Source organism: Oxyura jamaicensis, chromosome 3 (genome assembly GCF_011077185.1).
Source record: "Oxyura jamaicensis isolate SHBP4307 breed ruddy duck chromosome 3, BPBGC_Ojam_1.0, whole genome shotgun sequence".
In the NCBI taxonomy this organism is placed as follows: domain Eukaryota; kingdom Metazoa; phylum Chordata; class Aves; order Anseriformes; family Anatidae; genus Oxyura; species Oxyura jamaicensis.
In genome coordinates this window covers 115721580-115793668 of record NC_048895.1, presented here as the reverse complement: position 1 = coordinate 115793668, position 72089 = coordinate 115721580, and the positions used below count along the sequence as shown (strand labels likewise).

The 72089-nt window shown below is 42.7% G+C and overlaps 1 protein-coding gene across 1 annotated transcript; it reads right to left on the bottom strand.

Annotated features, from left to right (window-relative positions):
• Window positions 1–25897: 25897 nt before the first annotated feature.
• On the bottom strand, window positions 25898–68882 carry RP1L1 (RP1 like 1). Its single transcript, XM_035322038.1, has 7 exons — window positions 68777–68882; window positions 53079–53736; window positions 34274–34439; window positions 31057–32331; window positions 27539–30270; window positions 27092–27142; window positions 25898–26662 (listed from the first exon to the last, which is right to left on the bottom strand). The coding sequence occupies exons 2-7, from the start codon at window positions 53715–53717 to the stop codon at window positions 25898–25900; spliced, it is 5628 nt and encodes a 1875-aa protein (XP_035177929.1). The 5' UTR covers window positions 53718–53736; window positions 68777–68882.
• Between the last annotated feature and the right edge of the window lie 3207 nt (window positions 68883–72089).

Below are 72089 nucleotides of genomic sequence, written 5' to 3'. Positions count from 1 at the left end.
GACTCTGACTCTCTGGCCAGCATGGGCTGCTGCATGTTGTAAGGGCCACATAGCAGTTTAATCCTCTGACTAATGGGTTTCCAGGTATCAACCAGTGCTTAATGTTGCCTCTCCAGGAAGATGAGACATGCCTCGTGAGGTTGAGGAGCTCTCTCCCCCCAGTTGCAGATATTGTCTTGCTGGAAATGTGTGGATGCACAAGAGTGGGTAGCTTAGCAGGACGGATGGGTTGGTTTGGTTACAGTGAAAATTTAGGGCTTTCAAGCCTCAAATATATGAGGAAACCTTCTGGCCTGAGTGCTATGCTCAGCCCTTTCTACCTGTCCCATCTGGGAAGGGATCTACCACACATGCTTGGAGAAACATTGCTGTTGACCATGAGCTTGACAGTGGTCAAGGGGACAAATTTACCTTCACTCAGATCAGCTGAACTCTGGGTTTACAAAAAAAAAATATATAATAATAATAAAAAAATTTGGCAGGCCGTGTCTGTCCAAAGTCTGAATGAATAGAAACTCTGAAGGAAGCACCTGCTGCTAAAGGAAATCCAGGACAAGTTTTATTATCCTTTTTCACAGGTCTATTCAGGACTACATTAGGGGTTTCCTCTTTCCTTTTCTGGTACTTCACACTCATTCACAACAAAAAACATATTGTGCTTATGAATTATATTCCAGAGAATATAGCTGGAGCTTATAAAGGTCCTGGCCAAAGAACTTTATTTTTAACTTTACTCCCTGGTGAATTAATTTCTCAAATGAAAGCTTTGCAATTGTTTGGGGTTATTTTTCTCTCTCTCTTTTTTTTTTTTTTTTTTTCTTGGACAGGGCACAAGGGCAAATCCTGCCTGCTCTGTGTTCACAAAAAATGCCTCTCAAGGAATGAGGAGCAAAAGAGGTAAGTGGGGCTCTTGATGGCTACAGGGAACAAATGGAAAACATCAGTGCAATCCCTCCTAAACCAGCAAAGTATCAGAAGGCCTCCTATTAAAGTTGCATGCAAAAGCCCAAGGCAGTTTTTCTATTTCAATCGTGCAATAGATGCGCAGCAGGAGAAGGAGAGGGAAACCCCCACTGGCTGCTGAAGGAGGTGCAAAGAGCTCCTTTGGGATTTGATTCTGAGACCATTTGAGCCTGTGATGAGGGACCCAGGAGGCACCAAGGAGTCTGCTTATCAAACACAGCTGCTCAGCTCAACATCTTCCAGGCACAAAGCACATAAACTGAAGGGCTTGCAAACAAACCGAGTGTAACGCATAAGCCACTTGTGAACCAACGTGTTTGCTTTAGTGGGTCACTCTGCACCTGTGCAAGATGGATATGACCCAATCCCTGAGTAGCCTGGGAAGACTCTGCACCCTTTTCCCCCCAGAAATACTTCTCTCATTTTCTTTCTGATCCCTCCTAAAAAACCTTCGCTTTTTTAGTTTTAAATGCTCTTGTCCATCCCCCTGCCTCCATGCCATCAGGAGTTGATGGCCCTGAACACACCCTGGTGTTGCTGCCACCTTTGCCTGCCCCTGTGGGTGCTGGTTCTGCTTCTCACCTTCTTTGGATAAAACCTGCTCTGCTTTTGAGCAGCATCTAGCACAAGGATTTCTTGTTCAGCCCATGGCTCCTTGTTGCTACTGCAGCGGAAATAGTAAATTATAGCAATTAATGGTGGCATAAATCAGAATCTGTGACCAGACAAGGTCACCAAGGACTTGAGGTCTGTATCGTACCACTAAATTACCCCAGACAGGAATTCCTTCATCTGCACTGCTAAATTGTTTGAATGTTTCTTGACATGGTTTTGGCCCAGGCTGCAGCTGCACTGACCCCAGGAGCAGATCAGGCATCATCAGCGTGGGTCAGCAATCAGCTGGGCTGTTTGTGGGGCCCTTGGCCAAGGGGTTAGAGGGTGACCAACATTGGGGCATGACCAAGCAACAAGGTCTGGCACTGGTTAGTGAAGATGCAGACCATTATTAATGAGTATGAGGCCATTTTTAGAGAGTGTGTTAGCCCAGAGGTAGCATTTCTATATGGGGACAATATGCACCAGATCCCAGATTGGCATTGCAGTTTTTAATGCACCTGATGATCTCCACATTTCTTCACTCATTTTAAAGTATCACCCCAGGGTCAAGCTGTTGGTCTTTGTGATTTCCAAGTGGTGCCAGACACTGGAGGCATTTCAAAGCTCCCTGCCCTAGCAGCAGTCTCTGTCATCTACAAGTTGCAGTCTGGAAGCCCTGAAACTCCTTGCTGCAGGATGTTAAAACAGCAAGGACTGCTCTGTCCCCTGGGAGGGATTTTTTTCTTTCTCTCTTTGGTTTTCAGGAGTTTTCTGAGTGTTCTTTTTTGCTTTATTAGATGGCAAGAATATTTCCAGATGTTACTTAATACCTTGTAATAAGAATACTGAACACAGATAAATATATAACTCATTTTCTACATTGATGAGCTGTAGTGCTCCTACCATAAAGCAGCTATGCTGTTTTGGAAAATAATATGAAATGTAAAAAGTAAAACAAAGGTCTAATTTGCATCTTATTCAATCAAGCTGGAGAATAGGTTCAAATCTTAGTTGCTTCTGACCTGTTGCCCTGTATTAATATTTCCATTTGTGGGCAGCCTGGACTTGGGCAGCCGGTGAGTCCCCCTTGTCCTTGCAGGGTCCTTCCTGGCTGACTCCTTTACTACCTCTTCTCCTTGCCAGTGTTCACACATCACCAGAAAGGACCTCCATTCTTTCCACCTTTATTCTTTTCCCATTTCTGAAATGATCACCCAGGAATGTCTGTGATGATGCAGGATGTTTCTGGAGTCAGCAGATGTGGTCCTGCACCCACGTTTTATCACCACCTATGGATGGGATGGTGCAGACAGGAATTAGGGTCACAGATGCTATATGTTGCTGCAAAACATGGGGAAAATCTAATACCTGCTGGAGGGAACTCCTGATTAGCTAGAAACTGAGCTAGCAGTCAGATAAGTCACACTGGGAGAAATATAACCTAGGAGACTTGTTCCTAGGAAGAATTATGCTCCAAGAGGAAAGATACTTCAATAAATACATTTGCAGCCTGGTCTGTTTCCTGCCCTGGATGTGTAACTCAAAAGCATCAGTAATCAGTCTCTCCCCATCTAAGGCATCCATAATTTGTGTGTTCTTCAGGCACTCCAAATTTCTCCAAGACCATTCCTCTGGTGCTTGGTTTCTGCATGAAATATCTGCATGATTTACCCACTACCATCCTGGCAAACCTCCCCACCTATCCCACTCAGTGTGGGGCCTGAAACAGTGGTCTCCTCAAAACACATCCTGACCTGAAAAAAGTCTTTGCAAAGCATGGTTGCTCCTATTCCCACGTCCATCTGGAACAGCTGTGGTGGGTCATACACAGTGCAGACCCAAATGGCACTAACAACTATGTTAAAGTAACTGAGTCTTTCCCCTAATCTGGAGCTGAATCTCACCCGCAGACATTGTTCCCCTCCATCCCACCATCCTATTAACCAAGAGGTGAAAATGTGATGGTATAGAGCACCTGCTTTACATGGTTCTGCTGTTTCTTATCCTCTTTTACACCTTATATTTAAATGGCAGTGGGGTGTGGGGAAAATAAATCACTGGAGATCTTCATTTTATACCAGACAGTCTTAGTGCAGCAGAAAATTATTTTTTAAAGACAAAAAGGCCGAGCTGTCATGACAAGCACAGCTCTTTGTACAGCTCTCTGCCAAAGAAGAATTGAGACCCACACCTCTCTCCATCTGATACCATGCCAGCACCCCTCCTGCAACAGGGTTTTGTTGTCAGTCCAGGCAAAGCAGCACAGTGTGAGCATCAGGGAAAGGTGCCCTGATATCAGACCCGAGCTCCCCAGACTGCCTGGCCTTGGGTGATGTGCCAGAGGTGGTTCAACTCCCAGGACACACATGCCACCCCCTGGACAAGTGTCTGGCTGTGGAGCTATTGTTCAGAGGAGAGGGTGTGCCTCCTCCAGCTGTGCTCTCAAAGGAAACAATGGTCCTTGCTTCCCTCTGGAGAGACAGGGCACAGGCACTGCGGCTCATGGAGGTTGTGGGCTGTGCACCCCCATCTGACATCAGCCCTCCTCGGCTGTCTGGGGGCACTGGGATGAGTTCTTGCCTTGGTGTTGCCAATGAGTGCTGGCTATGTGTGCCTCAGCCACCAAGAAATCATCCTTGAGACAAATTGCTCTCCCAAAGCATGGCAAAAAGAACTCAAATACCTTCAAAAGCAGTACTTGCAATATTAGTGCTACCTCTGGTCTGGTATTTCATGCAGGAGGCATCTTCCCTCTGCCCGGTTTGCGTGGTATGATGTCCACCCTCCTTCATGTCTCCTCCTAGAGCTGCTCTGCTGGGATGGGGACACTGGTTTTGAAGGAGGCTTCGAAGGAATCTTCTTAATGAGCAGTAGAGGCAGAGGCTAAAGGAACTGAGCCATAACCCCAAGAAGTGCTTCAAAATTTTCCGTCCTATAGATCATCTCCTCCTCTCTACAAATATTTCTACCAGCCAGGGAGACCCTGTCATTTCTCTGAAAGCTGGAAGAGGAAGGTTAGGCTGTCTCCCTTCTGTCTTTGCTGACGAGGGGGTATCCAAAAAGCTGTGAGCAAGCAACAGCGAAATCTTCCCTATTTTCCTATAGGAACTACAGCCCAGTGAAGATGCTTCACTGAAGTCTGCTGAAGTTTGTAGAGGGGCTGGCAAATGGCTGAAGTCCTTATAAAATAGAGGAGCTGGGTAACAATTAAGGATATTCCCCTCTTTTAATTTGCAGATATCTTTATGATGAGGGACAAGTCTGCACCCTGTGATTATTTGCTGGGGTTTTACTATTATCTGATAATTCTCCTGCAGCCCCCACAGTGAGGCTCAGAGCACCACCGTGGTGGGGGCTGTATGGAGCCAGGGAGGAAAATAGGCAGCAGCCATTACCAAGGTCAAGGAAGGGGGAAGAGGTTCCCACTATTTTCTGTTTTGCTTCTGGAATTGAATTCAGATCAAGGAGGTGAATTTGGGGACAAGCTAGATGAGTTCAGCAGCTGTGGCATTGAAAGGCAGGGACCATAAATGGCAGGAGGAAGGGAAACCCAGTAAACAGTTTTCAGGATTCAACCGAGCGTTGCCTCTGAACTACAAAGACCTGCTAGAAAGTGGTATCAAACACCCAGCTCCTGCTTTGACCCCTGCCTGAGGGGAAGTGAATCAATGTTGGGAAAGCAGGATGAGATTATCTACTGTATAAAAGAAACTGGAAGAGATGGCTTGGGATATTTGTGTATTGAGACTCTTTCCATGTCCTATTCCTTTATGGGGGGGGGGGGGGGGGTGCTATTGTACCTATTGTGGCAGATCCTTATCGGCCCTGTTTATCACGTTGGGTGCGGGGAATGTCAGATTGCTGAATGTCAGGTTGCTGGCTGTTTTCATAACAGGAAGCTGCCTGCTGTCTTGCTGTGTTAAGGAACTCCCGCATGCACAACATTTTCCAAAACAACAAAAAAAAATCTAAACACTCTGCTGTGGTTGGATGGCTGCACGGATTCAAGTTTCTATTGTTCCTTGTAAGGCAAAATCCTGTATAGATAAATACACTTGATACACATATGCCTGTTACTTCTTTTGTCTAAAGATACAGGAAATATGGCCGTTGTTTTGTCACGATGAAATATTTCCCAAAGCTAAAACTTAATCTCGACACTTTCATCAGTGCTTGGGAGCCTGGAGAACTGCCATGCTTGGTTGCAGGTGGGACGTGGGAGAGAACAGCACAAGAGTTGGCAACACCGAGCATTGCACGACCCAGCTTATAAGTGCCTACATCCCTGTGAGCTGAAGTTTGGCATCCGGCTTCCCCCGAGCATGGCGGAGAGGGGATGGCTAATTCAGATTTCCGAGCAGAAAATTGTGGCTGACACTTCTTGTTGAGGAGTCGAGGTCTGCCCATGATGCAAAATAAAGTGACCCAAGTATCAAAGGCAGGGGACACACTTTGCAAGGTGGGACACATCTCAGCTGGCAAGCTTGGGAGCAAAGCATGGAAACTTGGGTGAGAGAAGGTCCTACATATCTTTGATCAGGGACCTGAACTTCCTGCTCGTGGTAGGCACCTAAACCATTCATTGGAGCAATGAACTAATGAAGGTCCTACACATGAGCCCTCTGAGTGATAGTCACTCTGACTGGTCCAGATGGAATGCAAGAATTGTGTGAAGTGTGTGTGGTATCTCTGATCACAGCCTGACTCACTCCAAGGTACTCTATACCTCAGGGCAGTTAAGAGAAGTTGGTCTCAGTCACCTCTAAGATGAATAATTTGAACCTGGTCTTCCCTCAACCTTCTCTCTGCTTTAATCAGTGGACAGAGTCAAAGATGAAATTATTTTCTTGTATGAGTGAACATCTCTCAAATTGCTGCCTGAAATGAGCTGGGCTGTAGGATCATGGCACGGCCACAAAGCAAGAGACATTGAATTAGCAATGGAGTTTCTTATAAGTCCCTGCAAGTTACAGACCTATTGGTACCAATAGAATATACAAGGTGCTTTATGTGTTTGTATATAACCTTTGTGGTCAGCATATTTGTAGCTCAGCTTGGACAAAACCCCTCAGCTCGCTCTAGCCTGTAGTCTAACTAGAGACAGTAATGCTGAGCCTTTGTGCAAAGTACTATATATATTTTTAAGAGCATCACCCTTTCCAGTGCCCAGGTAACCTGTTCAGGATATGTTTGCAGAAGAGGTGGCAGAAACCACAACTGGTTTCTGATTGGAACCTCTGTGGACAACCTGATGTCCCAACATGGCATCAGAATCACAGAATCACAGAACTGTAGGGGTTGGAAGGGACCTCAAAAGATCATCGGGTCCAACTGCTCTGCAAAGCAGGTTCCTCAGAGCAGGCTTCCCAGGTAGGTGTCCAGACGGGCCTTGAATATCTCCAGAGAAGGAGACTCCACAACCTCTCTAGGCAGCCTGTCCCAGTGCTCTGCCACCCTCACTGTGAAGAAGTTCTTCCGCATGTTGGTGCGGAACTTGCTGTGTTCTATCTTCTGGCCATTGCCCCTTGTCCTATCCACACAAACCACTGAGAAGAGGTTAGCTACATCCTTCTGTCTCCCACCCCTCAGATATTTATAGACATTGATAAGATCGCCCCTCAGTCTCCTCCAGGCTGAACAGACCCAGGTCTCTCAGCCTGTCCTCATAGGGAAGATGCTGCAGGCCCCGTATCATCTTTGTGGCCCTCTGCTGTACCCTTTCCAGGAGATCCCTGTCTTTTTTGTACTGGGGAGCCCAGAACTGGACACAGTACTCCAGGTGAGGCCTGACCAGGGCAGAGAAGAGGGGGAGGATCACCTCCCTGGACCTGCTGGCCACGCTCCTTTTAATGCACGCCAGGATCCCATTGGCCCTCTTGGCCACCAGGGCACGCTGCTGGCTCATGGTCAACCACCAGGACCCCCAGGTCCTTCTCCACAGAGCTCCTCTCCAGCAGGTTGTCCCCCAGCCTGTAGTGATACATGTGGGTGTTCCTTCTCAGGTGCAGGACTCTACACGTGCTCTGGTTTCTTCCTGCCCATCTCTCCAGACGGTCCAGGTCTCGCTGAATGGCAGCACAGCCTTCTGTGCCCATGTGGCTGGTCTCCTCCCCTGCTGTTCACCAGGAAAAAAGATATAAAGATATAAGCTAGCTCAGAATAAAAAGTGTTATTTCTTGAAAGAGGAAATTGTCAAATCTACAACTTCAATTGGATTTTGAGAATTTTGGAAGAAGATGCATCCTGAGAGGTCAGCTCTGCTTCCTCAAATCTACCTGTGCTGTCCAGGGATGGGAAAATTTATGGTCCTGGGAGCCAAAGCTGGGACAGACACTAGAGATTCAGAAACCCTGAAAGACATCATGTTGATGGAAGTAAGCACCTCACACCTTCCACCTTGGCTCTTAACAGTCTATGGCTGTCTCTGTACTGCCAGGGCTAGAGATGCTGTAAGTTGTTTGGCATGATGTTAAAACAGTGGAGGAAAGGTAAACACTGATGGAGCAGGGAAAAGAAAAAAAAAAAAAAAATTTAAGAAGATGGATTCAGTTATATAAATCAGAATTTAAGCAAAGCTGAGTTTTATTTTGCGGTAGGGCATGACCAAGAAGTCCCTCCCATCCCATCTTTTTATTACTTTACGACCATGTAAGAACAGAGCTGATAAAACCCAGTGACCAAGGCCTGGCTTTGAATTACAGCATTAAAAAAAAAAAAAATAATAATAATAAAAAAACACGATATGTTCATATTTATCATATAGTCAGCAGAGGGCGTCAAATGCACGCACGTCTCATAACTCTGGCAGAGAGCTGGAAATGCAAACCCATTAGTGGCCAGCTATTCCTCCGAGCGCGGCCGATGCTTCCCCGCCAATTGTGCAGTTGCCCCCAGGTTTCCTTCCCCGCTCGGCCGTGTGCGGTGCCATACGGTGGCTGCAGACCTAATTGTTCGCCCGGCGGCCCCTGCAGACAGGATACAAGCCCAGTGCCAGGTGTTGAATTATTTTCCTGCTTGGTGGTATAGTGCATGGGAATTGTTGATAACACTAACAATACAGCAAAGGAAAAGTGGGAGCGGGGGAGGACAATTAAGCGGCCTTTGAAAGCCCTTGGGGCATGTAAAATACCCTCCCTCTATTCATGTGTCACCAAGTTCAAGTTCTTAAGTATAGAAACATGCCTGCAGTTACTATGTGAATCCCTCAGAGCCTGAAACCTTACAGTGAGTCCTGGTGAGTCTTGGGGTAATGTTCACCCATTGGCTTAGTGGAGTTGAATTTGATGTTGAAGCTGTCAGTCCTAGAATCCCAGAATCCTGGAATCCTAGAATCCCAGAATGGTTTGGGTTGGAAGGAACTTTAAAGATCATCCAAATTCTAACCCCCTGGCAGGGACGCTTCCCACTAGATCAGGTTGCTCAAAGCCCCATCCAGCCTGGCCTTGGATGGATCATCTCCCCAGGGAATGTATACTTATTAGTGCTAAATTTTGGCAGTGCAGGGGGCTGAGTTAGAGTTGTGTCCCAGTCTGCTGGCCCAGAGGTCTCTTAGTTAAAGGTAAGTGGGGATAGGTGACTACAATAAAGAGGTGGGAAGTCTGGGAAGGGTAAGTTTTGTGGGTAAACCAGACCTAAGATGTTGGAGATCTGGGCTCAGGCCCCATCGTACGATACTGAGAAAACCTCTAGTCCCTTCACACTCCCGAATGCCTGTAGAAATTTTAAGATTTTTAGGGTTGAAACTGTGTATTCTTATGGGCTAACCCTAGTAAGAAGGTGCACCTGCTTCTCAGGGATGAAATGTGCTACCAGAGCACACGTAATGGCAAATAACCCTGGCTACTGCCCTTCTCACCCAGGCATGCATGCAAGGAACTTGTCACCACCTTAGGCAGTGTCCTGTCAGTCTTTCAACAGAATGTTAAGGGTTGATTTACGCAAGGATAAAGACTCAGGGACCTTTCTCCTGGGCTCCTGAGCAATCCAAGGCTCAGGGTGAGCCTTTAGCTGTGTTTCCAAGCTTGCACACAGCTCTTGCAGAGCTGGTTGTGCTACCAGCCGTGCTCACAACACCGAGCTCCTGCACAGCCCAAGAAGCTACTGAGTCCCAGCAAGCTGAGACCCCTCAAAATCACTTCTGTGATGACACCTTCCCATTGTCCAGTGTGCAAATCCCAGCACGAAACACCGGCCCTTCTGATTAGGGACTGTTCTGTCAGCATTTGGCACTGGCCCAGCCAGAGCGACACCAATTATTTGTGTCAGCTCCCCTCTGAAAGCTGGAGATGTATGAAATCTCAACCTGAGACAATCCATCACGGCTTGCAGTGGGATTTAGGACCTGTCACCCTGATGGGGTATTGACCGAGCACGGCTTCTTCCAGGACAGAGAGGTTATGGAGAGCATTATATCACCCCCAACAAGGCACTGCAAATTGAAACTGAAAAATGAGCCTCGGAGTCTCTTGTCTTGGGAAAACTGCCCAATGAGAGCAACCGAAGTGAAACCAGCCAGCTCCTGGTTTATGGTTATCAGAGGAGTTTTAATAACTGATACGTGATTAATTGGCAAATGTTTGTTTTAAAGCGAGCTGAGGCCAAGCCTTATTTGTCTGTTTGTTTTAACATCGGCTTAGGATGATGTTAAAGCCTTTTCACCAGGGTAAACAGTGAGTTGATGCTTTGCTCAAGAGCCATTGAATTTTCCTAATGGTCTTTTTTTTTTTTTTTTCTTATCTTTTTTTTTTTTTTTTTTCCTGAGGTTTTGTACTGATATGAGGCATTGCTTGCAGCGGGGATGGGAAAAAAACGTGGACTTGTGGTCAGAGTTGGGCATTCAACTTGGAAGGCAGAAATTTTGTTCTGCTGCTCTCTGAGGTTGTCTTGCTGCACCCACAATGCTTTAATGCCTCTTTGCTGCCAAATGAGAACAATATTAAAAATCTGGAGTTACTGCTGGAAGGTCCTTATAGCAGCTAAGGTTTTTTTAAAAAAAAATAATTAAAAGATTTCAGCAATGGCTCAGGTAGTCCATAAACTCTATCTTGCCTTCAGTTGAGTTTGCTGCGAGTGTAGTCCTGTACACTACCCACTTATTCACTCTTCCTAAAAACTTCTAAGCATTCCAGAGACATGGTAAGGGTTAGCACTTTTGGGCAGACCCTGTAATAAATGCTTCTCTGTACATTTGTCATTACTATTTGGCAAAACACGTCCATTTCTGTTTTGCAGTGGTTGTTGCTTTCTACTTTTCCCTGTGACAAAATCTGCCTAATAGCATGTGTTGAGCTTTTCCTTTGCGTGCCACCCTCCCCTGCGGTTCTACTCATCACACGCGTTATGGGACCTTGGTCCTGGGCCTTATTCTTCACATTTTGGTGTCTGCAGCTCTACTTTTCTGCTGAAGGGTCACCTTGGAAGGGCGCAGGACAGCTGTTAAGAGCCATCCTTTCCCTCTTTCTTTCTAGTCTCATGCTGGGATGGTCTGGGCTGAGGATCTGCAGATCTCAGCCATAGATGAAGAAAATAATAAACACAACTCATGTCCTGAGAAGTAAATCTAGAAACAGGCCAGGGAGCACTGGTCTTCTATATCCGATAGAAACTTGCCAATATCACTAAGAAGCAATCCCTAGGTAACTCAGCCCCTAACCTCACCAGCACCCATTTCCCAGCCCACCCAAACCCAAGGCAACTAAAACTAAGGTACTGCTAGGTGGAAACAAGCTCCCTGCAATTGCACCAGGCAATGAATGAGCGCCTACATCCGCACTCATGCATTAAATCTATTGACAAACAAAAGCTCACAGAAAAGCATTGAAGAGGAGATCAGGAGGTATGCTTACAGAGCAGGTTAAAAGTGCATTTTCCCACTATTCAGAATATTTATTCTGATTGTTTTATTATTGTCCCTCACCAAACAGCCAGGAATAGATGCTCTGCTCACGGAGGAGAACAGTAACACAATAACCCAACTTTCAAACTCTCCGTTTCCTCAGCCCCATGGCTACGTGTGGCCTACAGACTTTGAGCCTCCTCTTGAGCCTTCTCATATGAACCCTGATGCAGTGGTTATGGGATACCTCAGTAAGTCCAGGGAATCACAAGATGTCCCAGCCTGTAAGGGACCACAGAAGAGTCGTGCCCATGGCAGGGGGCTGGAGCCAGCTGGGATTAAAGGCACCGTTACCCACCTGAGGACTGCCCCTCGGAATGAAGGTGTGCTACAACCAAGCACACTTTCCAGATGGAGAAGAAAGGGAGGAAACCCAAGAGATGATGCTGAGATGCTTTAAAGAAACTGATTACACTGGAAGATCTGCAGTTCTGTCCTCCCATGGATGACACACCTCTGCCCTTCCACAGCCCTGGATGATGAGTCCACATCCCAAACAGAGGAAATTTCCCCCAAATGCATAAGACCCAAATACCAGAATTCCCTCTCACCAACCCAGCTAAACATTGCTTCATCAGCTCACTTCACGGGAGGATGCTAAAGCCAGGGTTCTGGCAGGATTTCTACTCCCATTAGGTTTTCCTGGATTCTTCATTATTTTCAGATGAAAACAAATCCTTTGACCTGTGAAAATGCTGCAGTGACTATCAGCAGAACTGCTCATTCATGGTGGAAAGGCATATGGGATGTTTTAAATAAGAGAGAAGTGCTTTTCTTCTTTGCTTTTTGCTTTAAGTACCACATACTCTTTCTCTGTGTTGGGAGTGCAGAATTAAATCCTAATTAAAGGCTGTAAAAAAACAGTGAGTCTGAGAGCCTAGGAACAGATACATATTATTGCCGCTTTCATAGATCATATGAGCACTGTGGTGACATAATAAATAATCCACCCAAAGTTTTTAAAGGTAAAAACCAGCAAATCATTAATAATGGCTCTGGCACCATATATCAAACTGAAGCCTTCCTCTTACAGCTGATCCCCAGCTATTCCCAGCTGCCTTTTTGCATTGCTGTGTGCATTTCTTCCTTCCTTTGCGTTGCTCTTTCTTCCTCTATTCCCTGCTGCCATATTTCTGTGCTTTGTCCATACACATTTTTTTCTGCAGTCCACTGAAAGTAAGCACGATAACCCATGAAAACATACACGATGCTGTTTAAGCCCTTTTGCTCAGGGGGTTTAAAACTTGCCCAGACAAGAAAATCCTGACAGAAACAATTTTTCGGAGTAGGGAATGGAACTGGATGGTCATATGGTAGTCTTATCTATTTCTGGCATGCATGGTTTATTTATACTCATGTCTATAATGGTGGAGCATTTCACCCTGTAATTTGTGCATTTTGCTTAATCCATGTATCCTGTTTTACTGTCTCAGTCAGTCCATTTCTGAAGGGTTGGGATACAGTCAACCATTTCCTTTTTATTCAATCACGCTTAGCAAAAATGAGTCCTTCCAGGTTGTTGGGCCTCAGGGGTTATCTTAATTAGTGATCATCAAATACCATGTGATTGATAACTGGAATTGTGATGCCTTCATCCAGTTGCCTAATAGCTCTTCTGTCCAAAACGTGTTTTATTTTTTTTTTTTTGGTTGTTGTTGTTTGTTTTTTTGTTTTGTTTTGTTTTGTTTGTTTGTTTTTTAACTTCTTTTTAGGCATTGAGGGAAAACTGGTCGTAAACATCTCACAGAAGAGGTGGGGACTGCAAACACAGACGAAATGTGGTCTTGTACTGGATTCCCCCATCTGGAAGGTGCACCACTAGATGTTAGCTCAAAATGCTTCACCTTTTTCCTAGAGGGGGCAAGAATAACACAAAACTGACCCCAGCTGCCAAACCTCATTTCCTGTGCTTAGGTACATATTTTTTTTCATAGATCTGAGAGTTACTGTAGGCATTACACCCTTCCTGGTACAATACCATTCTCTACCAGTTCTATGGGATACCCTAGAACGGTAAAAGGTGAATTTCTCACCAGGTAAGTGAGACTTCTCTCCCTAACACCTATGGCAGGGTTCATCTCACCTCTATGGATCTCTTCAGTTTGTGGACACCTAAAGGTAGGATACCTGGCTGTCTGAATGCCTGGTAGACTGCGAGGAGTGGTGGCTCAATAAGTTGCCCACACACAGGTACCAAGGGTTACTTGAAGTCTCCCTTTGCTATCTGAGCTACGCATATGCAGTTGGCAAACATGATCCAGTTAAATGGAGTTTAGACAAATATTCAGGATTAAAAATGTCATTATCTGCTGTAGGTTGAGGTCAGTAGTTCTTCAGGCTCTGCTGTCTGCAATGACTAAATTTCCACTGACTGTAGGGACATCTCATTCACATGGAGACACCTGCATTTGGATACCCACAATCTGGAAATGAGCCCTATTCACTTGCTTAAATGCCCACAGGCAGTATGAAATGCCATCCAGAACATCCCAGTTAGTCCTCTCTGGCTCTCACTGCCTGCTCCAGAGGCAAATGTGTCTTGCATCCTATCTGCTGGTCCCGTGTGAGTATCTCAGAGATATCTAAGAGGTGATTTGGGGCACTGAAATCAAACCCTTTCTGTATCATGAGAGGGGCTGCTCTGTATCACATCTATGTGATTTGTACATGTGGCATCAAGCTAGGTCAAATTCATTCATCCCTGATACATGCCATTGCAACTTTTAGGGCTGCGCAAGAGCCCAAACTCAAAGGGAAAAGGGAGGGTTGCAGACATGCTTGGATGAAAGGCAACAATGAAAAGTTGTTGCAACTCTCAAAGTAGCTAAACTGCAGAGATTTGTATAGTGCTGAGGTGAAACACGTTCATCCAGCTGGCAAGGAAGAGAATTTTTTTTGCTCTTTCCTTACTTTGCGTGTGGGCATGTGTATGGGTGATTCCAGCAGGGTGATAGCATGGGTCTCCCGAAGTCATGGTTGAGTTTGAGTTCAGCATCAATCAACCTTTCACATAGCGCTCTTCCCTTAGTCTTCATGTCGAAACTTCAGTTGCCTTTGTACTGCTCCTTATGTCTACCTCTGTTATTTCATTGCCACAGGAAAGTCTGATCCACTGAGTACCATGGGGCCCTCCAGGACTTGCTGTGGTAATTTCTGTGGCTATCTGAGAAGGCCATGAAGAATTTTGGTGAGATATCTGTATTTGGAAAGATACGCAGTGTTCTATGTCCTACTCACTTCTGTGGGACTTAGGCTCCTACACATATTTCTAAGTGTGTATATAAAGCTACCTGATAAGGGAAAGGGTTCTTATTTTAGATACTGCCTTTATTCTTGGTGGAAAGCCACCACTGATGCTCAGCATGGTACTTGCGTCAAAGGACATCATAAGCTTACAAGTAAAGTTTCCACTGTGCGACCACTTAGCATATTGTACTTTGTGTCTATTCATAGGAACCAGAAAAAAGTTGCAGGTAGCAAAATCAGTGTTTCTACCACAAAAAAAAGTTGCATCCTTCCTAGTTCTGCTAAGTAAGTTGCTTCTGCACCAAGGATGAGGAGAACTAGTGGGAGTGACTCTTCAAAAAAATCAGTGTTCTGGGTTCCCTGAGCTCAGCAAGGGATCCATGCTATCTGTCTTTCTTGGGGTTTCACACTGCTGCAACCCTTTAGAGTGGTTAATTTCCAATTGTAATGGAGATCATATAGGGATGTGTATGGAAGTGCCAAGAACAGTAGCACCAAAATGTTTCACAGGGTTTCTGGATGCCCTATCTTACTATCAAGAAGGAACTTTATTTGAATGTCCATCTGACTTACTATCCCTACTTATAAATACTATAACAACCCATGCTCACAACCAACTTGGAAAGCACTAGCAAGCACATATCCTTCTTTGTGTGGTAATTGCTGGAAAATCCCATTTTTTGATATGACGCATAGTCTAGTTTTGGAGCACAGGTTGCAGAAGAAAACTTATCATATCTTTATTGAGCTGGGAAATCCTGGCAAAGCGTCCTGCTGCATGTAACCATGCCTCTGGCGCCAGCATGATACTGGCTGTAATTCAGATGGAAATTGTTGCATCTTCCTTTCTGCTAGCACTGAAACAATCCTGAATCAAAACAATTTCTGTAATACTCTTGTAGCCTGATGTCTCTCAGGAAAATTTTTGCTTGTGTCTTCAGTGTTTCTAGGGAGGAAAATTTACCCCACGGAGTGCTATTGTCAGGATGTTGCTTGTTTCATAGCCACACTAATTGAAATTTTTTCTGTGTCCAAAAAAGGGATTCAAAGATATCAAAAGGCTTCAAGCAGAGATCACATCAATTGTCTGTTCCACCTGCTGCCTAATAGCATTTAACAAGCTCATTTCTTGGGCAGTGAATTTTTAATGCCCAAATGATAATATCCTCCCTGGAAACTGTTTCACAACTTCACCAGATCCCTTAGGGCAATTTTTGCTTCAGTATTCAAGATTAATTTCTAATTTTCATCCTGATATTTCTAACCTTGCCCCACAAAATTGAGCATCCCCCAGTAACCCTCTGCATTAGCAGACTCTGCTCACTGATGAAATGTGCAGCCTGAGCCCATCCTGAGCTCGTGGTGGTGTAAGTCAGAGGACACAGTAGTAGTCAGGAGGGATACATGGGCACAGAGATGTTGGTATTTCAATCACTGTTGCTCATATTGACTGATCAGTAAGAAGTCTAGAAATCTTATGGCCTCACGTTGGGCAAAAACAACATAAATGACTGAAAACCATTGTTTTCATCAGAATTTAAATCTGTGTAGTGGATACCAAAGGGCTATGTGTCTTTTTCTTTTAATTTGTTTTGATATGTTGTCATTTATAAGTTCACCTTCTGGACTTGAGCTTTCTTCCTGTGCATTTCACATATGATCCTCCAAACACTCAATTGGCAACAACCTACCTCTGGATGCACCAGGTGCTCTTTATTTCCAAGTTCCCATCAGTCCAGTCCCCACAACATATCAATTTCTCTGTTTCTGGACATGTTTGTAGCTGCCTAAATCTTGACAGCGATGAACAGAGAGAAGCTTACTCATGTCCAAACCCCGTTGGATTCACCAGCTGAGCATGTCCTTACCTGCTTAGCTCTGGGGGTTGATTCAGTGGGTGTTTACAGAAGATGCCAACTCGTTCCTTGCACAAATTGTGGCTGCAAGAGGAAGTAACTTCTTGCCTCTTTAGTTGTTAGACCTTCTCTCTTAACTTTCAGGAGGCCCTCGTTCAAATAACTCTATATGGATCTTGAGCATATATTTCCCACATTATAGGAAAGGGCACCAATCCGCAGGTACTCCTCACTGTTTCTCTTCCATTAAAGCTACCCAGTGGTGTATACCAATGACTGCACAGTTCAGCAGTAAGCACATTGCTCTGAAAGACCACATTTTGCTCTGTCCCTTTGATATGCTCTGCAAAACAAAACAGCTTCCCACAGGGAGATCTGACCACAGACCACTGTGGACCTCAGCCCCCTGCTGAGTGAAAGACAGTGGTGGGACTTGAGCAAGCATTTCTGCGTGCGTTTTTGCTGACTGTGTGTGGCATAGCCTGTTCTGAAAACACTGGCCAGACCACGGCCAAGTATGAAAGCAGGAGAAATACCAGCTTGTAGGCACTGAATTTCTCGGTGTGACCAGGATGGGGTCAGACTGTATGTTCAACAGCAGAAGACAGGTACCGGCAGAGTTAGTTGGCCAGCCACAAATGCTAAGAAAAGAGCTGTGGTTTAAGCACCATCCCTAAATGTCTTTGTCTGGGAAGTCGGTGTGGTTAGTTAAAAGTTCCTCTTGGGGTTTGTGCAACCCATGCTGGAGGAAAGCGGGGCTTCCTCTCTCTGTGGCTGATCCATGTAAAACGGTAAGAAGCTCTTACAAGGCCCAGGTCATGGTGTTATGTCTTAAGATCCTGAGGATCATGGCACTGCAAAATGTCACCTCAGCTTAGTGTCATCTGCAAATGTAATTAATGAAGGCCTGACTTCTAATTTTTGATTATTGATGACCCTAATCCCAATCTCTCTGTTTTCCACAAGTCACTGTGTTCCAGCATGGCAAACACCAGGAGCAGAATTGCTTGAATCACTCCCGATTTGGAAAAGAGACTCCAAGATGGCTCTAATTGTTCATACACCCAGAACCCTGCTTGGGGGTGGATGCTCTGCTCCTCCTCGTGTTGCTGGGGGTCAGGGACGGAGGATTTCCCAGCATTGCGTGGACCCTCCCTGCCACCCTGGCAGGCAGCAGCCCTAAGTGAAAGAGAGGCGTTGGGTTCCTGTCATCCTGCTGGGAAAAGGACAGTCTCTGCTGGGATCACCAGACAGGAAAAGATACGGGGAAGTGACAGGAGGCTGAGGGGGTAGCGGGGGCTCGACTTTTTCCCAGCTTCTGCCCTTCCTCTCCAGCAACAGCACTCCCACACGCGGAGCCAGTGCAGGGTGCGGCCAGAGATGCACAATCCTCTTTCCTTGCTCAAGGGATGTCACAGGAAGGTGAAACCTGATGAGATTAGATGAAGTACCTCACTGCAACTGGCTGGCAGCTCCAAAAGACATCTGATGTAACCAAATCCTTGAAGTTCAGCGTGGGCAAATGCTGTGGGAGATAATAAATATCCCACAGAGCACGTGCATCTTCCTCCACACGCTCTCTCTCCCTCCTGGCACACGTTGATGTTTTGAACTGATTTTGCCAGGAATTGCAGTCCTCATTGCCCTCCTCTCTTCCACGTAGCCTCCATATTTACTAAATACATCGCCAGAGCTGTGGCTTGGGAAACTGAGTTGCTCTACAAGAAACTCCTGAATGGTCCTTTGCTGAGGACTTGTGTTCCTGGGATGCGATTCTCAGGTGTGCAATAAGGTGCAAAGTCTGTGTGAAGCTTTCCTCACCTCTGGGGGAAGCATTATGCTTCTGCCCCCAGCTTTTTAGTGCCCTTCAATATTTATTCCTTGTGTTTTTTAGAAAGCCAAGCACAATGCAGCATGTTGGGACTGCTTTCAGGGTTAGGTTTTTGGCAAGGTGAGATACTGGGGAAGATATAAAGGCATCTGCCATAAAATATAATCTGGGCTTTTCAGAAGCATAAGGATGGTTTCATTTGCAGAAAAATCCTTATTCTTTAAATCAACATGGATTTTAATGTAAAATCCTTCTTCTCTTATCTGTTCCATCATCTGCCTGCCTTTGAAGTGCAGCCTAGAACAAGCCTTGAATGCCCAACTCCCCCATAAAGAAGAGGAGAAGCCTCAACGCTCCCACACCTCACTTGGTGCATGGGGTCAGTGAGCAGGATGGAGCCCAGGAGGTGAGGCGGCAACCAGGAGCCCTGCAGGGGATGCAGCACGGGGCTGTGGCTGCCCTCTGTGATGCTTGACATAGATGTTTGGTGAATCATGTCTCTGACACATGGAGGCATGGCAAGGGAGAGACTGCAGCACAGGGCTGGCAGGCAGGTGGGAGGCAGAGGTGGCTGCATCCCTCGCCTGCTCCTGACGGCAAACTCTTTCACGGGGTGAGTCCCGCTGCCCAGTGACACAGCCTGTCCTTGTACCTCGATAGCCCAGGAGCTCTGCGTGACCTGGGGAAAAAAAAAATGATGCTTGAAAGAGAATGTTTAACAGCCAGTAAACTGAGAGATTTTGCATGTTCCAGAGACTTTCCCATGTGTTTGTGAAGCTGAATGTGGAATTAGCCTTTAGTGGTCAAGGTTGCTGCCGTGGACCAGTGCGGTACTGCCTCAAGACAGCATTGGGATGGGAAAGGAAAAGATGATGCTTAGTGAGTCTGGGGCCTGGAGCTGTGAGCCTCCATAGCTGTGTGCAAAGGATCAGACATGCCAGAGACAGAGTCCTAAGGCAGTCCTGCTGCCTGGGACCACTGGGAGCTCCCAGAGCAGGGACCGGAGGAGGGGGAAGGTTTCTGTGCTGCAGGAGACTAATTAGGCACCACGGCAAAGCATTTCCATCCGCTTAGGAAGCACTGTCCTGACCTTGCTCCTATGCCTACTCCCTCTCTGTCACAGCACTGAAAGAGCCTTGCTCAGCTCTTTTAGAACTGGAAAAGGAGCCCAAGCGCCACCCTTTATGCAAGAGCTGAAAGGTTAATACATGTCACTTGTGTTGGCCTGCACTCCGCAGCAGGCTCAGGAGGAGCCAGCCTTTTTTTTTTTTTTTTTTTTTTTTTCAGAGGAAAAAGAAACACAAGCCTGTCCCAGCCTGCCCTTTCAGCCCTCAGAGTTCAACCCCATTTTCACACCACAGGGCTTAGAATAAATATATCCTTCTCTGAGCAGGGCTGTGTCTTCTCGGTTGCAAGGAATGAGAAATGCAAGGCAATATAATGCAATATAATGCAGTGTGAACTGTGCACGTTGCTCTTAGGTGCGGGTTTTGCTGTGGATTGCAGGGATAAGCAAGCATCAAGCTCCTGAAATTAGAAAGGTCAGCCAGGGTGCTTCCTGCTGGAGCTGCACAGACCCTGGTGCTCAGCTCAGAGGGCAGGGAGTTAAAATTAGAAGCGTCTGGAGGGTTACAGAGATTGATCCTTCATCCTGACACAGGGAGGGGGTCTGTGGCTTAGCGGCATGAGAAAAATGGCATCGCCAGCCATTCTGAATATGTTCTAGAGGGTCATAGAAAATACCATCCCTTCTGTCTCAAACGCAAGGCTTGGGATACCAGGAATGCCTCCCTAAATAGTCCTTCTCTTTCCCCATCCTATAGAGGAGGTGCATACACCCCACTGCCAACACCCAAATATTTGAGACTCAAATAAATAAGGAATCTCCAGCTTAGTGGCTTCACATGAAGGCTGCACTGGCTGGATATACCTCAGAAGACGTCTTGGTGTCTGGCACTTCCCTAGGGTATGAAAGACTGAATAATTCACTATTTTGTAGCCCAGAACCTGAGCCCGCTTCCCTGCCAAGAACATCTTGTGTTTCCTTCTGACCCTGGGAATATTTGTTCTCCAAAAGTAGGACGGGTCCAGCAGAAGAGACATAAAGATGACTGCAGCTCCAAACATCCTACGCTGCAAACCTGGCATACCATTCTCCAGTTGTTTATCTCCCCTGCACTCAAGCTATCTAATTTAGAGGAGGACACACTGTAGGCTTAACCCAAGGAAGATCATATGCAACACCTACTGCAAAGGTTTAAACCAACGTAGTCCTTATCTCACGTCCTAAGCACAACCAGCTCCTCCTGCCTCCAGGAGGACGTGCTGAAGGAGTAATGGGGCCAACAGGCATACCACCAAAGTCTGTTTTGCTGCAGGAAAGTAGTGTTGTACTTTTGTGACAAAGCACTGCAGCTTCTGAATGTCTGATTTCGGGGGCAGATGTGTGCATGGATTTAAGTTTTCGCATCCCATTCCTCACCCTGTGCTAGGAGGTCTACCTTTCGCTGCCATCTGCTGAGAAGCCCCAGTCCAGTTAAAAACAAACACACACACACACAAGCAAACAAAATCAACATACATCAAGAAGCAATTTGTCTGGCTGGTGAAAAATACATTAATTAATTAATTTAAAAAAAAAAAAAAAAAAGACAAATAGAGATGCACAGCAAAACAAGCCTTACAGCTCTGTGCAGCTGTGCAAGCCTCGCGCTGCCTCCCTGCCCTCCTCCTCCTCCTGGCTGCTGAAAGCCAGCAGCTGTAATCCCCTCCAGGTGGTGACAAGCATTTTCTTTCCAGCTGGTACAAACGTGACAGCTCTGGAGCTGGCTGGCAGCACGTGTTCCCGTGCTGTGGGAGGTGGAGAGGAGCTGCAAGACCCAACTCGTGGGTGAGTCACGGCAGCCAAGGGGAAATGCAAACTTTGGAAGCGGCGCAAGCGCGAGAGATGGAATTGAGAGGGATCCTTTTCAGCTGTGTGCCTTGTTCACAGGCAATCCTGGGAGAGACTGGCTCTGGAACTGACATCAAGCCTGCTCCCCTTCCCCTCTGCTTTTTGGGAGCAGGCTGTGCAAGCTCAGACCCCACGCTGCCCCAAAGAGGGCAGGCACACGCATCAGTTTCTTCCCGAACACAGGTGACAATCAAAGACATAAGCACAACAGGCTGAGACCTCCAGTGACTTTTCAGTTTTCATGCTGTGATGATGGTGTTTTGGTGTTTTATTTGATATTTTTTTTCTCCCTGCTGCTGCTGGGTGAGACACCCAGGGAAGCCGCTGACTCAACGCGGACAGGGTGTGCTGTTGACTGTGTGCAAGCAGCTTCAAAATGAGCAAAGTCAACAGGCTGGAGGAGAAATCATGGGAAACGGTTGGCCTCTCACTAACCCATGCTGTTCCAGCCGTGAACAGAAGGGTGATCTTGGAGCCAACAAATGTCTTTAACACTCCCCAGGATGACTGGCTTGAGCTGCTGCCTGGCAGAGCCTGCAAGTCAGCACTGTGAGCACTTCAGGATGCTTTGGGGCGGTTATGCTGGGATCAGCTCTTCCCACAGCAGACAGCTCCATGTGAGCAACTTGTCTAGTCTCCCCTTGCACTCAAACAGAGAGAAAGAAGCCTGCTGAGAGTGCAATTCATCACCTCCTAACAGATGTCTGCAGCAGCTGAATCGTGCTCTTCTTTGCCTCTGTCTCCCCGTTGGTTATAATAGGAGTCAGGGTGATGGGCTCCGGGGGGGACGACACACATCTTCACTGGAAATGTATGAAGTGACATGAATGCGTCCCACTTCCAGTGCATGTCTCATGCCAAGATCAGAGCTGTGACTACATGGCTTGGCGCCTTTCTGAACCCTGCAGAAACTGATGCATCAGAAAGCAGAGGTTTTGCTTTGGTCCCTATGAAACCCAAATGTACATGACACGGTCTCTGCCAGTCGCTGCCAACACGGAGAGGGGAGTGGAGAGAGTCTCCAGGCTGTGTTTTGAACCAAGCAGGTTGGTGGTACCTGACCAATTACCAACTTTCAGTGGTAGTCACAGCTGGAATTCAAATATTTGCTCCTCATGCCCAGCATTAGGATGCTACGGTTGAAGTGCTTCACCCCACCAGATGAGAGTCCCATGTTACTCTCTGAATAAATGCTGGGGGACTCTGTCTCTTTGCATTGCCTGCAGAGCCCAGGAGGACAAATAACCTCATGTGCATGCCTAGAGTTAGTGGTATGAATCTAGTCCCACTGTAGCCCTCGCTTTGGTGCCTCTTTCTTCATAACAAATCAGTGCATATAACAGTATTTTTTACATTTCTCATTCTGGATACATTCAAGCCCTCTTTTTGAATTGTTTTTTGGAAAAAGTTTTCATACAGAGTCAAAAATATTGATGTCACGGGACATTTCTGCAAATTCGCCCTGGAGCAATGTTCTTTCTGACCCAGACAGAGAACAGCAGAGGGACCATTGACACTGTGTGGGTGCCTTTAACCATGACCATAAGCCTAGGCAAGGAGGATTTAGGAGGTCTATTAAGGTTGTGTGAATGGCGGGTAGCTGGAGGCATTGTTGGAAAAGAAACAGCAGCTGTAAGCAAACAAATGTGGGAGGGAATAATGAAAGACTACAGACTAGGGACCAGTTTCTTTTCATCCTTTTAACTTGTTGGCACAACCAGCATGCAGTGCAAGTGGTCATACGTGATGTTCTTCCCTAAAGTGATGTGCTCCGGCTTGCAGACAGCATATATACGTATATATATGTATATATGCCCAGGGACTGGGCAAGAGGGAGGAGCACGGAGGCTTGATGATGTCCCACCTTGCAGCTTGTTCACACAGTTCACCAAGTGGAGATACAACCCATTTTGTCATGCACACTTGTTTCCAGGTCCTACAAGGGCACCTTGTAGGTAAGCTGAGTTGCTCAGCTTAATCACAAGATTGGGGTCTCTTTTGGTTCTAACCTGGAATGGTGAAGAGCGGTTTTGGAAAACAGAAAATCCATACCTGCAGTGTTTCAGGATGCTTGCACAACAGCTGCCTCTGTCTGCTCATTACATGAGACCTCAAGTTGGGTATTTGCAATCAAATCCCACTCATACAAGAAATACTCACTTCTGTGCGAAGTCTAGCACTTGGCTTATGCAACACAATTTCTGCTTACACCTTCAAATAGCATCCTAAAGGGAGCTTTAATGGTACGAAGGCTACTGAACTGGTATTTGGAGAAGGTATGATGTTCTTGTACTTGTACTTTAGGTGTGACAAGTCAGCCTGTCAGCCTGTATCTCTGTGCAAGACTGAGACACTAGAAAATGCATGAGTCAGAGGATGCGCTGTGTCAGATAGGAATAAGTTATCTTCTTCCTGTACTTCAAAGCCAACAAGAATTTTAACATTTAGTTTTAAGCCTGTGCTTCAATCTGTTGAGGCAGGATTTCATCTTACACATACAATTTCTTTACATCCATGAGTTTTAAGATACCGTGGAGCATCCCTCATATCTACAGGGTGCTCTGGACCTTCAGGAGAGCTGCACCCCTTTGTACCAGCACTGGGATTTGAGACTGGATTCCCTATGCCTTCTCAACTGGCACCAAACATCTATGTTTAGGCAATGAAATTGAACCCAAGCCATCTAAAAGCTATTAATCTTAGGTCTGACAATGTCTCCAGAGAAAACAGGGAAATGAGATGGTCAGATGAGACAAATTTTAAGACAGTCAGGGTTCAACTGAGCTGCACCTAGAGAGAGGTCTGGTTCCACCTAGGGAGTCCTAGGAAACCCAAGATATGCACATAAAGCTAACTTTATGATGGAGCTGCCCTACCCTTCTTAATTTCTAAATCCTGAGGACATTGTGGCTCTCTTGGATTCCCTGGAGGATCTCAGCTGGCACTGTGAGCCTCTGGGAGGGAAGCTCAGCTGAGATCTAGCTCTGCACTGCCTACATTACACAGCCCCTTATGCTACAGGCACCTCACATTAAGGATCCACATGGGGAGCTGAATCTTACTTCTTAAATGGAGTGAAATGAATTTTATTTGTGGAAAGCGATTGATAGGGTACGAGTTTAAGAAAGCGATTCTTGAAATGATAATATTAATTATTTCATTGTGGATATTGAATATTTCAACATGTCTACATGCATCATCACAAACCTGGCAAAATACTACACACATACTTTTTCCACCACACAGTTTAAGGCATTTTGCTTTTACCCTCTCTTAAATTTTTGCTGTTTATATTTCTCCATGTAAACTGTAGATAAACAGTTTTTCAAAGAGTTGTACACGAGTATGCAGCTGAGGCATGGTCAGACTTCTCCTGGTATTAGCTGGACATTTATTCAGAAATGTATACATTGCCCCAGTGGGGGGAAAAATAATCCAGTAGTAGAAAAAGGTTGTTAAATAAGGTTCCCAGTTCTATTGTGATTTGTAAAGTCCAACCTCTCCAGCAAATGCTTGAGCCTGTTCCAGTTGTTTGCTGCAGCACAAATACTCTAACCTTTTCCATGTTAAAGATAAAAATAGTTAAATATTATTGGTTGACTGCAAGGGCGAGGCGCAGAACAATTTCAGATCTTATTAGCTTTGGAACAGGGCCTCGTACAAAATTGTTTTAGGGATCCCAGATGATTGTAAAGTGCTTAAATACCATCATTGGCATAATAAAGGTAATAACAAGGAAGTGGATTTTACCCACTTCTGATTTCATCAATATTGAATTAAACCACTTCCCAGACACCTGACAGGTGAACTAACTCATCTTTTTCATCTACTACTGCATCACTGCATGCTACAGTGATGACCACAGTACAAACAGATTGGTGATCTGGAAGAGGAGAGATCTACTAGGATGATCCTTTTGGATTTGCAGTGAAGTGAGGACTGGTCCAAACATCTTCTAAAGAAAAATAGGGAAAATGGGAAAAGACTTTGATATTTCAAACATGTTCTCTATGTACAGAGAGGGTAGAGTAGGGTAGGGCAGTGTAGGGTGGGTGAGGGGGGGTGGGGGGGGAAAAGTGACTGAATGAATGTACATCTCTGTGGGCTCTGACCAGACTTTGGCAATGAGTCCAGATTTTGTCACATTTCTGTGGATTGGCAATCTTTCCAGGAAAATGGCATGCAACAGACAAAAGGCATCCTGAAGTTACTCAGACATGATGCCCAGCAGAGCCACAGATACTCAAGCAGCAAACAGCATGGCTTAAAGTGTAAGAATAAGAAGGTATCATAAACAAAACAGCCTTCCCTTCCTCCAAACCACCTTTCTATTGCAACCACTAAATCTTAATGAGTTTGCTAGCCCTCTAGAAATGAGGGCAGGTAATTGCAACTTTACTCACAGGATTCAAGATCAAGTTTAACACATTTAACTCAGAAGAAAAGCCAGTTATGATGGCTCAACTCTCTGGAGATAACTGCAATATGTAAAGAAAATATACATTTAAAAAATAAAGAAGGAAAGAAAGAAAAAAGCAGTTTTTTGATAAGCAGTTCTAGAAGTCCAGGTCATCCTGGTCAATCTCATCAGAGTCTTCTTTCTTTTTAATAGCCTGAACCTCATCAGTATGTTCATCCTCATTTGGATCTGCACCTTCAGCATCTGCCTGTTCCTCATCTCCCAAAGGATCAGTGTGTGATGATGCTTTGTCCTCTTCTTCCTCCTCGCTATCAGGATACATCTTTGAAGGTTTGCTGCTCTCATCACTTTGAACCTCTCCATTGGGGTGGTCGCTCATGGATTTTTTATTATCTTTGCATTCCTCTTCACTTTCATCATCGGACCCCTTCTGGGATTGCTGTGAGAACTTTCCCACAGAAGAATAACGGAAAAAGACAACTGCTTTGCTCAGAGTCTTTAGCCTTTTGCTGGTTTTCTTGCCTCTGGCTCTCTCAGAAGACTTGTTGTTGCCATTCTCTTGGTGTTTCTTGTTTACCTGGTCATTATCATCACCCGCGGGTTCCTCATCATTTTCCTCATATTTGTCACCACCTTCACTGTTTTCTTCCTCAGATGAGCACGCCTCATCTTCTGAGTTCAAATTTGCATCTTCCACTGCCTCAGCCTCATCCTGCTCAGCTTCTTCATTTCCTTCTGCAGCGTTTCCTTCAGGATTGTCATCAGTCATGCAATCAGCATCTCCTCTACATTCAGATGTCTCCTCCTGGTCATCAGCCCCAATGTCCTCACCCTCTGGCTCCCGTGTTTCTTCAGCTTTGTTGTCAGTTTCATCTTCAGCTTTGGACTCTTCTTCAGCTTCCTGCACTTCATTTTGCATTTCTTCTTCTTCCTCTTCCTCTTCCCCATTTGCTTCCTTCTCCTCTTCCTTTGTTTCTTCCTCATCTTTTTCTCCCTCTGTTTCCTCTTTTACTTCTTCATCCTCTTCTTTTGTGCTTTCTTCTTCTTCCAATTCTTCCTCCTCCTGCTTTGCTTCTTCCTCATCTTCTTCTGCTTCTTCCTGCTCCTCTCTTGCTTCTTCCTCACCTTCTTTTGCTTCCTCATTTGTTACTTCTTCCTCTTCTTGCATTTCCTCTTCCTTTTTGGTTTCTTCCTCCTCCTTCGTGTCTTCTGCTTCCTCATTTGTTTCTTCCTCTTCCTCCTTCACTTCTTCTTCCTCCTTCTCTTTGGTTTCCTCCTCATCCTTTCCTTCCTCCTCTTCCTCCTCCTTTGTTTCTTCCTCCTCCTTCACTTCTTTCTCCTCTTCCTCCTCTTTCTCCTCCTCTTCCTTTGTTTCTTCTTCATTCTCCTTCCCTTCCTCCCCCTCCTCCTCTTTTGTTTCTTCCTCTTCATTCCCTACCTCCCCCTCCTCCCCTTCCTCTTCTTCTTCCTCCTCCTCCTTCTCTTCTTCTTCTGTTTTTTCCTGTTCCTTCCCTTCCTCCTCCTCCTTTGTTTCTTCTTCCTCCTCCACTTCCTCCTCCTCTTTTGTTCCTTCTTCCTCCTCCTTCATGTCTTCCTCTTTTACTTCCACTTCCTCTTTTGTTTCTTCCTCTGCTTCCTCTTTTACTTCCTCATCTTCTTCTTCCTCTTTTGTTTCTCCCTCTGTCTGCTCTTTTGTTTTGTCCTCTTCTTCTACCCTCATCATAATTACTTCTTCTTTTTCTTCCTCCTCCTCTTTTTCTTTCTCTTCCTCTTTTTCTTCCTCTTCTTCCTCCTCTTTCACTTCTTCCCCCACTTCTGTTTCTCCCTTTTCTTCTTCATTGGTTTCTTCATCCTTAACCTCGTCCTCCATCTCACAGTTTTGACTCTCTGATTTTGGCTCTTCTACATCTTCATTCAGCGTTGAGCCATCCTCTTCATTTAATACTACCTCCTTTTCTTCATTCCCTTCCACTGCTGTTTCACCTAACTGAAGCTCACCCTCATCAGTCTCCTCACTTGGACTGGTGTTTTCTGCTGCTTCCTCCACATAACTGCTGGGAAGTGCTTTGCTGTCCTGGGCTGCTTCTGAGACACAGGCTTCCTCAGGATCATTTTTCTTCCCCCTCAGGATATGCTGTAAATCAAATGCTTTCATGACGGGGGCATTGCTAGCCACCACTGGGGTTTTTGTGGGCTTGGAAGCCATTTTTTTCCTCACACAAGTGTCACATGGGCAGTATTCCTCCTCACTTGGTTGTTCACTAATACTGGCCTCAAAAGCTGCACTAAATACTGTATCTTCATCTGCATCAAACGATAAGTCTGATGTGTCAGCTAGCCTACTCTGGGTTCCATTCTTGTCACTGAAGAGTGATTTTTTGTGCATAGTCTGCAATCGTCGTCTCCTTTGCTCAGTTTGGAGTGTTGACTCACGCCTGAGTGGTTCATCTGGAGGTCTTGGCATCTTGGCCCCAGCTCTGCTTTTGATCTTCTTCAGCTCCTTCTCTATGCTTTTTTGTATCCTTTTGCTCACTTCCTCCTTCAGTTCCAATATCATATCATCCATCTGCTGGTTGTTCTGCAGGTTCCACCTGATTTTGAACTCATTCATAGCATTGACATAGTGAGCCATGAACTCCTTTTCAATTTTTTTCAGTAGTCTCAGGACCCAGATTGGGTCTGGATCCATTGAGTTCTGCTGGGCAAGGGATGTGCCCACACTGGTGGCCATATTGACTTTGGACTCTGAGTCCTTTGCAGACTCTTTTCCAAGATGTTCTTCCAAATCATCTTTCAGTTCTGTCCCACAGTCAGCATCACTGACATTTGCACCAATGTTAGTGGCTAGCAGATCATCTGCCTCTTCAAGATTTTTGTTAGGGAGTGCTTCATTTACAGCTTCAACTTCTTGTTCTCTATTTTCAAGCAATCTGAAATTTTCCTTGTTTCCATTTTCTCCCCCTTCTTCCTGACCATTTTCACAGTTACTGTACTTATCCTCTTCATTCTCTTCTGCCTCCTGAGTTACGGAGTCCTCTCTAGTAGATAGTGCTTTTTCCTTACCTTTTGATTTTGAGCAAGCTGTTGAAGGTCGAGATGAATGTTCTTCCTGTTTACTCTGCTCCTCAGCCTCTATCTGTTCAGTGGCAGTCTCTACATTGTCCACTTGCTCATCTGATTTTAATTCAAGAGTTTTCTGTATCAATAAATTGCAGTCCCTGGCACCGGCTGTACTCTCTTCTCCCGATCCACCGGAACCACTGCTAACATCCACTCCAGAGGAGGACATGGGAGTGAAGTCATCATCTACAGATTTGGGGGCTTTAAACCCACAAGCTATCTTTTCCTGCTCACTTGCCTCTAGGCCTGAGCTTGTACCACTTTTTTCAGCTGTTCGTCCAAACCACAGGGCTTGAAAAATATTTAGCAGCTCCATATACCTGGGCTTATTTAAACATTTTGATTTATTTGATGGATCTTCTGACTCTTCATCAAGGAGTTGGAGACTGGCAAGACAAGTAATCAAGATGTTGGCAGAATTACTCAGCTTTCTCCCCATGGTGGGGGACACTTCAGGCAAGCTGTTTGATCGGTCAAATTTTGCTTCATGTTTTGAACTGAGCAAGGCCTTCATGATCTGGACAGAAGTCTGGACAGAGACTGGCAGGTCTCTTCTGCAGTTGTTTTGGCTGGATGCAACTGACCGGCTGCATTCTGCTTGGTCGGCCTTGGCAGCTTCGGACAACATCTCGGCGATTTGTTCCTGATTCACACACTCTTCAGCACCTTCATTAACAGCTGTGACTTCTGCTGTCTCTTTCTCCACTTCATCCACTGTTTCGTTTTCAGCTTCCTCCACATTCTTTTTTTCAGCTTTTTCATCCTCTGAGATTTCCTCGGCATTGGTGCAGTATGACACCTCAGTGGCTGCTTCCATGCATTCCTCTTCTGCACCATCCTCCATTTCATATTTCATAAGCAATGTTTCTGAAGGTATTTTACTTAGCCATTCTTGCACAACTTCTTCTGGAGATGTATTTGGCAAAATAGATGGCATTAAATCACTCCATTCCTCCTGCATTCCTGTGTCTTCTAACACTTCCTCCACTTTTCCATTACAAGAATCACCAAGCTCTTCATTCTTCTGATCGTTTGCCTCAGTTGCAACAGACCTAGATCCAAAGGAAGTCGGTTTGGAGGAATCTGCAATTTCTTTCTGTTGTCTTCCTGTGGTAAGCACTGACTCGGTACCAATGCTGCTAATGGAGGAGTTCTTCAAGATGGCTGATCGTATTTTTTTGCTGTTTGGCTTCCCTCTTGGTGGGGCAGGGCAATGCATACTGCATATTGACACAGTCTCTGACAGTGAAACTCTGCTGGAATTTGACGTCTTCACATGAAGATTTCTAGTTTTAATCTGCCTCGATTTTGAAGATTGAGAGATGTTTGATTGTGAGCATCTGTCATCACTTTCCTGGGATATCTGTGTCAACAAGCATTTGTCTTTTCCTTCAGATTTTGAAGAGATTCTTGAACTGACACTTGCAGAATTTCCATTCCTAATCCCAGTCTCAGCTGAGTGGTCACCTTTTGAACACACACTCTCACTTATACTTCCATGTCTTGAAGAAGGGGCCTCTGAATTCATCTTGTAATGACCCTCTCCAGCTTTTCCATTAGGGCTTGAAACACTTGAGCAGAGAGATGATGGCTTGCTACTTTCTTCTCCGTGGCTTTTCTTCTTTGAGCCTTTTGAGGATTCACTATACCCCTTGGTGGTACTTTTTGAGCTTTTCTCCTCAGCAATAACAGCAATTGCCTCTGCTTCACTAGTAGATGAAATGTTTGAGTGAAAAGACCCTGAATTATGAGACATGGGGTCTGCAATAGATTTTTTCCTGATTTCACATGAGCTTTTGGAGTAATTAGATACCCTGCTGCATGATCTTAGATCTTCTGCATGTAGAGAATTCTTTTTATTCTGAGTGGATTCATATGAAGACACAGACATTTCAGACTGTGCATCCAAATGAAGATTACTGTGTTTGCTCTTTTTGGACCCCCTGGAAGAGCAAGAAGCATTGCACTGAATGATCTCATCACTATCACATTTTCTGCTGTTCCTGTCACTAGCTATGGAACGTGGGGTGCCTCGTGTAGAGCATTGTTCACCTTCACTGCTCTCATCTCTAACTGATTGGCTGTGTTTTTTTTTTGTTGAAACTGAGCTGACTTCATTGATTTCATTTTCTTCTTGTTCAACCTCCTCAGCTTCTTTCTTAGGACAGGACTCACTGGAGAAGGAGGAGGCCACTGCGTTGTCTTCTGAGTGGTCATCCTGTTCACTCTTTGCTCTTGGTGTGCTACAGTTAGTAGACCTGCTGTGCACACTGTTGGCAGGAGTGGAGCACATAGTGTTATCTTCTTGATTTGCCTTCTGAAGGCTGGAGGAAGACATAGTCCTACCCACGCTACTTGTTTCCTCACATATATTCTTGCTCTGTCTGGACTGCAGAGATGACTTTGATATGACACTCCCAGCTCTGCTGCTTTCAACCTCCTCTGTATCATGCTTTAAGCACTTCACAGAGGAAACTTCAAAACAATTTTCATCTTCCTTTTGTGAGCTGGTTTTACTGGCCTCATAGTCTTCAGGGCCTTCTTGAGTATCCAGGTTATTTTCACAGCTTGAATGTGATACCAAGCCCACAGATGAAGGCCTCTGACTATTGCTTGTGCTTGTCCGGGTGTACTCTTGCTGGTCTTCTCCATTGGAAGCACCTGTAGACAAGTCACTTCTACAAGTACACTTTCTAATAGATCGATACGCCACTCTGTTCTCTATAGTCTCTGAGTAGGATGAGGACTCTTGCACAATGTGCTCAGAGAATTCTTCACTAGATGTGGTGCGGAGACTATCCACAGAAGCCTTTTTTTTGTGGATTACTCTCCTCCGGGAAGATGTGCTGGAGCATGACGACCGTGTGTGCCAGGTGCTCCGTACACTGGGCTCTTCCCTCTGGGAAGTGTGCATGGGGTTTTTCCAAATGTCATAGTCCTGGTGTTTCTTGCCACAGCTATGACAATGAGCCTCATCACATTCTGATTCTTCAAGTTTTGACATGTAAGAATCAACATCACAGGGGTATAATGAATCATCTGCCTCCGAGCTGGCTTCCGGGTTCATTTTCTGTATAGGGTCTACTCCACTGTCCTCTACACCTGACTCTTCACAAGGCATCTCGTTCATTAAATTTGACTTTCTGATTTGGGTGGACCATTGCAAAGTCTCATCATTTAGCAAGCGGAAGCGGACTTTCATCTCAACAGACAGGCTACCATCCTTGTTGACATGTACCCGTTTCTCTATGTCATCATTGACCAAGGAATGGACCAGCTCTCCAGGATTTGGATGTGAACAATTGTTTGAGAAAGGCGCACCAGTATCTGGTGAGGCAGCAAGACCATTTGGATATGACTTTTCTGATGATAAAGAAAATCTCATTGACCTATTGCTTGATGCTGATCGTGGATGGATGACGCTCTTTTTGGCTTTCAATCCAAAGTTCACTGGAATTTGAAATAAAAAAGAGAGATGAAAAGAAATGTTAATTCATATAAGGATGACATGAAATACATAGACCAATCCTCAAATTAATAAATATTGATATCAATCTATTAAAGCAATGCCAGTTTACATAATTTGAAAATTTGGCTTTGACATGGTGATGGCCATAAATGTTAAGTTAGAATAAAACAGAATAGTTTGGAATTAATAGTCTGTAGCAAAAGCTTCTAAATCTTAACATCATAATTTTTAATCAAAATTGGAATACAAGCATGTTTTTTGTTGCAGTACATACTGGTAAGAAAACAAACAAACAAAAGCACCAAATAGAGAAATGTAGTCCGAGAGCTACCCTATTTATCACATTGCAAATATTTTCATATTTAACTGTGCATGTTTTCATTCTTATTCAAGTGGGGGAACGTACTTGGAGAAGTGACCCTCTTCTTTAACCAGCAGTCAACTGTTACACATTTATTCTGCATCATCCACTTCTCCACTCACGTGCCAGGAAATATAGGTATGGCCATGTAGAGCAGAACCACACTCAGTACATACAGGGATGTGCCACTATGAATAATTTTGATACTTACTAAAACATAATAGGCAAATGGAAGTATAAGTTGGTGGTAATTAGAAAAAGTTGCAGTCGTAGTGTGATAGTGAGGGAATTTTAAGAATGTTTTTATCCAAAGCACATCTATGTGGCCCAATGCAGAGGTGCTAGACCCTTCAGTACAGGCAGAGCACATTGCTATCATGCTTTCTTGCAAGACATGGATCTATCATGTTCCTAATATGTCCATTAGTTTGTTCAGAGCTTACTTGTATATACCTAGACAACCACATGCCCCTGTGGGCATGTGGATATGGAGCTGAATGGAGGGCATTTTAGGAAGGGAGTATGTAACAAGGAACACACCAATCAAGATCAATAACACATGAAATAGCTACCAGCTATCCATCTTCATGCATTTGAACTGGCATGTTTTTTCAGCCCCCTTATGTACAAAGAGCTTCAGTTTGTTCTCACTGTTCTCTCCATTTTTTATGACTCAGTGAGTGAGTGTTGGAGGTCTCTGTCCTTAGGTTTCTACAACTAGTAGTCAATGCACAAGTGAATGCATTCCAGGCCCCTGCTATTGACAATGGGAAGAGGAATGGCCACCTCAGGGCACAATTAATTTCATCCTAAAACAAATCCCTAATAGAGGTGAGATGAATTGCCCGCTGGAGATGGGCAGTTTCTCTTCATCGACTACCGAAGGTGGCTGGCGTAATTTTCTGCAACCTTAGATAACTCATATAAGGTGTATAAGAAATATCGTCCTGAATAACGCATAACATACTCCACCCTGAACATCACCTTTCCATAAAAACATGTTTTGTTTCCAAACGGCTACACTGCAGGTAGCTGTTAGTTCTCCGGGGTTTGAAATGACCTTCACACCCTGAAAAGTTGTATGTCATTTAAAGAAAGTATAAGAGGGTCTGAGAAACCAAGTCTCCTGCTGACAAATACAGGGCATCCGCCGGTCCCGGTGCAGAAGTCCTAGTGTTATCTGACTGACAGACAAGGAGACAGAAGATTCGTGGGAAATCTCAAGGGTTTGGGGAGTCTCAGAGGCAGACACAGGAAAGGAGGGAGTTCTGGAAGGAAAAGGAGACACAGAGATATGAAAGAGGAAGGGAAGTCAGCCAGACACGGGGAACATGTAAAAGAAAGACTGGAGGGTGTAGGGAGGAAATCCTAGAAGGAAACCAGAGAAAAAGAAGGGGAGGATGGAAATGCCTGGGAGGCAGAGAGAGGGAAGTACATTTTGCAAACGAGGCAGTGCACATGAGATCTGCACATTGGGTTAGTACAATAGGCGCCTGTAATCTCCATGTGGTGGGACACAGGCCTGGGGATGACTGTGTAATGTGCCCCAGAGTTTTCCTTACTTTCATTGTTTTCATTGACATTGTTGCTGTTGGAGCGGGGAGCCAGGTCGGGCAGCTTCTCCACCGAGTGTTTCCTCAAATTCTCCATCGACACAGGCTTAAATGGCTCCCGGCCGACGCACACTAGCACGCTGGGGCAGTGAAGCAGAGCCTGCATGCTGTCGATCTGGAAAGAAAATAGTGAGAGGATCACCATGAGATAAGAAAGCAGACCTATGTTTTACCTTCTAGATCTGGAATCAATTGACATTTAGAAGCCACTTGAAATGAACCTGGTTCTGGAGATGTTACATATAGTAGAGAACTCTGGAGTCTATCAGAGGCTGTTGGCAGGCTCCATTGTGTTGTCCATTCAAAATTCAAGGTTTTCTTGTTTTTTCCCCAGCTTTGGGACTACACTTGCACTGTTTTTCCATTGAAGGAGAAGCTCTCCTATGTTTTAATTAGATCTCACAAGATAGGGAAGAAGTGGGAGAGATTGACTAAAGGAGGAGATATTTATTGGAAGTTTTATCTCTTCTGGGAAAGAATTAAGCATGATAAATATCTCATTGAGGAAGGAGGTGGAATTGGTGGCTTCTCAAATTCTCTTATAGAGAATCATACTCTAATTTTTCTAAGTCCTGCACAGGACAGTAATTATCACCTGGCAAATGCTGCATGCCAGATTGATCATTAGTTTTCTCCCTTCCACTGCTCAGGAAGAGATGAGAACTGTGATTTTTCCCTAATACTACCTCAACTATGGTCTCAAACATTACTTCAGGCATTGCCTCCGTGATGGACAGCGTGGGACACTGCTCCTCAGCATGGGGCATCCCTATTAAGGACTCGTTCCTCATGAGGACACAGGCTTACAGACTGCCTCGTCATCTCTACCTCATGATCTGTTGCTGGATTATGCACAAAGTCTTTCTTGGCACCTGCAACTAGTAACAGGGAGCAGGGCTAGAGGTGGCAGAAAGGCACTTTTACCCATGAACAATGTTTGCAAAGGATGTAAAGTAGTAGGATTTTTTATTTGTGCAGTAAGACCAAATCTGAGCTTTTAAGTAAAATACCTGATGGCTTCTTAACAGGGCTGAGAGGGCTCTCTTGCTGTCTGAGAGGGCTTCAGTGGCCGACATTTGGCCACTGTTCTGTCAGGGATCTTACAGCCATGCTAGGATGTCCCTTCCGCCTCAGACTGCTACAGCAGGAGCACATCTCTGGAGTGTATGGGCACATTCAATAAGAATTGACCATGTAATGGGCTACCAAGATGTGAGCTAGTGCTGGTGGTGGGCTGAGCACTCCTTTGCCCTTAAGATGCACCCTGACCTGACTGCATCACTAAATCATCAGCTCTTTAACTAGCGACTGAGTATGGAAGAGAACAAGTCCCAGAGGCACTCTGATGACAATTCTGCAATTGTCACACATGCATGGCACAACAGAGCATGAAGAAAAGCACCCTTTCATTTTTTTTCTGTAGCCAAGGAATGCAGAATCAGGCTCCCTTCAGAGCTCAAGCCCTTAGCTTGTGAAAAGCTTCTGAAGCTTTTTGAGATTTGTTAGACAGTACGATTAGGGCTTTGAGAGATACTAGAATAATAGTGTTAGATGTTGTGCAAATAAGAGAATGGGTGCATGAGCAGAGGGCAAAAGAACAAGCAAGGGTTGCAATGAAGATCCTGTTGAACATATCTGGCAAATTTTCTTACAGTAAAACATACGGAATCTTTTTTATTTTTTATTTTTTTTTTCCTGTGGGAATACACTGAAATCCCATCATCCTCCCATTATTTTATATTTACTGTTTGCACTAAAACAACACTTGCACCCTGAGGCCCACTGTGTTCGGGACTGTAAAAACCAGCTCTGAAACTTACGTTAACCACCACTATATGGGAAGCAACAAAACTTCTGAATCTACATTATTATTATAATGAAACAAACAAACAAACAAAAAATAACCCACAAAGCTCAATTTATGTCTATTGCTTGTCATTTGCCAATAAATCCAATTTTGCTCTAAAGGAACACTTTCTAGCTAACTCAACAGGTTTATAGAAAGTCTATAATCTAATAAATGACAATATTTTGAGTAGGCTCTTGCTGCCTGAATATTTATTTTCCCCCTTTACTTTTCATTCCTTTTCTGTTTTCTTATTTATTCCGTTAGTGAGATCTTTCAATGTGTCCTCATACAAGTAGAAAAAAAATGGGGGGGAGGGATAGGAAGAGAGAAAAGGAAAAAGAGGGAGAGAAGGAAAATAACGACATGAAATCCCTTCTGATCCTGAAGTTAAACAAAATGTCTTTAAAGCCTCACTAGATTCAGGAAATAATTTGTATTTGTAAAAGACATTTTTCAGTGAAAGCTACTTGTTGCCCAGGTCATTTCCTTACCTGGTACTGTGCCTGTATATGGATGCTTCAGTTTCACTCATTACCATTACACTCTATGTGCAGAAAATAGATGGTGCTAATGACACAACTTCAGCAATCAATGGAGCTGAGCCAGCTGAATTATTGAATTTACGTTTATTGCACAAACCAAGCCCTTTCATATGGAATACACTTGTGTTGTGAAATTTTGAATAAAGGGCCTGTCATGCAGTATTTCTGGCATCATCAGCTCTTTAGCAGTGTTTATGCCTGTAAAATAGATTTCCTTCTCCTTCCTACTATCTTGCGAGTTTAATCTCTTTGAATTAATGATTGTAGAAATTCACCTAAGTTTGGAAAATCAGTACATCGCAATGTTTTGTTGTTAAAGTGATTTAAATAGTTGTAACTACATGTGAATATTTTATAAGGGTTAAATAAATCATTCTTCTCATGTTGGTCTGGTTTAATGTAACATCCATTCTGCTGGGGAAGTTGAGTGCTGTGGGGTTTGGATAAGAGTTCATCTCAATTTGCTCAGCAAAAGACCTTACCCTCTTTGCTGTATGAATCACATCCTCCTAACAACAGGTCGCTGCCTGGGCTATACAGCGGTCAGATGTCTTTGGGGCAGTCAGCAGGACATCTTTTACTAGTGCTAACCCTCTTGGCCCTTTATAGCTACTTGCAGATCTCTCAGTGTCTCCTGGGATGAGGTCCATTCATTATTTCTCCACCTTAACTCTCTTGAAGGCATTCTTAGGAATTATTTCTAATGCAAAGGGATCAGATTCTGATCTTGTAGGCATGCCCATGCCTACTGTTGCTACTGAATGTGCTGGGAGAAATAGCAGCCCCATTTCAGCCACTGGCTGTTTTGGAGACTGCATCACACTGCTTACAGCAGGAAACAACATGGAAACCAGGAGCTTTCTTTTGGTATCCCAAAGGAGAAGCGATGGCGTTCTTCTGCATGGATGTAACAACCATTGGATAAAGAGTTATTGTAACTATTTGAGGCTGTATTTTCCATGCACTTTTTTGTCATTGATTTTCATGCTGGGGGCAGGAAACAGAATATCAAAGGGAAAATGGGTAAAATAGTTTGAGAGATAGGATTACAGGATTTGGCAATAACTATGGCTAAAAGCAGACACAGTAGCTATTCATATTTCAGAAGCACGTGATCCCCAGAGAAAGAGATGAAATACTAGAACTGTTTAAATTCAATTACAGAAGAACAATCAGATGTTGAACCACTGTAAGAGGGGGGAATGGAGAGGAGAGGTTTTGCAGAGAGGACAGTGCAAATTCCAGCATATGGGAATCTGCTGTCCAAGGCTGAGACGTGCCTTCCTAAACACAAACCTAGGTTAATTCTCAGGAATTCTCTTACCCTACAGTTACCTGTTCTGGGTTCTAGGCTTTGTACAGTGCTTTTCATAAACAGCTTCTAACAAAGGAACATATTACCATCATCTCTTGCAGACAAGTTGTGAAGGATGCCTGTGAAGGAAAAGGCATCCTTCTATAAATGTTGAAAACAAGGGACAGGAAGATAACAGTATTGCCTCACATTTTTGACATATAAATGTTCGGTGCCTAAGTGCTACTCAATCAAGGCTGTATAGTCCACACAGAGAGGGTATTTCCTGAACTGTGCATTGGACATCTCTCTTAGTGTAAGAAAAATCATCCTCTGGAGATGCCTCTTTCTCCTTTGGTATAGGAACAGCTTGGAATGAATAGGACAGATATAGATATATGAACTAAGACAAACTCCAGCTAACGTGGCCATTCAAAAGTTACCAGGAAGCATGATCTGAGCTGAATATTGAGCACTGGCCTCCAGGCTCACAGCCTGTGCTTCTTGTTGGAAGTCTTATTATTTCAATGAGTTGCTCCTGTTAATTGCTGTTTTAGGAATACAGTCATTATTAACTTCAGCTGTATATTATCATGTGTAGCATAATCTCAGTATAAGGAAAATCAGTAATAAAACATGTCAGGCCAAAAATTATAGATGCTGGCTGAAGTAGAGAGACAATCCCTGCAGTAAAACTTTAAAGGTTTTAAAATGCTCTTTAACTTCATTGCGACGGGTTAAAACCCAGGACATTAAAGGCTGTTGTTTTTCGAATTGTATTGGAGTGGCTAATTTATTTATTTATATAGGAAATTCCATTTAAGCATAAGACAATAATAATAATTGTGAGGGTGGTCAAATACTGGAACAGTTTTGCTCAGACATGCTGGGGAGTTGCTACCTTCCAGATATTCAAAACCCAGCTGGACACAGTCATGAGCAACCTGCCCTAGCTGACTGTGATTTGGAATTAGGGGTTGGAGAAGATCTCCAGAGACCCCGTATCACTTCAGCAATACTGTGATTCTGTGATTTATCATTGAAGAGGTGGTTGTTGTTTTCAAAAAAGCACCAGACTGAAGATCAATGTGGTGGGACTGAAGAAAGTAAGAGGTTCTTGTTTGTCTTAGTGGTCACAGTCAGTGAGGAAAAATAAATGCCATTAGGATGGGATGTGTTTAATTCTAAAGCAGTCACCTAATAAAACCTTAAGTATTTATTGTTTTCTTTTAAAGTAGAGGAGAAAGAGGGAGCAGAATAGAAAATGCCCCAGTGGTTACTGAAAATGGTGGTTACTGATTGGCCTGCACAAAGATTTTCCAAAATTAAAATTGTCTTTGCTCAGAAATGCTGTTTCCTTTTCTGAGCAGGGGCCTGTAAGGAAATCCTTCTGGTAAACAGATTTCCCACTTCCCTCAGGCTGCCAAAGCAAGATTCTTGAGTACCCATGGCAGGATACCATATTACAAGAAAACAGTATTGAATCTCAGTTCAACATTGCCTTTACAAAAACAGCTGACCACAGACACTCAAAATCTGGTCATCACCTGAAAGAATTGTGTTGGAGAAGGGAATGCCCTGCCCTATAGTTTTCCATTAATTATGATTTATTTATTTATTTATTTTTCCCATTATACCTGATTGTAAAAGTCATCTTTTACAATTTAGGTTTCTTGCATATTTGGTGGAGAACAATCAATATGTCTGGGAGACTGGTTGTTTCACCCCAGGAAAGCCACCTGATACAGGTGATGCATTCCCCATTAGACATGCCTGTCTCCTAATGACTAGAGAAAAAGGCAAAAATCTCCATGCACTTGTCTAAATGTAGATGCCTAGAGCAATTTGAGATGTTGCAGGTTATCTAAGATGTGTACAAGATAAATATCAGACCTGTGCCCCACAAGACTACCACCTGAGGACCTAGCAGGACACTTCTAACACATATGGAGAAGGGCAGAAAATTGTCTTCTTGAGCCAGCTGAATCCAAAAACATGGTAACTTTAAGAATACTCTAGTCTATAATAAATGAACAGTCAGGAATAAAGTGCAAGAAAATGAATGGCTTGTGATAAATATCTGTGAGGGGTTAGGAAAGAGTTCCTTTGGATCTCTCAGTGCCCTGCTCAGGCTCCATTCAAGCCCTCCTCTGAGTTCCCTTAAAGTAATTACCCTATCATATGAGCTTGTGGGAAGGCTTGCTCACAATTAGAAGCACTTGCAATTCAGACACAAAAGCCACTAAACAAAATTTACAGGGAACAGTCTCTAGCAGTTTACTCTCAGTGGGCTGAAACAGACTCCCACTAAAGTTTTATTGCATAACTCCTGAAAATGAAATGATGTCTCTTGGTCCTACTGTAAGGCCTGATCTAAATACCACTGGAACCAATTGGGACAAACATATTGACCTCTACATGGACTGAGATCAAAGAGAATTATGGAGGCTGTGAGTGAAGTTCTGGACCAGGAAGCAGAAAACTTGTTGCCAATACTTATCTCTGTTGAACAAGATTTGTTCATATCAGTCAACTTCAGGCCCAAAAACTCTGTGGTATCCTAAAGGTCAGGGTTTGTCATGTGAAAAAAATAGAAAACAAAAAAATAGCTATGCTTTAAATCTGCACAGACTCTTCCAAGGACATGTTGGCCTTAGTTTTCAACGAAGTCTTTGCATTTCTGACAACGTAATTATGATTTTGCAAAGCAATACAAATTTTGTTTTCTTGTGTAATTCATTATACTGTAGCACAAGAACGCCCTTTCACTATGGGCTTTGTCATATACATATTACCTATGTGTTATTTAAAAACAAAACCAAATAAAATAATAATAATAATAATTAAAAAAAAGAACAGAAATTACTGTAAGTCCCATTGGGAAGGTGACCATGTGTGAGGTAGAAACAAAAAGACTTCATCTCTTCTGAACTACCTCTTTTTTTCTCAGCCTGGGTTTGGTCAGTTGGAGAACGGGCTGTCTCCATAGATGTCACTGTACAGTACGGAGCACAAAGGGGCTGTGATCTCAGCAAGGACCTCTAGGTGCTACTGCAACACAATTAATAAAGTAACAGTCAATATGTAAAACAGAAGAAAGACCAGCATAACATCTCTAAAATAAAGAATCTTTTGCTTATTTTAGAGAGCATGGTGTGCTCTGGCTCTTCCCAGAGAAGAAAGGCCCTGTGGAAGCTGTACTCATCTCAGAAGCTGAATAAAAATACCTGATGAAGGTAAATTGTAGGAGGTACCCTTTGCTGGCTGCCAGCCAACCAAAGACATTTGAAAGAATCACGGGGAGAAAGACAGAACAGGGAAATAATGCAAGACATGGTTGAGATCACAAGTCCATAAACTGATCCACCTTTCAAAGGAGTGCAGAGATGCGAGGGAGAAACAGGAAAAGCTTGTAACAGACGTGTCCAAGAAAAGGCTAACGGGCTGAGTTCATTGCCTATCGTGCTGACTCATTGCCTCATTTCCTTGATCTGTTTCATCTGTTGCTTTTTGGGTTTCATTCAGATCTACAAGCCCTTTGGGGTGCAAATAGCCTTATTGTTTTTTAGTTGCACTCTATTTAATATGGGGGGTACAGGTTCTGAACTGGGGTATCTCAGTTTAACAGTAATAACTTTTGTGTTTTGTTAATTTGAAGAACTCATTTGCCAGTTTTGCACTGAAGGAATTAGAGAGTGGTTCTTCTGGGGAGTGGTTTATTAAAGCTATGCTAATCTGTTGGTCAGAATGTGAGTAATCGGGTGTTGCCACTCCATGCCTACATACATATTAGCAAATTTGCAGAAGAAAAGAAGGTGGAAGGTACAAGAAAGAGCATTAATTGACCTTGCTTTCTCTAACATCAGCATGGGCAACCCCTTACACACCCTGCTGCAATGGAACGCCCCGTTTGCCACCTGTGGAAAGGCTGGTGGGCCTAGTGGACATGGCATGGGTGTGGACTTAATGAGCAGCCAGAAGGCTCTCCTGTCACATGAGAAGAAAGGCAGAGCAAGAGCTAATATTGAACTTAAAATAGGGAACTGGAGTATAGAAATTGATCTAATCCTTTACAAACTGTAGCACCCACCTGACTAGTCCAGAAGAAACTACAGAGCATTAACTGCATGAAGTTTAACAAGGCCAAGTGCCGGGTCCTGCACCTGGGGCGTAATAACCCCAAGCAGAGCTACAGGCTGGGAGATGAGTGGTTGGAGAGCTGCCAGGCGGAGAAGGACCTGGGAGTGATAGTGGACAGTCGGCTGAATATGAGCCAGCAGTGTGCTCAGGTGGCCAAGAAGGCCAACGGCATCCTGGCTTGTATCAGAAATAGTGTGACCAGCAGGGCTAGGGAGGTGATCGTCCCCCTGTACTCGGCTCTGGTGAGGCCGCACCTCGAGTACTGTGTTCAGTTTTGGGCCCCTCGCTACAAGAAGGACATCGAGGTGCTTGAGCGGGTCCAAAGAAGGGCGACGAAGCTGGTGAGGGGCCTGGAGAACAAGTCCTACGAGGAGCGGCTGAAGGAGCTGGGCTTATTCAGCCTGGAGAAGAGGAGGCTCAGGGGCGACCTTATCGCTCTCTACAGATACCTTAAAGGAGGCTGTAGAGAGGTGGGGGTTGGTCTGTTCTCCCACGTGCCTGGTGACAGGACGAGGGGGAATGGGCTAAAGTTGCGCCAGGGGAGTTTTAGGTTAGATGTTAGGAAGAGCTCCTTTACTGAAAGGGTTGTGAGGCATTGGAACAGGCTGCCCAGGGAGGTGGTGGAGTCACCATCCCTGGAAGTCTTCAAAAGACGTTTAGATGTAGAGCTTAGGGATATGGTTTAGTGGGGACTGTTAGTGTTAGGTTAGAGGTTGGACTCGATGATCTTGAGGTCTCTTCCAACCTAGAAATTCTGTGATTCTGTGATTTCTCTCCCATGGCACACCAAAATTCATATGATCTCCCACAGGCTGTATCAAATCTAGGGTCCTAAAATCTATATGCAGGAAGTAGGACAGATGCCAGTGTCTCAGAAATAGCAGACAATTTGCTAAGCATATTACATGCTGCTACACTTATTTGATAATTATATCATGGGAATAGGAGCCTGTCTGTTATTTCAGATGCTGAAATGCAGCAATATTAGATGATTGGTCATACCAACACTTCCCAAAACATCAGTCTACTACAACTGTTCAGACATGAACTGCAGAAACGTTTTCCTATGAGCTGTCCAGTTTTCTGTTTTGACCACTGTGTAAAACTTCATGAAAAGTGATAGCTCTGGGAGTTGTGATCTGGAAATCAGGCCATGAAGCGTTCAAACAGCCAAGTAAAATATGTGAAAGATAAAGTAATAATGCACTTCACTGCTTTCTCTGTCAACCACAGGCAAAGATCATGTTTACCTAATATACTGCTGGCAGCTTTTCCTTGAGGACTTAAGGATGCCTTTTTCCTGCATGTGGAAACTTTGCGCAGGCATAAAGAAAATGTTCTGAGTTTGGCCCTGGACATAGTCTGGACAAACACATCCTTCAGCAGGCCAGGGGAAATATTGCAATCAGAGGAATTCAGTGGCCAATGAAAACTGTTTGAGTAGCAGCAGAAGAGAAACACTGCAAAGAGGAAGGAAGAGTAAAGGATGGAAAAAAAAGCCATAAAAAAGATGTAGAAAAGCTTTAAAGAAACAAGTGAAGAGGATTACAGAGGGAAGAAAACTGATTTACAGCTGGGTGCATCTCAGAGGACAGGCTGCTAGGATCATATGAGAAGTGCCACGATTACTGCCCCTATGGAAGGTGAGAATGTTTCTGATGAAAACTGTAGGTGTCTTTCTGAGGATTTCCACCACGTGCTGGATTGAGGCGGGGAGGTCTCCACATCAAACAAGTTCACATGCAAGTTTTTGATGGCCTTTTCCCTACCCAGTCACCTCATCAGCTCAAAATGAGAATTTTCTGATTGTGAATCAGAGAAACAGACACAAAATTGCTGTTCAGGGTGCAAATTGGAATATTAAAGAGAAGAAAGTATTTCTTAGAAAGTTTCTCTTGCAGGTATTTTCCACCTTTGGACATGTTGCGATTCCTTCCTGACTGAGTTTGCCACCTGCTTCTTTGTCACTGGATTCATTAAATCTGGTCCATCCAACATCAGCATTTAAAACTCATGAGTCAGACTAATATCGACCCCACCCCAAGTGCCTGGCCTCATCCTCTCTGAGGGCAGGATTAGCCTAAAAATTGACTAGTCTTCAAAAATGCTAAGCATTTGGTTCTTGTGATTAACCTTGTGGTAGCTGAGTCAGTGGGAAGGATATGGTTCATGAGATTAAGCTTTTCCCTGTGAACAGAAGTTCTCAGAGCTTGCTCTTTTTATATGGGGAATACCTACAGTTGGTGAAAAGTTACTTCAGCTGGAAGCGGTGGGGGGAAGAAGAGGAACACAACATAGATGCATTACAACTAGCTGTACATAGACACACTGGGACTGAGTATACAAACCTCCTGCTTCTAGATCAAGTCCATAGATCCCTTTGGCTTTACTCTATGGTCTTGTCATCCTGGGCATCTCTTACATGAACTATTTGTACAATAGGCTTCATTGAGTTCAAAGGATACAGCCTACGATGGTCAATAATAGTATGATTCTAGTAGCACGAAGCATAAAGAAAAAAAATATCTGGCTAGAAACTCTGCTTTAATTGAACAGATTTCTTTATTGAGACCAGGGCTTTACCCCACAGTTTGCTAAGTTTGTACAAATAGGAAAGCTGGTAACACAGTAGAAGTAGTTCCCTGGTATTAGGGAGATTTATTATTAAAAAAAAAAAAAAAAAAAAAAAAAAAAAAAAAGCCATAAAAAGAGAACTAGACCTTGCTAACTGAGTTGCAGCAGAATCCTTTGGACTTTCTGCTCAGGGCCTCAATGAAGAAGCAAATTAATGAAAATGCAAAAGATAATATCTTTTCTTTTTTCCATTATTGGTAAAAAATCAAAAATCAGCATTTGGAAAACTAGGTATCTCTATAAAAGAATGCTGCTTTTACTTCAAAAAAAAAGTATTTCCAGAAACAGTGATTTCTACTTAAATTACTAAAAGAAAATTCACAGTTATTCCAGGAGAGGGTGGAATTCTGCTATTCTTGGTACCCTAAGTAAATGAATAAATAGAAGCATTATGTTAACAAATATTATTGCATATACTCAATAATATTACTGGAGATGTCTTCACCCTGGATTAAATTCAAAAGAATTAGAAAGTAATTACATTTTGTTACATTATTATTGAAAGAACAAAATCTCCTGAGGCTAAGGGAGTCATTTGCATTTGGTGTATGTTAGATAAGGAAGTATTAGATTCGTTATATGTTAGATAAGAAAGTGGCTAGTACACAGAGTCCATTTAACTACATCTTGTAAGGCAAGGGGCCAAATGATTTCAGGGCATCTCTCAAAGGTTCATAAAACACACCTGGATATGAGTCTTCTTATGGATCAGGTTCATGGAAAGTTTTGATGAGGTTTACAGATCGCTTGTGTAAATCTCATTGGAGTCATTGTGGTTTTGGCATGGAATCAGAGAATATTGAACCTGAAACCTGTGGTTTGTTTTTAGACTATGAGTCACACGCATGGTGGGTGGAAAGTGGTACAGCTCACTTGATAACAACGGTTTGCACCAGATGAGGGTCTGAAATTAGTTGCAATTATTCATACCTGAAGACAGCATGAAACCAAGTGTCACGATGAATGTGACAACATGCAATGAGAAAATTAACTATCCCAAGAAAGGAAATTATCACCTTTCTTCTCGGTTTGTTTATATGTGCTGCACATTTTAAACCAGATCATTTACCTTCATGTATCCTATTTCCCTTTTCCATCAGGGTCTTGATGACACCTGTCATTAAGACAGATGAGCTTGGTAGACAGCCCAAACGTGAGTGGCCTTGAGGATGCCTGCGGGCAGTCTACAGATATCCTAGAAATGGCTATATGGATGTGTAAATCTGAGTCAGGAAATATGTCAGACAAGCCTGTTTCCTGGCCTTGCACCCTAAGGTCACTGTAGATGCAGTCATTATCAAGAATGATTTAGTAATAATAGTTAGGCCAATACCTTTACTAATAACAACTAAAAATATAGGTTCTATCTTTACCACTAAATGTAGTAATTCTGGATCCACAGCACTGGAATAGAGTTGCCTGTACAGTTAAATTCCTAGAATGGTCTTTGGTGCCTTTAAAGCCTGGATGAAGTGGCACTCTCAAGCAATTCCTGGCAGATCTGGGAGTTAGCACAAGGGAACGTTTTGGAAGATACATAGTATGGGTATGGCCACATAGTGCCATTTGGTCTCAAGGCCAGAGTAGGTGCCCTGAGACTATTCTATCTACTGAAATAGCTGTAGACCATGGTGCTACTTCTAGTTTATGAAGACCTGGATCTACACGCTGCTGGAGGCTGGGATGATACAATGGGGAAAGAATCACTTCTTATGTGCCCTTCTGTCTTTTCTCCAACTCTGTCTTTCTCCAACTGGCCTCTGCCAAAGATGGCTTGACTTGATCCAGAGCTGTTGGTCTTTACACAGCTTCTTGTGTCTCTCATTCCAAAGTCTACACAAACACAGAAGCAAAATGAGGGTCCCTACCCCAAGGAGTTTCTAACAGCTAACCCTTTACATTCTCCAGTTAGTGGTGCCTGGGGAAGCATTCCTTCATTCCTTCAGTCATGATTATTCCCCTTATTAACTCACACAGTAATTCTCTGATCCCTCAAGGAAATATTGTTGTATTCAAAGCTCATTCTGCAATGTTTTCTCTTTTAGAGAAAGAGGGTCTTTCTGGTTATCTGCTCTGCCTTTCTGCATAACAGACTCCACTCATCAAAAATAATAACTTACGGTCAGCCCTGAGTGCGCCTAAGGAAAAAACAAAACAAAACAAAACAAACACATCTAAGTCTTGGCAAGACTCCAAAAAACACAAAACTAGCCACATCCCTTGGAAAACTCTTCTGACGGTTGATAAATCCCATTTGAGAAGCTCATGGTAATTGCCACCAGTAGCCATAAACTATGTAGACTATTTGCCATAACACAATGTGGTTTCAAATAGCATACAAGAAAGAGTATTGGATTTTAAGGAAAAACTTCTTTTGGTTTTGTTTTAAGTAGACAACCCGTAAAAGGATGGCCTAATGGTTCAAGTAAGTGCAGAAATCATGAGATCTTGGACTAGAAACACCTTCGTGTTGCTGGCTTCCTGTCATTTAGAGAAGTCCTAATGACCATGCACCTGGAGGACTGCCATTTGTAAGTGAAATCCTCTACTAGTGTACAGTTGGTGTCATGTAATACTACACAAAATTTCCTGTATTTTAAATTTCTGCGAGGATTTCTGGCCTTTCTACAATCTCCATTTCTTTGCCCCAAGAGGCATCCTTCCCACTCCAGAGGCAGGTGGAAGGGATCTGCACATAGGTGTACTTTTCTGGAGTTTGACCCACAGAGAATGGACATCCACCAGATTGGATAATAACTTCCCAGAACAGAGATGAATGTTTTCTGATGCAGAAGATAACCTAGAGGTTTTATTCTAGCTCTTGTTACTGAGATATCTGTTCTTAGTAGCACATCTGGTTCTCTTTTAGGGCATAATTACACTAGATATGCCTAGTAAAAATGAGGCAAGCTGCAATTTTCAACAGTATCAAAGAGATCTTTAGATGTAGAGTTCCATGCCTTGTGTTTACTCACATTTAAATATATATAGTGCTTTAAAACAAGTTTATGAATAATTGGGTCTGGGTTAATTTCTCCTGATTTTACGCAACTAGTCTGAGACAGTCTTCTGATCTTCTTCAATAGTTAACAAAAAGAGGCAATTACCTCCTAATAAACTAATCAGATTTAGATGAAAGATCCAATCCTATCTATTTTTTAGTGCACAAACTTACTTGCACACAGTTTCACTGGCAAGTTAATGGCAAATCAATGTTAACCTAATTAACAGATTTCTCTATTTGGGTACTAAAAAGCAATGCTCATCCACTTAGTCACCTGGAAACCAACAACTAGAACCTTGATCTGAAAAGAGCTATATGACCTACACTTGCTGAAAATTAAACTTTTTTTTTTTTTTTCTAAACTAAAAGCAAGGTAAATTTCTCTCCAGTAAAATGGTCATCAAACTGCTGTTTTGATTTAGAAATTGAAACAAAAATTGTTAGCTCAAGAAAAGAGGCTCCTGAGCCTGAGAAATTGGGGTCCAGATGCTTCATGATACTTGATGCTTAAGAGTCTTTCCCCTTACGTTGGCACAAAATGCAAGTCTACTGTTATCATACAAAGCATTGGTTTCACCTCAATTAAAGTTTCAGGAGATAGAGTAAAATTCTAAATGTGCAAGTTTTAATACAACCATTCTGTAATTATACTATTGTTGGAATCAGTATCTTAAAATCAATATTTCTGCTGCTGTGAGTTTTGTAGAATTATAAAGGCCAATTCTGAATTCTCAACACTGAAAGATTCTCAGAACTAAGAGCAATCCAGAGCCTTAATCAAGGCCATAGAGGAAACAACAAGCAAGGAGTCTGGCCTTTCCCATAAAGCTCATAAAGTACTATTTTCAAAATGCAAGAGGTAAATAAGCAAACAAACTGGAGCAATATAGGACTAAATAACAGCAAAATAAATGTGATTGTAAAAGTAAGATCTCTGCTGGCCTCCAATGGATCTTGAAGCTACAACAACACCCTTAGCCATACTGTGTATAAGGAGTCTGCATAGCCACCCCTTCTTCTGACTTTATTCAATGGAAAATAAAAAAAAAATAAAAGAAGAAAAAAAAAAAGAAGAAAAAAAAAAGAAAAAAAAGGTAAAATATTCAGCTCATTGGCTTCATGAAATCACTAGCATTTCTTCTTTTTCAGGTGAAACCTTAGGCTAAAGCCAATTAAAAAAAAAAAAGGACAAAAAAAGACAACATAAAAGTTATAAAAATAAATGAAATGAGTTTTGTCCAGGAAAGAAAAAGTACTGATGCACAATAAAAAAATAAATTAATATTTGCAGTCTGAAAGCATATTTCACTGTGAGTTATGACTGAATTTATCTTAAAGGTTTACTGCAAACATTTGTGGACTAGGTGGGCTACAAAAGGAAGAAAATACTTTCTTCTCTGCTTTTTCAAATCAATACTGCATGAAAGAAACACATAACAACAAGATTCTTCCTTGTGTTTTTCAGTTTATACCCACATAAATATATAATGGGAAACCAAAATATGTAATTTTGAAGTGTTCTGGGTTTACTCAACAAGATGGTAAAGAAATAATAACAGTGGCACTGGGATAATGTATGCTAATCATACGTTCTCTTCCAGAGTTGATTTAACTTATTTTAAGATTGAACTTTAGGTCTGGAGTTATAGTAGTAGAAGAAAACAAAGGCAGATTGAAGGGACAACTTGCAGGTCTATGAACAGCACCTTCACTGATGGAAGAAGGGATTGATTCATCTGCAGGAAAGGAGATTTTCCTTTTTTTATGTTCAGTTGTCAAGAGATTAAGGAAACAGTGGCAGCAAAAAAGACACTGTGAATCTCCTATCAAATGCTGTGAATTACATTATTCTAAGCCAGAATAAAGCAGTAGTCCAGATACATTGCTAGGGAATGAATCTCACTGTTAGTCAGCTCATCTGTCGCATCATGGGAATGAATGTTAAAAGTTACTCTTCTCCCCTGTCCTCTTTCCAGGAAATAGTGATCTCTGCAATAAGGCTTGCAACATACAACATACATAGGAAAAACACATAGATGCATGCATACGTATTTAAAATATATATATAAAATAAGATAATTTGAAAGGCAAATAGTAGCAGAAATAAGGAACTACCCAAGAAACACGAAACATCTAGACATCTTTGAATAGTCATGGAACAACAGAGGCATGATTTCATTGACACTAACAGAAAATAAAAATGGAAGCATAAAGGTAACATTTATAGTCGGAATTAATCTTAATCACCAGTGAAGGAAGATCATTTCAGGAAATCCCCAAAGTGTGATAAATTCACCATTTTCACTTCTCAAAGAAGCCATTAGTATCTAATGAAAACTCTGGGACATAAGCATAGGGAACAGAGATCTTGAAGATGAGGTATGACAAAAAATTTAGACAGAAAAGTAGAAATTGTTTAGAGAATCCTTATGAAAAGAAAAGGTTTGAAAAATCCAAGCCCAAGTGACTTTTTTATAGTTTGAAATGCTTTGCAAAGTCTAGGGTACAACCTCTGGGAAGTCCTAACAGGAACGACCACTGAATAAACAGTAAAGAACAGTTAAAAAGCAAGAGATAAGTGATTCAGATTAAGAGTGGCCAATAAATAAATAAGTAAATAATAACAACAACAACAAACACTTTAAAAGATTCCCCAGTAAAGATATTAGAAGTTGGATTTCCTAGCTATGAGTTAGCTGACAAAGCTGATAGTCACCTATCGTGAAGATATTCTGCACAGGAATAAAAGCGGTGCAAATTAAATTAATAAGGTACTGAAAATGAACTTATTGACTATCAACAAGAGGGTTATGAAAATTTTCATGTCTACAAAATAAATCTCATAGGAACGTGTCTAGATTAGGTGCTGCTTGAACCCCACCTACGTTTCTCCAGATGAAAAACTTGGGGGAGAAGGGAAGGGTCTCATTGGGGGGATTTGGTGCAGGTAGGTCTCTAGGGGAACCCTGGGATTTATTGTTCAAAATAACATTATCACTACATTGAAGATAATCTTAGACTTTTTGGCACATCAGAGAAAATCATCTAGTTGCTACAAAGAACATCGGTATCTTTCCAGTTGACATTCACATTAGGCTTGGAACATTTAAATGAACAAAAGTCCAGATGAGAACGGGGATGAGATGAATGCAAAAGAAGTGACAAAGTTGTTGACCCATTGTTCCCTGAAGAGAACTACACAGATTGTCACCTAAACTGTCAAAGATCTTAGCATGTACAGCATAATAGGTGCTCATCAGCTTCAAATACTCCACAGTGACCACTTCTGGTCAGTTAGGACCTATGTCATTCTAGCCATGCCTTGTCGACTCTTGGCATGCTGGAATAACATCAGGCTCTGGAAGAACAGAGACCTTTAGATGGGATGACCAGGAAACCAGCAGTGCAGAGGTGAAAATGAAGGTAACTGCATATCTTTAGGTTCAAGTGAAGATGGAGGTAACAATAACAGTGAAGATAGTGTGTTTACAGAGAGAGCTTTTATTACATAGCCTAGCTAAAATATTATTGTTTAAAATAACTAGGAGGAAAAGGGTTTGTAATGACTAGAGGGAAAACTGTTGGAAACTCATTTGAGAATCACAAGGAGAACATTATGACTGCACTAAGAATCAAGAGGCAACACTTTTCTTTAGAAAAATTGGTGAAAATTCTTAAAACTTGAAGAAGAGAGAGTTACTACCACTAAGCAAGGTAATTATTTTCATACAGACTAAACAGAAGACCAGATCTTAAAAACTGGAGAAATAACTGACAAAATATAATGCTTATCCCTCAATTATAACAAATAACAAATCAGCAGGGTGGTTTTGTTGATTTTTTTTTTTCTCCTTAATTCACACTTCTAGTAGTAAACCAACCAGTGCCAGGCCCTGTTCTTCAGCATAGAGACCAACTGAAGCAGTCTGGCTGCTCTAACACAGGCTGCCCACATCCAAAATTTCTATGGTTAATGACCCCAGGCCCTAATTCTGAACCAGGGAGGATGTTAAGAATTAAGAAGAATGGAGAAGAGACGGATGAAATGCTGCTCTGGCACATTTATATATATATATATATTTTAGTAATATATATATTACTATATCTATAGCAATATAGATGTAACTGTGGAATATAGCAAAATTTTCAGGACTTCATTTTGCAAATAAATTAATGAAAGCTAGAAAACAAGAACCTAACTGATTCCTTGGATCCTCCAGGTGAGAACAGAAGGCTCTTATCAAAGTAGTAGGCATAGCAGAAAGCATTGGCCTATAACATGTTGCCTCCAAGGGGGAAAGCTAGCTTAAGGTCCTGTCCCTGTGCAAAGTCAACATGTTGTGTGTTAAAAATGATCCTCCATTTTTTCCCCTCCTGAATCATGTGACATTTCAACCCAAATCATTTCAGTGGCTTCAGTAAATTCATTTCAATAGGATTCAAAACATGACACCACGATAGTATTTAACATTACCACTGTGGAGGTGGCACGCTGTACTGTAAAGGTGGAAAATGTGGCAAGGAACAGGATGACTGCTCCTCTTGGCTGCATGCTGAGTCAGGGTAACATGTGAGACCTCTTCAGAAGAAGCACAGGTTACTCTACATTACAAAGAGGTGAAGAAGAAATTGGGAGAATCTCAGGTTTGTCATAAAATTCCTCTGGGAACAGAACAAAGGAGTTGTACCTGTCCTGTATTTAGTATGAGTCCACCCCAATTAGCACGTTCACCAAATCATCAACAAAAATGTGTCTCCTGATCTCACTCATGCACTAATCATTTATGCATTTATTAGTTACATTTTCAAAATGCTGAGGATCCCACATCATAACAGGATCCCATTCATTAGGAACTATGCAACCAAGAGGCATAACCTACGAGCTGTCTTATGTTGTTGAATTTCCTGTTGTTACATACAGAAAACTTAAATTGGTGTTGGGGCATACTTCCTGGGAAAAGGTGGGAAACTCAATTACTAAAGGTTTATTTAGGATTTTATACCCAGCTGCAAAACATTAAGTTCCTATGCATATGTCAGAAATTGTCTCCCATTAACCCAATTCAGTATCTGCTATATGGAGTTCTTGAATGGCTGACAGGATTCTTCTACATTATCCCTACACGTAACTCACAGAGAAGTAACTAATGTGACACTAACTACACAAGTACAAAGGGTCAAGGTTGTGTGGGTAAATTATTGGCCTTGTGAGCTACAGGATTTGCATCACAGAATGATGTGATAACACCTGTTAGGTTAACTGACCAGCACCAGGAACCAGAGACACTTGCCTTCTTCCCATCAACAGTGTAGAGCTTCTTCACTGGGAATTGCAGGATCTCTGAAATCTCATCGAGGAGTGTTTTGAAACTCCTAGCATTTCTGCGGTTCAAGATAATTGAGCGCCGAAAACTGGTTTCTCCATTCTTAACAAGAGTGATTTTCTTGGGTATTCTGGGGCCATGCTGAGTGAAAGGTGTGGAATAATCTTCAAACCTGCCCTCCTGAGCTGCTCTTCTCAAGGTACTGGATGGACGACTGTTTCGAGGAGGGCCTGGCCTGTGTCCAGCAGAAGTTATGCTAATAGGCTTGACGTATTTCTTGTCGGAGCAAAGGTAGCATCCTCCATCCTCCAGCTGGTCCAGCTCACTAATGCAATGTATTCCTCGGGGGGTGGTGATGGTTCGTACCCCAAATGGCAGTGGGACCCGATGAGAGAGGTCATCCATGAGTGCGTTGAAGCTCTTGAAACTTCGCTGGTTGATGGCCATCTTCACTCCCCCAAACTGAGGATCCCCGCTTTTGAAGAAGGTTATTTTTTTGGCCGGGGGTACCTGGGTGACAGTGCTTGTCCGAGCCACGGAGGGAAGGGGCTGATCATAGTTGTAGGAGCTGGTGGTGGACTGGTAGTCAGCAGGCACCTGAGTCATCCCTCTTGCTTAAAGGTACCTGCAAGAGAAGCAAAACTAGATTAGGGTTTGTTGGAGCCATGCAAAATCAATGCCTGACTTGCATGCCAGCAAAGTTTGTTTTCCTCACAATTGTTTTACCATCTCTGGTTCTGACACATGGGTTTGTGAGGTAGCTACGAGGAAACCCAGCAGCAGGAGTAGCCATAACCCTGCTCCTCACTGTTAAACCGTCCTTGTCCTGCAGATGCCAATGCAAATTCACTCAGTGTTAGTAGCCCTGAGGCACAAAAGCCATGAGTCAGACCCCAAGCAAAACCCACAAAAAAATGATATTTGTGTAATGTTGTCCTTTTGAGCTTTGTGCTTTGCTTCTATTTTTGAGGTTTTCTCTGAAGCTGTCAGAGACAGTGATTGCTTTGGCTTTATTTTTACAAACAGAGAGCTGAAATTCTCATGCAACCCTTTAACCCTGTGAACTGGCACAAAATCAAACAAAAATACTGAATTTGTTCATGTAGTGATTGCACATTGTAGCGTACATATGATTGTACCAAGAGCCAAAGTAGCCCAGTTTCAGAACACACATGGCCATGCCATCATCGTGTGCTAAGAAAAGATCATGGATGAAAATCCATACCATGTATGTAACATGGTATGGATAAACAAATAAGTTATGGCAAATCTCAAAACTTCAAATAAAACTACAAATCTGGTTCTGATAAATTTTGGGAAAACTTGAATTCAGCATGATAAGCATACCTATGAGGACAACGATTTGTCAGATTTCTATGGGAGCTCCTGGTATCCGTCACTTTCAAAGCTAAGGTGACTTCAGTCTGAGTCTGGAGGTTGAAATCCACCTTTTGGAACCCAACTATTTTTAATCTATTTGCTATGATGGAGACACATTGAAAAGAGAGTGAACTCTACTCTTCTTTGCTTACCCTTATCAAATGCATAGTCTCAGAAGTCAATCACTAAAAAATTCAGATCACACATGGGATGAAACTACCATGCCAGAAAAGAAGATACTTTCTTTTTGACATGGAAAATAATAATGATAATAATAACACTATTTCCATATGCTAAAATATTAGTCATAATGAATACGATGAATGACAATTTATGAACATGAAGAGTGATGCTACAGTTCTCTTTGATTTAATTATTCAAACTTATGTGGAGAGTCTCAAAATGGCATTTAGAGACCTTATCTTTGGTGGTGGTTTCTGTCTGCACCTACACCCAGTTTAGTTTCCAAATTGTGTTCTTATTTGATAGTAGTTTTCTAGGGCAACTTCAAAAAACTCACACACACAAAAAAAATGTGTTCATAAATGAGAAAGCAATAAATGTATCTCTAATGACGTGTTTCCTTTATTTTTTTTTTCAAGGTTACAGTACTTTGAGCAGCTGAATAAAGTTCTAGTTTCAATAAAATAGTTATCCTAATGGCAAATTATTCATTGGAGGACCAGTTATGTGAGCTCTGTAATTGATGGGAATTTTGTCATTCATTTTCAGAGGTGTAGCATTAAAAAAAAATAAAAGGAAAAAAAAAAAAGAAAAACCATAAACACTGATTTTTACCACTTTTTAGAGCAAACCCATTATTTTCTTACTATGCTACTCTCAAGTGAAACATTTGTGCACTTTGTACTACAGCACATTCATTTCTGCAATAGATGAAAATTTAACCTGGGCTAGGTGAGAAAATACATTAGGTACTATTTGAAAGATTATTATTTTGACAAATCTCTGGTTTTTGATATCCTTACACACTGACAGATTTCAGCAATGACTTATTCTTTCCATGTGCATATTTCACCAAGCAATTATTCAGTTATTTATTTCCCAGTTAAAGGTCAATCCATCACTCTATCTTCCAGAAAATAAATATCTTATTTCTCTGTTTTTCAACAGCTTTCATAAAGTTGGCTCTAACTTTTCTCTATGAATCCCACATTAGAGCTTTCAGACACCGGCAATATAATTTCCAAACAAACCCATTATCCAGACAAATTGTGGTCCTGGACCAATGGTGATCCACAATACTCTGGCTGTGTTCCTAGAAATGTAACAATTTCCCAGTGATTTATTCTACTTTCTCAAGCTGCTGAATTATATTGAAAGAAATATGGAAAAAAAAAAAAAAAAAAAAAAAAGGTATGAATCATAAAATATTTTCCTAATGCTAATTTTCTTTGGGAATAATTTCATGAGGTGGGTAAGGGATCACAAATGCAAAGAAATATTTTCCCTTAAATTTGGGCAAGTTAGTCAACCACCCAAGCCTAGATGGTCTGTCAGACAGCCTCTTATGAAGCAGCATGCGATGTGAAGAAAACTTACTATGAATGCTCTGCATGAAATATAAACAGCTCCCACAGGGAGGAGTGTTTTACTGTTAATCTGAAGTTTCAGAATGAGAAGGAAATTCTACTGAATATCTGGCAAGGCAACAAAAATAGTCATATTGCCCAAATCTACCTTTTTAGAGATACATAACAGAGGAATCTCAATACATACTTACATTGAAATACTTCATGCTGCTTGCTCAAGATGACTTTTCTCATTGAATATCCAATAGGTTAAAAATAAATCAATAAAATTAAACAACAACAAAACAAACAAAACAAAAACAAAAACCAAGCCAACCAACCAACCAGTTCCAAGATCTAATGCACTGGACAATGCAGGGAAAAGTGTGGGCTACATGCTGTCAGTCAAACTGTCCTCAAAATGACTGACTACAGCTCGGAGGGTTAATCAGGACTGTGTTGCTAATGATAGAAAGAAAAGCTACCTAATCTTCTGGAGTAGGCTCTCAAATCCACTGGGGCTTTAGGTAAAGTTTGCCCAATCCTTCTCTTGCTTGCGCCCATGTAACTGGAGTGTAAATCTGACTCGGTGACACTCCTCTCAATCATACTAGTATAAGTGAGGATGCAATCAAGGCAAAGAGGTAATATTGCATAAAGACACCTTGCATAAGGACCTACAGAGATCTGGATAACTTTCCTCAGCCACCTCGCCGATCTGTTCATCAACCCACCCATTCAGCAGCCATACTTTGGAATTAAATTTATCTTATGAATAGCACCAGGAAAATCAATGGAGTTACAGTAGAGATGAACATAGCTCTGAAGGATTTATTTATAGGTTAGTTACTTCTGAGATGGCTGATAGTTACTTATTTAGGACATAGAGGGGTGAGAATTGAAATAAAATATTGTCTTCATAGGAAAGTCCAGTGAATCCTAACCCAAACATTTTCAAGTTCAGTGCAGATATCAAACTCAGGTTCTCAGATGAATGTTCAACAGTTGGATCACTGAGCTTTGGGCACAAAATAAGGACAAATAAGCAACATGTGAATGATAAATGTTGGCAAGTGACTTGTTCTTTCACAATTCACCTATAAGAGACTGTCTCTTGCACTTCCTCTTTGCAAAGAAAACACATCAGAATAATCAGTCAATCTGTTGGATTCAAACACAAGATCAGTGGGAAACCCCACTTCTCTATGAACTGGAATTCTTTTTTTTCTAGCAATATTTATTCCCTACTTATGTAGCCCTGCATCTCTGAACTGATGTCAGTTACAGCACTAAGCATCTTCTTTAGTAGAAACCAATTACTTTCAGAGAGACCAGTCATAAAGGGCTATTATTGGAAGTGCAGATATTTGAGGATCCTGCAAGAATATGTTCAGTGAGTTTTACATCTCATATCCTTAATGTGAGTCTTCCAAATGTAAAGTTAGTGCTTGTGACACTATGAAGTCCTTCTTATACAGCACTGCTTTTCCCTCCATGGGCAGCATACCTTTCAGGATACAGAGATCATTGCCATGCGGTTCTTGATTCAGAGGATCATGGTCATCTCTCTGTTGGCTTGTATTCACTATAAGAGGTCACCAGCTCTACAGGAAAATTTGTAGGAGTCCATCCATGCAAAAGACTGAACCCCTTTTGGAGGCCATTCCAACCTCTCAGGGCCGTGCCAGGCAGGCTGGCCCCTATTTTTCCATTTCCAACCACAAATCAAATGACATCTCAAAATCTTACATCTCATGTCAGCTCGTAGCCAAAATCACCTGGGATCCCAAATACATCTGCACCATGTCTCCACACATCTGCCTTTATCTTCTGTTCTCTCACTCTCAGCTAGGTACCTGGGAGGGTAGGATTTTGCAGAATTCTCTCTGTTGGGTACGTAGGAGAAGGAGAGGAATCCAGGTCCCTCTCCAGAAAAAGCCTGAGATGAGGCGGGGAACTGTCAAAGAATTGAGCATATAGTCCATAACCTGTCTTTGAGATATGAGAAAGACTTTATGAGAAACATCAAGGCTTGACTTTAACACTTAATAACTCATCAGGAATCTACCTTGCCCAGAAGACACAGTTCCAATGGTTAATCCCACTTACTGCTAAACAACTGTACCTTTTCTCTAGCCTGAATAAGCCCAATGTTATTATTATTATTTTTAATGCTAATAAATAAACTTGCAGTTTCTCTTCCCACTCAGGTAACTGTAGCTGCCATTTTTACAGTAACTTAACATTTTTAAAGTCATTTCTTCAGACCAAAGAACAATTTACAGGTCATCATTAACATTTGGAATGGGGCTGGTTGAAAAATCCAGGTGTGCATTCTTGGGAAATGATGAGCGACATCATTTCATTTGAAAATTTTCCCAGAAAAGGTGGGAGTTTCTGGCAAGAAAGGTGACTCATCATTTTGTAAGACCTAACCATGTTCCTTTAAAAAGGTGCATTTCAATTTACTTTGCACCGTTTATGAGAGAGAAAAAAAAAATAAGTGGCAAAATGATCTTACTTAGAAGGAATATGTTACATATTTTTAACATATTAGAACAATATTCTACATATTAGAACATGATCTAAACTTTTGGGTAGACCTGTGCGGTGCGAGGAGTTGGAGTTATGAGTCCCTTCCAACTCGGGATATTCTATGATTCTGTAACGTTTATGTTCTGACCAAGACAAAGTATCACATTAAAAATGTACTTTCCTTTTCACTTAAAAATTGTCTTTTGTCTTTGACAAAAAAATTAAAAATGCAATTTGCAAAAATTTGAAACATTTGGTGTATAAAAGGGAAAAACTCCATTGAACTGGGACTATATACATTTGCCAGTGATTATATAAGAGTTCCCTGCAGACAGAGCAGGTAGATTGTGTATTTTCCCCCCAACTTATTTGTTACTTAAAATTACTTGAAAAGGATTGTCAAACTCTGTGTAGGACTTGAAATGTTTCTTTGTCTGGAAAAGAGAATTCTGTTCTGTGGGTGACTGAGCTTAAAACACACCACTCGTCATCACCCAGGCTCTCATCAGAGCTGGTGTCAAGCATGCACAAAACCATCTCTTGGTAGGAGCAGTACATTTGTAACTGCACCCACTGTAGCCCTCCCCTGAAGCACATCACTGCACAAGTAAGCCAGAAGGCATGCTGGAGTTGCAACCCTCTATCTTCTGTGCTAAAACACAATGTTTGCTTCACTTAAATCCTCTCTCAGAGCATCCGCTTACCCAAGCTCTTATATTGGTGTCCATGCCTATGCTCTGGATGTTTATTTTACTCAAAGCAAAAGTGTAACAGGCAGGTTGGTCTTTGCAGAGCCCTAGGGCTGGAAGAGCAAGGCAGGACTTGAAATAGATGCTCAGCCTTTCAGAAATGAATGTGAGGGTCCCGTTGAACAGGAGCAAGCCCTTGTGGCAAAGAATGCCATTTACTTACTGCACTACATTAGCGTTGAGTCTCATAAGTGGGCCAAAAGAAGTCATAATTCCCTTTTGCTTGGCACTTCTGAGACCACTTTGGACACTGTGTCCAGGTTTGTGTTCCACAGCGTGAGAAATATAGTGGCATACTGCAGTGAACCCAGCAAAAGCCACCAAGATGATAGGATGTGATAGAAGCACATGATGTGCTGAGGAAGCATGAAAGCACAAAAATAGTTCAGTCTGGAGAAAAGACTTGGAGGAATTCACGTCATTGTCCATAACTACCTAGGACATGGTTATAGAGAGACAGACTCTTCTCTGAAGTGCACGATGAAGTGCTAGGATGCAGTAGATAAAAGTAACCGCCTGCAAAATGCAGCTTAGATATTACCAAAAAAAAAAAAAAAAAAATGTATTGCTTTTCCTTTACTTGAGTCCATATAAGTTTGAAATAAGTCAGCCTTTTGAGTGCAGCAGTCTGAGTTTTATTTCCACCTACAGGCTTCAATGCAAAGGATTACATTGCTCTTAACCTAGGTAATCAAGAAGCCCGGCTTTCTGAAGGATAAGAATTAGTCTCAGGGATCAGATTCACCTACAGTAAATCTCCCTCCTATTCTAGATACATTATCTAATTAGTTTCTCAGCAACAAACCAGTGGTGCAAAGAAAGAAACTCTTCTGAAATTGCTATCTTTTTCCAGTTCTCTTTACTTTTTAAAACTATTTATTCTGCAGAAAATATCTCCAGAGATGGTATATCAGTCTTTGAGTTACGTCATGGACTTAAACTATGAACTTGAGTCCTTTCATCATGAAATAAAATATGGTTGAGAAGCATCATTATTTCACCAAGAGTCACCCTCACTATGCAACCTGTGCATCCCAGGTGCCCCATCCCTAGCAGTGTCCAAGGGCTGGTGGAAGGTGTCCCTGCCCATAGCAGGGGCATTGCAATTAGATGACCTTTAAGGTTCCTTCCAACCCAAACCATTCTAGGATTCTATGATAAGTAATTTATGAAACACTTATGAAACTGAGGACCAAAGCTCATGATAGAATAGGGACTCATTTCAGAGAATAGGGACCAAGTCATAAACATCCAGTGCTGGCACTGGGACCTCAGACTGGACAGACCTTGCCAAGGTTGGTTCCTCAACACTGTACTAAAGCTTAGTTCAAACTCCTGAGATGTGGAATTGATTTCCTTTCTGCTTAGAAGGAAGCATGAGGAGAGGGGAACTTATGAGTATAGTGTAATAAAACTAGATGACAAACTGCACACAGAACATCTGATACGCTCTCTTTGTGAGCAGAAAGATGGGCATGGTGGTGGCCCATTCGCTATTTCTTCCCCTACACATCCTGTTGTCTCCCGTCAATCAGTTCTCCAAGTTCCTCAGTATAATGTATTTAATTTCTAGTGCCATACTGGGCATTCCCTAAGAATACTGCTGCGTTAGAGAGTCAGGTATTGAGGTAACCTGCACTGCCCTTTACTCACATTTCTGGTAATTATGGGGAAATGCAAAGTTATTCTCCTTTTGAGAGGAGGCTTCATATGTCATGTCCAAGCTGATCTGGACTTTTGGGCCAGGAAACTGATAAGCAGATGTGCTACGTGTCACGTCAGATAGAGTGCCACCTCAGCATGGCAGGATCTGAGCAGCTTACAAAATTCAGAAACCTAGAACTGATGTGATTGACTACATGAAAGGAACAAGAGCACATGAATATATGTGCAACACAGCAGACACTTGTATCATAGTGTTTTCATCCTCCATAAAACTCATTTCCCAGTTCTACATTTCTCAATCTTTTATTTCCAACACAAAGTTTACTTGAGATTACTATATGTGACTTTTTTGGTTTTTTTTTGTTTGTTTGTTTTTTCCAGCATTTATCTATTTTTTCCTGACCATTTCTCACTTTTCTAGGCCTCTTTATACCAATTCTTTCCTTCCTAGATACTCTTTTTTCAAGTATGCTTATTACTTACATTTTGCAGTGTGTAAAAGCTTATCTTCTATATCCCTTTGAAACAAATTTCTATGTAAAATTAGGCACTATAAAAATTCGATAAGCAGTAGAAGCAGTCGATTTTTCTCTGGCACTGCATATTTATTTGGCTTTTGTCTATACTTTTTGTGCCATACAGCCGTGGAGTTATTTCTGCCTTAACAATTGTTCCATTTTACTAGAAGACACAATGTCTCACCTGGAATGACTCTCTCCTTTTGGCTTTGATTAGTAGGAGAAAAACAAAACAAAACACACAGAACAGGGATATTATCCAAGTCCTTTCTCCTTTATTCATCCCAGTTAACATCAGTTGTCTCTGGGGAGAAATGTGTTAGTTTCTTAACTCATTCTCTAACGTCCAACATGCCAACACGATCAGCCCAGCTGACCTGTGCGCTTTCCAACTTTTCCAAGGATTCCTGATTCCTCCACTTGTTCTTTACCAATAGGGATTTTTTGTATAGTGACTTCCTTCCTCACTGAAAATCCTGTCCAAATTACTTTCTTACAGTTTTCTTCTTCAGGAGAGCTTTTTTTTTTTTTTTTTTTTTTGTAAAAGGAGTTCAATAACTCAGCCAGTTTTGAGCCACTGTCCTCTTTTTTCATTTTTAATGGACCTGCTTTTTCTGTTACTTGTTCTTTACCCCTAAGATTTACATTATTCCTGTTTTCCTTATTCTCAAACTTAATTCATTTCAGTGGAACTTGGACCTTTAATCAAGGGTTAGCATTGCTAATACTGGTACCCTGGCCAAAGCCTAAACTTGGTGATTTCTGTCTTTTGCTTGCCTACACTTTTAAAACAAACTGTTCTTTCTTTTCCTTATGCATTGAACCGAAGTGCCAGATTCTCAGATCAGATAAGCTAGCAGGACTTGGTGCAACTCAAGTGATCTCTTGGGACCACTGCTGGCTGAACACCTGCTCCTTTTGGGCACTGTGCAGGAGCAGAAGGGACAATGCCTTCTCCCCACCACCGGCTGCATTACAATGATGGCCATTTCCTATGCACATGCTCTTTCCCAGGTGTGTTGGTGCTGGAGAGCTCATGTGCAATAGAAGGGGGCAGGGATCGGGATGAGCCAAGGCCTGGGCATCATGGCTAAATATATCCCTTTTGATTGGATGTGAATCTCTGTAAGGTTTCCACCTTAGACAGACACTTCTGGATCCCTTCAGAGTGATCAGAAAAGCACCGTCTCTTTTAGACCATATCAATTTCATCCTAAACTGGATGGCTCAGATAAACTCTCTTAAAACTATTATTTCTATCCATTGTTTGGAAAAGAAGCTCAAGGTGATGAATGCTGGTGGCAATGATAGAGATGTTTTATCAGATGCATCTGTCATCCCTTGTGTCCTGAATCTGAACTGAATGTGTGAAATGCTTAAAAAGAATATTAATCTGAAATAGCAGGGTGGGGGTCAGATTTTTTCCTGTGCTGACCCTTAAAAAAATAATAAAAACTTTTTTTTGCACTGAAAATCTAAACTTCACTGACAGAAAGGTTCAGATTAATTTCTAACCATAAAAACATCAGAGTGGTAAAATACGTTTTTTTAAAAAGAACAGGTTGAATTTAACATTAAAAGCTCAAAAAAGCCACCTCCTTCTGTTCCTCCTGTTCTTGAGCTGTCCTTGAGATATACAGCTGCCCTCTCTAGCACTGGTCACCACCTCTGACAGCCTCAATTTTCTTTGTGAGATACTGGCCATCTTCTGCAGCCTTCCCTCCTCTCCTCTGATTGCTCTGGTGTTTCTTCCCCATCCTCCTTCTCTCTCCTGTAGACATCGTGCTCCCTTGATGTCATGACACAAGCTGACATCACTTCTCCCATCCATGCTAGCAGGTGCAGCTCTCCACCGCTGGGCCTCTCCTGTCCTCTCTCTGGGCTCTTTCCCAGATGTGGGTCTGCCAACACTTATCGCGGCTAAAAGAACGCCTCCTTATCTTTCACCACAAACTCTTCCCTCCCCCAGCCTTCCTCGCTCTTGTATGACACTCAAGCTCATGAGCTCTGTGTTGTATTCAACACCTACATCTCCTTCACACCAAACACTCGCACCTGGATTGTTGCCAAATCCTACAGTTCCTTGGCTGTAATCTCCCCAAAATCTCCTGCCATCCCTTCTTGCTAAAACACCTGTCTCTGAGTTAGCTTATCTCAACCTTCACAAATCTTCCACCTTTCCAAACATTACCCTAGGTCTCTTCAAAATCCTGCTGATAAGGGTCTTTTCTTCTGCAGTCTGGTGGCTTCCCTCTGGTTATCCATGTTTTTGCATTCACCCTTACCACCCTCCACAGCTCTGAATATCTTCACCTTCTTTCTTGCTCCTGCCTGTCCTGAAAATTGCTAGGGTTGGCCAATTCAGCTCACATCTTGCAATCTACAGAGCAGGAGGCATTCAGATGTTACATCTACGTATCCCTTGTGAAAGCCTAGGGAGAAATGTAGACCTTGCAATGCACCTCCCTTCTCTGGCCTCATACCCATCCTCAAAATACAGAGTTTCTAAACCATGTAGGAGTTAATGCAAAGCTTATACAACACCACAGTCATCACTCATCTCCTTTTTACCACCATTTCCCAGCCTACATCTGATCCTGACCTGGATTCAGATATGAACGCTGTCCCATTTGTCCTGTCTCTCACTCAAAGGCAGATGTGATAAGAAATAGAAAGATTATTTATTAAGAGGCTTTGCGTGCCTTTGAGGAAGCTTAAAGCGATAGCGTGTTGAAGCGAGTAAATGAATCCCCAGCAAAAACGGAATAGTCTGGAAAAGTACTGCAAGATATACCTAAGGTTCCTTGTACTAGTTTTCTCATGGATTGGCCAATTGCCATGGTTGTCCGACTTTGGTGTTCACTTCCCCTGAGCTTTAGTGGCAAGAGCATCTGCCAATAGTGCTCACGGGCTTGCTGAGGTGTTCATGGAGGCAAGTCAGAACCACCACCCTGCAAGACCTCATGGCCAGCTCTCAGTGGCACAAGACTGGCTTGTGCAGTCAAGACGTGAGGATGACATCAGGTGACTCTGGTGACTAAGCCCAGTCCACTAACACACAAAGAATGCAGAAGAAGAAACCAAGCCACCGAGCAAAAGAAATCTGTGAGAGGTTTGCATAGGGTAATTCCAAACAAACTTTGATGCAGCAGGAACTGCTCCCTCAAGCAGGAAGAAAAAAAAAAATAAATCAAACTAATTTATTGAACCAGCTGCAGGATCTGTCAGTTACCTCTTATATTTAGGATATAACTCATTATTTTCTGTTGCACAGTTAGTATAAAAAGTTCCTGGAAACACAAGTATTTCTTCCTATTAACACAAGGTGGAATATTCCAAATATTCCTTATTGCTTTGTCAGGGCTCTGAAAGGCATGCTCTGCTCTTCTGTCACTCCCAGTGCAACCCAGTGCAGCAGTAGGAACTTAATTGGCACCTGAATGTATTCTTCCATAAGGCAGCAAACAACTTTATTGACTGCACCAGGCTAGCAAAGTCTAAAAACACATTCAAGGAGCATAACTGGCACAAAGTGATTCTGGGACACGCAATGGATTTGTTGAGCAAGAAGACAGTTTCTACAGATTTATTGTCTCCCTGGATTCCAACAGTGCTCCGAGGCTGCTGCTGAAATGACTGACGACAAACGCACATGTTAGGACATCCATGCTGCCAGTCAGCACGGGCCCAGGCTTGCTGGCAGGAGCAGGCTTGCCCACCTCCATGCTGTGATCAGGCATGAAGAGGTCACCTCAGCTCTCTGGGTGCTGCAGTGTCAGCCAGACTCACTTCACTGTGGCCTGACTGGGCTGTACCGAGGTGGTCCTGCATGTGCCATGACCAGGCCATCAGTAAATAGAATCAAAAAGGCTGGAAAAGCCCTCCAAGATCATCTGGTCCAACCACACCCCTACCACCAATGTCACCCATTAAATCACGTCCCTAAGCACCACATCCAACCTCTCCTTGAACACCCCCAGGGACGGTGACCCCACCACCTCCCTGGGCAACCGGCCCAATGCCTGACTGCTCTTTCTGAGCAGAAATGTCTCATTTCCAACCTGAACCTCCCCTGGCACAACTTGAAGCCATTCCCTCTAGTCCTATGACTATTACCTGTGAGAAGAGGCCGACCCCCAGCTCCCCACACCTTCCTTTCAGGTAGTTGCAGAGAGCAATAGGGTCTCCCCTGAACCTCCTCTGGAGAAGAGGAAACAACCCCAGTGCCCTCAGCTTCTCTTGGCTCCTTCCAAGGGGGTTTTGAACCCTGAGGTCCAGCTGAATCCCATAGCACAGAGGGTGGGTAGAAAGCAGGCAGGCTGGTGAGCCTACAAGTGCTTGGGCTCTCAGGTTTTTGTAGACCAAACCACGAGTGATAGTCATGGTTCCTGGAGCACCAGATGGTTTCTATTTCAGCTTTTGTCTACCTTTTCTGAGTCCTGTACCCACTCATTAGGCCACCGGGGCAGCGCTAGAAACACAACCTTTGTCTCTTTGATCCTGACATTGATTTACACTGCCTCTCTAAAGCAGAGACAGAGAGATAAGGCCTATTTCTGACAAAGGCGCATTGTTTCTGGGAGAGCAGCTCTGAAAGCTGCACAGAGGGATTGGCAGTGCCACCTCAGTAGCCCACCTCGCTCAGTAAGCCTTTAAGTACATACAGGGCTCTGCTCACACAATCCAGGCCACCAACATCAGCAGAAACACCTCAGGAAGTAAAGCAACAAACCTAACTTCCATGCCTTGCAGGGGGAGAAAGGATAAGGATAACATCAGACAGCCACAAGCCTGCAGGATGCTGACAATTTTTGAGAGGTTTTGGAGAAAAGCAGCAAAATGATTAAGGGGTTGGTTAGATGGGGGGGTGGGGGGGGAGAAAAAAAGATTGAAAGCACTAAATATACATTGCCTGGCCAACTAATGCCTGAGGGAAAATAAAAGAGCTGGCAGGCAGGAGGGAGCCGAGAGCCAAGGAAGAAGTAGGATCTCCATTGTTAGGAGCTCTCAGCCCTAGTAAGGGAACAATGAGGAATGAGTGTGTGCTGCAAGCCAGGAGATAAGTTAGGCCGAGGGGAAGCTGCTGAGCGTAGGCACTACACAAATAGATGAAATCAAGACTCTTCTGAACCAATGCTTTGGCACTGGCTGCACCTGGGTCTTGATTTTCCTGTGTGCTTGTAATTCTCTCTGTGGTTGAAATGTTAAGGTGCTAATTCTTCCCAGGCATGCAGAAGGATTGCTCCTTGTGGAGCGAGAGGGTATAAATAGATGTAATGGGACAAAAATGTGAAAAGGGGGAACTGAAGTCATTTAGGTTGGAATAATCCGCAAATGAAGTAGTAGAAGGCCCTTATCACAGGTTATTTAAAATTAGACTGGGAAATTTTTTTATTTTTTTTTAAACAGGAAGAGAAACTTTAGAAAAAAAATGCACTGTAAAAGGCAGAGAGGAATCATTGTCTCTCTCCAAAGTATTTTATTTTTAATACAATAAATAAATAAAACACTGCATAAGCTGTGGAAGTCACATTTTACACATGAATGTGCAGTTTGTCCTTTTTTTTTTTTACATGCAGTAAGATCAAATTTATAACAGAATTAATTTATGGCAATAAAACTCACCTATTTGGCCAAAAAAATTCAAGCTTCTCCAAGAGACAGTGAGAACACAACCATAATTACAAGGAAATAAATGAAAGAGATGAGAAAAATCCTATTAAAGCTCCAAAGGTGAGCCAAGAGAGATCCAGTGAAGCAGGAAAAAGGGAAAAAAAAAAAAAAAAAAAAAAAAAAAGGCAGCAAGAGATGGACAGATTATATTGTGCCTTCAGCTGCTCTAAGGAGCAATTTTAGGGAGCAGAGGATGTCCAGTGATAAATACTAATGAGTTGTCATCACAACCAATAATTTGCAGTGATTATAGACAGGCCAAGAACCTATTGTATTTTCAGATGTTGGAAAACAAATACAAGTATTGATTCCAACTCTACAGAATAAATAAATAAATCACAGATGCAGAAATCCCCAGATCAAGAGTGTGGCCACCAGGAAATGTTTTCCAAAACAGACAGATGAAACCAGGTGGGTTTTGAGCAAAAGGCAACTGAACATTGATCCTCTCTCCAAAGGCTCAATAAGCTGCTGACCTATAGACTTCTAGTAAATTTATATCAGTATTCTTTCTTCCTTCTGTTTTAATTCAGCCCATAAAGATGCAGGGTCCTGACTTTATGAGTTTCCTAACATGATGTATAAACATTGTACCAAAAAAAAAAAAAAAAAGCCAAGACCTACAGGATGAAATTTAGTGTCCTATACTATTGAAAGTGTCAAATTTTAATTTTATGCTATAAGTGACCCTCGTGTCATCAACTATATGAGCCTCTGTTCAACTTGAGTTCTTTTAAAAAATAATAATTCACTCAAAAACAGAAATGGGTTAATGAGGCCTGTATTAGCCAAAAATACAAGTCCCTCACCATCAACCTTTTTAGCTCATGCTTAGAGAGCCTGGGAGATTGCAGACGAAAGGAAAACTAAAAGGTCATGGGGGCTACTGAGTTCTTACAAAAGAAAATCAGAGCAGAAATTCTTTGCGGCCCCCAGGTGGGGTTGTGGTGAAAGTCACAATCTCTGCTGTCAGGGAACATAGGACTAAATCTGGGAGCAGCTTGGCTCCCTGCCTAGGCAGCACTGTGTAAAACAGGCAGGAGTCCCCTCCATGCACAGGAGTCTTTATCTTCTTATGGACTTGATCCACTCAATCTCCTTCTGTCCCTGAATAGCAAGAGAAACTTCAGGTAGCCATAATGAGTTATATCAGGAAAATGGGAATCCAGCTCCGGTCAGAAAGGAAACCTATCTGTTTGGGAAATACCTCACCAAGGATTGGACCCAGAGCCTGTTGTAAAGCCTCCCAGGAAAACAAAAGGCAGCCTTTGGAAAATTTCCAGTGATAGTGTCTGCATTGTTTTACAGAGAAAGACACAGCCACTGGCTATGGTTTGATCACATCAGCAACCTTTCCCCCTAAGCATAGCTCTAAATTATCATGAGCACCTACTTCTCCCACATGAAGATCAACGGCTTCTTGTTTTCCTAATAAGAAATGAAGGATATAATAAAAGAGGACAGGACAACTACTGGAAAATAATAATAATCAATACTAAAACCAAACCTCCTGCTGCTTCCTATTTTCCACTGGTCCAGCATCTCCCTTATTGACTCCTTTTCCCTACATCAATTTGTATGTGTACAGAGCACAAAAAGAGCAAGATTCAACTCACCACACCAAAGGTAATCCAGATACATAGCTTTGCTCAGGTCAATAATCCATCCCTGGTCAGGCCTCCCTTGAGTGCTCACAGAGGAGATCAAAAGCCAGGCAGAGAAAACTCCCCTCTTTGCGTTGCTCGTCCCTACAAACGAAAGATAGAGGAGCACTCCTGCTTGCTCACTGCCTACGCAGGGGGACAGGCCCCCATCTCTCTTCCTAAGGCTTTACATCGCTCCCCTTCTCGCAGCTTTCCCCACAGCCGAGTGCTCCCATGCACAAGCACTTCTCCTGAAAAAGAAACCAACGGGCTATTCTGCCTGGGGTAGCCACTTGGAATGGGATTAAGATGAGCAGAAAGGAGCTTACAGCTGGGCACCATCTGCAGTGACGATAATTAACTAATGAGCTTTTAAAGATGTTTTTCCTCATTCCTCGTACAGATCTGTTGACTAAGAAATTTGCACCACTGTGAGCATTGTGGTCTCTGCTGCTTGACAAGTGTGACTCAGTGCCTCCTTCTCTCTACACATGTATTCGAGTCATGAGTCTGAACACAGGGGAAAAGACGGCTCCCTTGCATAAAATATGTAGTGACAAATGTTTTCTTGCCTTTTCTGATCACAAAGCCCGTGTTTTAGTCTCCAGCCTGCAGTAAATCACGTGAAACAATTACAAAGGTCCCTCCCAGCCAAAAGAACATTAACAAGCAGTAAAAACAAAAGCTGAGAATCCAGGACAAACTTCCATATATTTCATCAAAGGGTTTTAAAGGACATCTCTAAAGGGAATTTAAAAAAGGAATGAAACAATTGTAACTCCTGAGGGGTGAGGGAAAACACTGTTCCTTGTTCATCAGTGGCAAAAAAAAGTATCTTCAGATTCAGGGAATATTTTCCATGGTCAGGCCAGGTACAGACCACACATGTCTTGATGCCTAGCTTAATCCCTTCACCCCAGACCAGGCTTCCTTACCAGAATTAAGTCCCTGATAACGATTATTCAACCCCAAACTTGCCAGCTTATGCTAAGGCACTATTTGGGTTCCAGAGGGCTTCCTTTGGGTTGTACCAAGAGGATGTGGAGAAGATGATGCATGTCTGAGTGTCACCCTGACACTGTATTGGGACACAGCATGGGTGGAGACCTACCTGACAGAACACAGGTGTCTACCCTCCAGACCCCACAAGTTAGCAGCCCACACTCCCTGCTCAGCACGCTCCTGGGGCACAATTCCTCATATGCTGATGGCACAGATAAATCAGGCGGTTCACCCTCAGGAGTGATTCCTTCTCTTCAGGGCATAAAGTAAGCCTGAGATGTTAGCTCAGATACTGACCTCTACCTTGTAGGCATCTGGAGTTAACTGAGATGGATGCTCACTCTCAGCTGGCCCAGTCACAAAGTCCTCACAAGGATAAGCACTTTCCAAATATTTTCCATATCCTGGAGTGAAAGCAATTAGCTAGCTGCTGTTCTGGCTAACTATTATCCAGTAATTGCTATGATTATTTTGTTAGCGATCAGGAGTCCTAATCACAGAAATGGCATCCATTGTGCTTTACCAACAAAAGCTTTGGTTAGTCCCATCTTCTTCACCTAAGTGTGAAATAATCTTTTATTTTAATGTGGTCAAGTGCCAACCTTAGCTGCAGATCAGCTTCATCCCAGAAAGTCTCAAAAAGGAGTCCTAAACAGTTACAACAGTGCCTAAAGACACTCTGTGGATACTAATGGAATAACAGATTTATGCTGAAATACGAGCTAGCACAGTCACCCTTCGTTGTGGTTGGGGATTTTCCTTTTTAGAAAGATGAGGAATAAAACAGCAAATGTTGGAATTTTACCTGGTGGAAGACAGACTTCTCTATATTCTGTGCCTTAGCATAATTTGGAGGATTTTCCAGGCTGTGTTGACCACATCCCCACCGGCTGCTAGGAGGCACAACAACATCATATGGAAAATGCACAGATCATAAGCATGAAGAGCTCAGGCTCTGAAATCTTACAATGAAACACCCTTACTCAACATGAGCTGAAGCCGTAGATAAGTAGCCCTGGCAATTACTACCTAACTTCAGGTGCTTGTGTGGCTTCTTCATGAAGGGAGATCAAGAGAGACCTCAGAAAACTCTGATCTACCCTTGCAGGTGACTATTGCCCCGGCAACTACAGACCGGAGTCTGACTGCAATGCATTATACAAGGGACCTAACTACAGCAGAATCTAATTCTGCATGATTTACCTAAAGTAATGTTCCAAAGGGCAAGGATAATGCTGTAAAAATTATCCTCCTTTTGTGTTTTGTACCCCAGCATCTCTCCTCACCCTGCCCCATCTGAAACTTAAATCACACCTGCAGCGATGCTCAGACTGGAGCAGAAAACAGGGCTGACTCCAGACATGTGTGAGGACTCCACATGCTGCAGCGTGCAACTTCAGGCAGGTGTCATGTTAAATCTCTGGAGGGATTGATTGCTGTTTATCATCAGAACGAGGGGAATCTCTCAGGCTTTTAGCCTGCGCAATGGCTTTGCAGGTTAAAGCTGCACAAGATCAGCGTGACCTCATGCTGCAGTTGTTGACTTTTTTTTTTTTTTTCCTCCAAAAGAAGATTACTTGCCAAGTTGCTCAGAGTGGGGATTTCCAGCTCTTTTCTTCCCCAAGATTGTCTTAATAACTAATCATTTATTACCATTAATTGCACCTTGGCAGTCTCCGTGCCCTATTTTACCTGTAAACTTCCATGCAACTTCAACACGTTAATGAAAATGGACTCATCCGGAAAGGTGACTGAGGATTTTATGATTAAGTTAATTTTTTTAAATTAAACTAATTCTTTTGATTAAGGTAATTGGGAATTCTGAGTGGGGTAAAGGGATTTTGGGAAACCTGTTACTTCTAAAAAGATTCATGCTTGGAACATTTCTTAGATTTGGGGCTGAACCCTAGTCAAATTTACAAGGTGGAGAAAACACCCAAAGAAGATAGATATTAACCCAGATTTGAACTTTTTATCATTAATTATGAACCACATTGTAGGTTACATCTCCACATGACAGTGGTTGTCCTGATCTTGTCTCCTCTCTATGTAGAGAGAATCCTCGAGGTCTCGAGTCCAAGAAAAAGCCACAATGCTTCTCTGCACTAAGAGCAAGAGATGCAATATTATACTGAACACAGCAGCAAGTCACACAACAAACCCGAGGGCCTCCATTTCCAGTCCAATATTAATATTTGCTATTAATAAACAATCCTTGCCCCACAATGAGAAATCAGGCTGGTTAGCAAAAGACTGGAGAAATGTGCTGACTGAGAGATAGAGA

Bases quoted from the DNA above. Each gene is read 5' to 3' on its own strand.
- RP1L1 (XM_035322038.1), bottom strand. From the start codon at position 53,717: ATGACTCAGGTGCCTGCTGACTACCAGTCCACCACCAGCTCCTACAAC. The intron at 32,332-34,273 runs GTAAGGAAAACT...TTCAAATTCCAG, and splicing joins TGTCAATGAAAACAATGAAA to TGAACTTTGGATTGAAAGCC. The intron at 27,143-27,538 runs GAAAAAGAGGAA...GGGAAGGAGAAT, and splicing joins AAGAGGAGGAAGAAGAGGAA to GAAGAAGAAACAAAGGAAGA.